A 72,089-nucleotide genomic window follows, 5' to 3' on the forward strand; every position below is an offset into this window, starting at 1 on the left:
TAAATTAGACGTATCTATTACTAAACAGGGTGGGACAAGGAATGTTTCTTTGTCTAAAAACGCTTTTAGGGTTCTCGCCATTTATGGATCCATAATAAGTTTATGCACGTTACATTTTCTTTCACTTCTGACATAATTTTGGTTTACTGTTTGCTATTTGCATATGTGTATTAATTAACATTTTTCACTTTTCATTGATATTGACCTTTAGCATTATGGCGTATTTATGTCGTCTAAATCGAAATTTAAGTGCATCAGCTGTTGAAAATATCGCCCGTATATTTTGGAATTTTTAACACTAACACAATTGAAATTTCCTTAAATATATGTTTCAATGAATCGGTTGTTGCATGGTATGTCTATAAGGTTCTCAGCCTCCCACTATTTCAGCTTTATTAGTCCATAGTGAATGCCATATAAATTTTATTGTTTGTCGATTTATTGTGTGTTTAATCGAGCCCAATGACGACCCAGATAAGAGTCCTCATGTCAAATTTTTCCATTCGTGCTCAGGATTTAGCCAGGTGTTAATTAAACTTTTGATCAATAATGATTGATGTTATTGTTCATAGATAGGACTAAACGCCATGGAAACGCATAGTAAAAATCGTGAAAAAAAGTAACATTTAAGAAGTGCACTTGTCTAAATATGGTATAAGTAAATAAGATTCTGTTTCACTTTAGGTTGCACCAGTGCGACACCTTTACTTTGTGAGCACCCTGTTTCAACAGTCCACTAATAGATGCGTTTTCTCTTTTCGAGTACCCACTTCCGACTATCTTCTCTAAAATGCATCATATATCCGTTACCAGGTCGAATGTACGTTGGATGCATCTCAAGAAGGCGTATCACTTTTTCATAAGATGATACCCCGTTCTCGAGATATTCGCATTTAGAGTTTTGACTCCATCAACAGATGCGTTTTGTTAAGACCTTCACTGGTCTTGTTTGTGGATACTCAATTTTGACATTTCGCGTTAAAGATTTTCTCATTTGAATTCTGACCCTACCGACATGTTGAAACCTATTTTTAAGAAACGCAGCTTTTTCCAAGGTCCTAATGCTGAAATTTCAAATACTGAAAAATACCCTGAGGAGTGTCCTTATGCACATACGTCTAGCTTTGAATTACTGATGAAATAGTTAATTGACGTCGTCACATACGTTTTCCCTTTTTAAAATTTAAGTGGTATCTAAAATTGGAACTGCATTTTGGTAGAGACTTAATGTCATATCCACCTTAAAACGAATTATATGTACAAGTTGATGATATTAAAATGTGCATCAAAAGCTACGAATGAAACTTTTCATTAAACTGCTCCCTTGTCATCTGCAGGCGCAGTAATTTTTATTAAAACGCGAAGGTGTGCGATTCCAATAACTTCAATTAAATATTACTGCACAGAAATTTTTATGCATTTTAGTTATCCTGCTTTGCAAATCTCTTTAAAAATGACGTTGGAAATTTAATAACGAACGATTCGCTGATTTTTGCGCTTCTCCTTATAAATAATTCTAAAGTTGGAAAATCTCCCGTAATTGCGTATAGGCACATTCCAATAAAAAATTTTCCTAATTTAAATATGAAGGTACAAGGGCGTTGTGCTTTTTTAATTCGTTGTTAATGAATGTCATGCGGTAATCCCTCTTTTCAGGCAGCCGATCATGCCACAAGCGTAAATTTTTCTCTCACTGTAATAGATTTTTGGACTTTTCCAGGTGCAAGCGATTGAATACCATACATGTTTTACATTGGTGGGGGACTGCAAATAATTTCAATTTATGGTGGAGCCGAAACAGTAAACGCTCTTAAGTATTAATAATAATAATAATTTATTTATTTCAATCAGCTACAGAGACGTAGGTTGAAACAGGTCATGAGCATAACTAATATGTATATAGACGTACTTACAATCACATGTACAATTAAAACGTAGACACAACACGAACATTAACAATTGCTTCTAAAAACTCGTTAACAGAATACGGTTCTATGTCTAAGATATATTGAAAAACATTCTTCTCAAAACTGTTATAATTTTTTAATGTCTTAATGCTTTGTGGTAGTAAATTAAAAAATTTTAAGCAAGCATATATGGGGCATTTCTGAAACAAGCTTAGTGTATGTGCCGGATAGTTGTAGTTATTGCGTTGCCTAATGTATAGATAATTTTTTTGATACAATGTAAATTCTGATTTATGTTTATAATTATACATAATACATTCGTATATATATAATCCTACCACAGTTAAAACTCCGTGCCTTTTAAACTGTCCCCGACATGATTCCTTAAAGTCAATTCCACACATTATCCGTAAAACTTGTTTTTGAATTACTAGGACTTTCTTTATATTAGTTTGGCTGGTACTACCCCATATCAATATGCCAAACCGTAACCTTGACTCAAATGTTGTGTGATAAATAGTTCGAATTACAGAACTGCTTAGCACTCTCTTAACTACTCTTATACTATAGCACACATTGTTTAATTTCTTTGCTAACTCGTCAATGTGATACGACCAATTCATGTATTCGTCCGCTATGATTCCCAAAAATTTTGCTTTCACTGATAATTTCCAACTATTTTCTAGATGCGCGTTAGAATAAGTTGATAGATGATTACTTTTAAATAACACATACTGAGATTTTTTAACATTAAGCGCCAATTGATTTTTATGCATCCAGTTTTCAACGCCAGAAACAACTTGCTGTGTTTCATTTTGTAGATTAACACAATTTTTAGCTCTAATAATTAATGAAGTATCATCTGCATAATTGATTAATAAAGTGTGTGATTCGCAATTAAGTGCGTCTGATAGGTCATTAAAGTACATAAATACAAAACAGTAAAGGACCTATTATACTTCCCTGAGGAATTCCCCTTTCCAGAGTTGTTATTTCCGAGTAATACGTGTTACCTTCTATTGTTAATTTAACCTGCTGAGATCGTTTTGTTAAATACGATTTCATTAAACTTAGTAGGATGCCTCGTATTCCATATTTTTCTAACTTATTTAGTAATATATTATGATTTACGCAATCATAAGCCTTAGGTAAGTCTAAAAAGGCACCTAGGGGCAATTCTTTCTTATCCAAGATGGTTGCGACTTTGTTTACAAAATGAAAGACGGCTGTTTCAATACTTTTACCTTTAATGTATCCGTGTTGATTATTTCTTAACATTTTGCACTTGACAAAAAAACTGGTCACTCTACTACTCATAATTTTTTCAAAAATTTTTGAAAAACACGTTAGTAAGCTAATCGGACGGTAATTTTCAAATTTTCCCGGGTCGCCTTTTTTAAATAAAGGTACCACTGTGGCTAGTTTTAATTTTTCTGGAAAGACGCCGTGCTTTATTGAGCTGTTAATTACCACCCTTAAAGGCTGGGCCAAATACATAATTACTTGTTTCACTAGGTTGTTGGATATTTCATCGTGAGCTGATGTTTTTTGTTTTTTAAGGATCTTACAACTGATACTACTTCGTCATCTGTTACCGCATACATAAAAAAAGAATTTTCATTATACGGAATCTCATCTCCATAGGGGATTTTTGGTAGTTTACCTATTATGTCGCCGGCTGCATGTGCATAAAATTTGTTAAGTTTATTTGCTATTGTATTCGGGTCGCCTTTCAGAGAAAAACTATTGTTTTTCGTTCTCTTCAAGTTTCCCGTCACGGCACTTACATTTTCCCAGGTGGTTTTAGAAGTATTATCGGAATTAGAAATTTTGTCATTATAATATTTTGATTTTGCTGAATCAATTAACGTATCGGACGTATTGGAGGTCACCCAATTTTCATATCCCCAGAAAAATTACCTCAGGAGTATTCGCCTCTCTACCGAAACATAACCACTGGAATGTTTGTTCCAAGAACCATACCGTAATATAATAACGGGTGATCAGAAAAGGATTGACGTCGAGTCGCCTTTGGAAGTTCCAAGTTAAATATGGTTTCCCATGTAAACATAAATTCCAAAGGTGTAAAATATCGAAGAAAACACAAAAAAATAAAGAAAATTGCGAGGAAAATTATTACAAAAGTAAATAAGAGAACTAATGACAGCGACCGTTACATCAACGGTTTTCAATCTTACCAAACTGTTAAATTAAATACTATCAAATTAAAATGTGATAAATATAGATTATTCGCGGTTGCGATTATCAGTAAATCACGTGGTGGGTAATAATGACCAATAAACGCAAGACATCTCCTATCACGCAAGTCTTTAAAGGATTTCAAATGTGCACAGTGCGATTATACACTCCCAAATATTTCAGTGTGCAGTGTGCCGATTAAAAAACAAAATACTTCAAAATATGTAAAGTGAACAACATTGCAATTGTGCAATAAGTCGTCAACTAGTTCTGAAATGCCTTCAAAAGATTTAAAATGTGCACAGTGTCATTAAGTATACAACGAACTACTGTATCCGACACGTAAGAAGACGGAAGATCACTCATCCTCACTATTCATATATCCCCCTGCTCTTTCATACGTGCCGGTACCAATATAAAGTAAAATTAAGTACTTAGCCATATGACAACTTACAATACTTTCAAATATTTAAAATGTGCATAGTATGTTGTAACACATCACCACCATGTCCTGGAACGGTATCTCTTAAATCACAAAATCTCAAAAGATTTAAAATGTGCACACTGTAATGGCATTATATGGAAATGTTAGGCAATGTCAATGTTAATAGGTATATACGAGGTTCGCCGAGATAGGCGATAAAACGTTCGTTGGGTCTGCTATTATGTATATAAATAGAAATAAATGTCTGTCTCTTATGCATGTCGAAACCGTTCATCTGATTGCGATAAAACTTTGGGGAATGGTTGCACGTATGCTCGCGAAAGTTTCTGAGTTAGTAAAATACTCGAAATTCCCATGGAAACGGGAACAGAACAAAAACAGGATTTTAAAGAGCGTGAAGGTGCGTACTCCGAAAGAACTTCCTGAAGTTCCCACGGGAACGGCGAAAACAGAAACGGGGTACGGGAAAAAAAGCGATACGAAGTTCGCCAGGATAACTAAATTGGCGCACAAATCTGCACAAAATGGGCAAAATATTTTGGAAAGTCATCAGTTGGGATGCCGAAACAGGCCTGCTACGTTAATCTACCTGTCCTAATTAAGGAAGTCTGAATTTAGGAGAAGGAGAGTAAGATGTGTAATTTAGCCGACGACTCGCCACAAGGCTTAGGATGATGCTTCGGTATCTGGTAATTCCTAGAAAGCGGTTTAACGTAACAAATGTTGTTTTCCAGCACATAGTCAGCTCAAAGACATTACTTTGGGTCCTTTTCTACTAACCTGTAGTTTTTTTTACATGTCCAACCCCTAAAATGAACACCTATTTGATTTCGATTTTACTTCTAGATTCTGATACCCATTATTACATTCGCAGATCTAAATTTCTACAAAGCCCGCAAACTGTTCCAAATTGCGATCCTGCACCACAAACTTGCCGTACACAAATTTTACGCGTGAGAAACGCAAAGTGAATAAACTTACCCTTAAATTTGACTTTATCAAAACTGCTGGTGATGAGCCGCAACTCGGGATTGGGAGTGTCTCCAATCTGTAAACCAAAATTACAACATTAGAAGTGACACTCACTTATTCTTGAACCCAACCCAGTTTATACGCGGCCAACCCCAATAGCGTGACTAAAATCAGTTGCATTGTTGACCTTCCATAGGTAATTTAGTACTCATGCCTGAATAGAGAAGAAAAGGACACAGTGGCGAACATTAAATACCCATTAAGAGCATATGAATTCAACTTTCGAGAGACCGGCCAAATGAACAAGTAAATATTGTGTAAACGACCCAATAAAATTGCAGTAAAAATACTGCCGCGTTAGTATGATATAAATTCTTAAAGCAAAATGTACAAGACCCTTTTAACGGACGGGTACGTTACAGTTAGCGGGCGGTAATGTCACTGAAGATTAGCATATTGTGAGCGTGCGATGTCCGTTTTCCCAGCTTTTAGACGGGTTTTATAGTGTCCGTTGCTCATTGTTGCGATACACCGAATATATTACAAAGTGGACGACGACGGCGCCGTGCATACTATTCGAAAATTTCGGTTAAAACCGCTACTGCGCTAAATACATAAACAACTGCAAGAATGCGTTTGTAAAACCGCAGCGAACGTACTGTATGCGCTTTACACTATTTCGATGTAGCTTAATGTTTTTTATGAAGATCGAGGATCCCCTCATGTTAGGTATAGTGGGTTTTAAACACGGTCCTGTAGATTAGCGTTTATTGTGGGACGCTTGTTAAACTTTCGGTAAATTCTCCCCCTGCGCTAAAGAATGATAACGACAACGCATTTGGAAAATTGCTTGCCTGAAACGCACGTGATGGCAGTTTATTTGCTTCGTCGTGTACGCCATAGCGATTTATGAACATTCAACGGTGATAGACTAAGATAATAAATAACATGCCTACTTTTCTGTATGGAGTGATACGTTTTCATGGATGTTTCTGAACGATAATAATGCTAGAATTGACCTGCTTTCAGCGACTGTAAAAATTTATTCCGCAGTATGAGATATTTCATATTTATACCCGTACCTAATGAACACAGTTTGCCAAATGAAATCAATTTAATACATAAAACCGCGAATTGATATGTTGTTTTCTATTTAGTTACTTAATTTCATAATGTTACTAGCTTGATCTTATTTTTGTTGTCATATTTAAAAAAAGTTCATTCTTTAATATACCTCACCAAAAAATAGTAGTATCCATTTAAAAAAAGTGACTCTGAGTTCTGTAGACGTCTCGGTAGACACATGCCGCTGTAAATAATTTTTTATTATACCTGAATCACAATCTCCGTTTTAAACACTCAAATGCGTGCGAAAAAAGGCCTTTAAAACACACGTGCTTTAAAGTTGCTAAGTAACGATACTTTTGAAACTGTCATCTGGATGAAATAAAAAATCTTCTTAGGTCGCTTTCTGTAAATGCTGAACATTTCTTTGGCTTTTGTACCCATCCTTTGGTTGAAGCTTTCACAAACGCACGTAATTTAGAGTATGCTTCCAAATCTGTTCCACTTTTTAATCGCAACATTGCTTGGAAGTTTTGAATGAATGCACCAAAATATAGAAGATTTAAATACCTTTGACATTTCCTTCATGTATGCCAGCATTATCGATTCATTTAAGACTGAATTCGTAAGTAACTTCCTATTCATCCATGGAAACAACTTTTCATATTCTTTATAATAGGCTTTACTGGAGTTGGATTTTACACCTACCAACGTTTGTTTAGATTTTACAAGCGATTTAATGAACGGTGTATTATCTTTTTCAATGGGAATCGTTTAATTCACAAAGACGATGATTTTTATAAGCAAACGTCAAGTGACATTTCCATGGCAATCGTGAAATTACGAACACCCAGCCCACTTAATTAGACATGTATTCGAGTATAACGTCAATATGACTTCATTGTATTACCTATTTTTAAATTATACTGCAGGTATAATAAAAAATACTATAAGATACACGTGTATAATTGGTCTTTAAAGCACTTGCAACGTTAAAGGCACTCCGCTTTGCGTCGAGCCCTTAAACTCGTTGCGCGTGCTTTAAAGACTTGATTATACACTTGTATCTTAATATACTATTTAAACATGTAGATTTACATAAGTTTTTTTAAATGATTTTTGATACAAAAAATTGCTTTCACATAATTAACAAAAGAATAACTTTTTTTTCAACGCAAACTAGTGAAATTATGAAAGTAATTTTAACACAATCATTTTCCTCAATTTGGATTTTTTTCCTTAATTTGATTATGTAATATAATCAATTGATTATGCCGCTATATCCAAAACAGTGTACCTACTCTTCAAGAATATGTAATGAAAACTAGTGGTTACCATTAAAAAAAAATAACAAACCCCCCTTGACCATGCAGAAGTACGCCACTGATCACAAATTTAAATCGGCGATGCTTGGTGTCGGTTTGTCGAAGTGGATGATGATTTTTTTATGTCTGGGTCTTCCAATTGACTCCGGGAAATGTCGGCGGCAGGTCCAGTGGGTATGTCGACTGTAATGGTGCACATGAGGCATCTGTTTGTATGTTTTCCGTGCATTGGGGTCGTATCAGCAACGACTTTTTGCTTTCCAGTATTAAATGACTGGCCCATCAGGCGAGTTTTGTGGTAGGTAACTTGCGAGCGAGGAGCCATTTTAGCGGTTGGTGGTCGGTGGCTAGGGTGATTGCTATCCCTTCCACGTATCCTAGGAATCTCATGAGCGCCCGTGCCACAGCGAGGGCTTTTCGTTTCGTTGTGAAATAATTCCTCCGCGGCTGGCATACCCCGCAGGTCATTCGCCCAAGCTTTCTCATTAGATGAGTACAGCGCCTAGGGCTGACTGGCTGGCATCGCTCCTGATGACGAAGGGCGCGAGGTTGGATCAGCCTGTTGTAATATCGATGCGGTGGTGAAAAGGGCTTTCAACCGATTAACGGTGGCGCCTTGCACATGTCTGAATAAAGGACATGAGGTGCCTCAAATTCCTGGAAGCTTGTAGATCGGCAATGGCGGAGGTCTTTGCGTGTAATAAGGTGACCTGCGTACTTGATGCGCGTACATGCGAAATGGCATTTTGCCCTTGGCCCTTTCAGTTTGAACTGGCATAGTCTGTTGAAGGTGCGTTGCAGGTCTTGTAGGTGAGTGGCGGAGGTTGGGGATAGGATGATAATGTTGTCCAGGTAGGATAAAATGGTGATGTCGGTGGGTTAACTTTGCAAACGTTCGACGAGCCGTTGGAAGGTCGCAGGGGTGTTTCTTAGCCCAAAAGGCATCCTTTTAAATCGGTTGAGGCCGAAGAGAGAAATGAAGGCGGTTTTAACACGGTTTTTCTTCTACCGCAATTTGTCAGTATCTGGCCTAGAGGTTGATGGCAATTATAGGAGCTTCCTTGGCAATGTGGGAAGCGTGACCAAATTTAAATCGACGCATACCCTTGTGGAGCCGTCGCGTTTGGGTACCATGATGATCGGATTCGGATTCCTCGATAACTTCGTCAGTTTTCATTTTGTCCAGTTGTTGCCGAGTTGTCGCCTTGGCGGCGTTCAACCGGTAGAGCGATTGGGCGACAAGAACGCTTGTCTATGTGGTGCACCAAGTATGGGGTAGACTTTCGGCTCTCCCCCTGGTGTAAAGGCTAGTGCCTTTGCGATCACTTTTGCGAGTTACCTCGATATTGGGGCGGTGGCGATGTCTTCCCCTATTGTTCCGTGCTCTTTCAGTAATTCCGTGAACGAAACGTGCGAGGTTCTTCCGTATTCGTCGGTGGAGGAATCCGTATACCATGTGAAGTTAAAGGGTTTCGTGGACTTCCCCCTCGATCTTCGCAATTATGCCTTGCTTTTGCACGATGAAGAGTTCTGTGGGATCTGCGTCGCTTTGTTCCGTCTAGAACAGTTTCCTGAACAATTGATGTGCGGCTTCTTGGTATCTTGTCGTCGTCTTCCAACAACATGGTGGGACCTCGGAGGCGGTTTTCATCAGACATGTTTACGCAGTCTTTGTACGTGTCTATATTGTCCACAAAGGGGCTACACGTCTCCGGATCCATGAAAACAGGCTGTGTATTTTGTAAATAATCCTCCAGTGGATTGTCTTCAGGGATTCATTCAGTACCTTTTCTGTGAGTTGGATGGTTTTCTGCTGCTTGCTGTGGCAACTTGGCATGGGCTCTCACTATTGGCAGCGTTTGATCTTCTTGAGCACCAATAGTTAAGTGCACATTCTTGTTGGATGCGTGAGTGAACGAAGGTAGTCCAGAGGGATATAAACAAGTAATTTATTTACACCTAACTTTACACTGTCCTTGGGTTTGCTTAAGATAACCTTGTAGGTCGCGTTACTTGGGTCACCGGAATGATCGCTGTTGGCGGATTGCAAATGTGGTTTTAGTTGGGAGCGTCGCTGTTAATTTTGTATTTTTTTGTCAACGCGACGCAACTGTTACAGTGTGTTAAAGTAGCACTATGACCGTATTGAACAAGAAAACACAAATTCAGACCCTGCTCTGTACGGAAACAACTGTTGCAGTCTGATTTTGAACGAAGACCGAAATATTCTGATTGGTATATTCAACAAATTCAAATTGTTTGTGAAATGTAAAAATGGGGGAATAAAGCTAATTATTTCCAATAATGTCTTGATTTGCCTTTGTCTCCGTGCTACATCAAATATGCAAATGACTACTTTCGGTCCCCAAGAAATGCAATTTCGTACACTTTCTGATTGGATGGTAAGTACAGGAAAATGCATTATTTCTAAAGATTTACTGTTTCTCTCCCTACGGTTTCTTACTCTATACTTTTTTTACCGCCTATATACGTCTATAGTCTACGAGTATAACTATAGTATCTATACAGACCGAAATGTGACGTATTAATACAGAGGTAACAGAGGAGTGCTAGCGATAAGCCCTTTCCACTCGAATCCCACGAGAATGGTAATGAGGTTCTTATTGCAATTTCTAATTATAGTTATTCTGGCGATTGAACCTATATTTTGTGAATCCCCGATTTAGTTTTGACGTGTTTTGGCGAGGCTATTGTTTGGGCTTCACTAATTATTCACTTTATTATCAAGTTACGGAATTTTTTCATTAAACTCTACGTCCACCTTTAATTACGACTCTCAAGACAAGATTCGTATCATCATACTAGTCGGCGGCCATTTTGTTGTCGAAGTTAACCAAAAGCAAGGTCCACGGGACCAGGATAGCACGTATATAATGATTTGGGGTCATTGGGTCCACTGGAATTAAAATAGTGAAGGTAGTAATTAATTGGATAATTCCTTCTTAAGGAACGACTTAACGGTAACACTATAGTTTTGAGATAAATTTGAGTATGCAGGCGGTTGAAGTGAAAGTGCAAAGCTTTAGTGTGAGAAATGTCTCCCCGTGTACCTACTAACCTACCTAATAATACATCCTTCTAAACTTTAACATGAAGGAACAAAAGAAAATGCAAATTAAAAAAGCAAAAATTTAGGTATTCGGAAAAAAAATTGATTGAGTTTTGCATCACGTCCATCCTACAAGGGGTGTTCTCAAAATTTGAGCGAGCCGTTCGATATTGGGTGCCTAAAACCCTTTACGGATATGGAATAAATAATACACAATTACATTAAAAACAAATGGCTTAATAACATAAAAGAATTCAAACAAGATCACCATTAATGATTTTCTTTTGAAACAGAAAGTTTTCCCCCGTGGTTTCAGGCGCTTCGGCTATTCACACATTTATAATCGATATTAAATTAAAGAAGGCTCGACTAATTCTACAATATTACCTACAGTAATAATAGAAAATCCCATTTAACAAGACTTGAGCTTTTAAGTCTTTTAATTATGTCTCGCTTTCACAGTAACGGGGTGCACAAAAGCTCCAACAGGAGTGTCGTTTATTAAACAAAAGGAATTTCGAATTTGCCGCATTCTCTTTTGCTATTTGTCCAACTACCACTTTGACCATTAGACAAACAATAACTATAGTCACAAATTAGTGGTCGCCAACATTTCACCTAAATTGAGTTATTTTAATTAGATACACTTAAATAGAATCGATAGATACATAATAGTCCGTCTATATCATGTGCAAACTAATTTCTGTAGCGAATATAAAGCGGCTTTCAGCTATTGCATATAGCATGGTCGAATTGCATTAATTAAAAACAGTAGCTGACCTTTTTATCTGATTAGATACCCGATATTTTTTGTGCAATACGCGCACCGCAAAATAGAAACAAAAAAAAACCGCCTGTAAATGTCTGTGATCCCATTTCGACCGAGTAGATTTAACTGGGAGTTTATAAATTGACTAAAACGGGTAAATGCACTTTGCGTTTCCAAATGATTTGTCGAAATAACACAAAACGCTGTACAGATTTTTATACCTATCTATTGTGGGAAGGTTTCATTATAGTCCGTTGGAAATGCGAGGGGTTAATACCCCGGTTAATACCAACGTTTTTTGATGAATGATCAAACCAATCAACGGAATTATCCTAAAACTACAGATAAATGTTGTGTCGATTCGAATCGCAGAATATTTTCAGAAGCCTCGCCCTCGTGTTTTGTAACATACCACAATTAATTTATAAATTTATGTAATATTTACATGAATTTATAAATAATTCCGAACTCTATTTTTTGATATCTTTTTAAATCGGTAAATGCGGCGGGATCCGTTTATATCTGAACTTGTTTGGCAAAATTAACGAGGTTTTTCGGATAATTTGCTACTTTTTTTAATGTCGGTAGCGATTATTCAATCATGGACACTTGCGCTCAGGTCAATTGCGTCCAGGGTAATTAAGAGGGACAGTTGTGCCTTCAAAATGTTTTTCATAATGGGGACGTCACTATTGTTAATGAAGCTTAGACAATTGCGCCCCAAGAACTTAAACCGTCTATTTATTATTGAGCGATCCGGCTCGTTCATGATTTTGGACTCTCTCTCCGTCCGTCTGTGCACATGATAACTCGCCAACGGTTCGGATTTTTCCAATTCTAATTTCAGTATTGTGTTTATCATCACTTAAGGAAGAACTGATTAAATTTTCACTGACGCATGAGCTCATTTGCGCTATTTGTTACGAGTTGATTTATTTACTTGTTTTAGTAGTGCAAATAATATCAAAATATGCAAATATTAACCCCCATTATATTCTTAAGATTGAGGTTTATCAATTTCCCTTCCATTAAAAACGTCTAATAAAAATGCATGGCGTTAAATCTACCGAGGGAAATGCGCGTGCTGCAATATTAATAATGGGAAAAGTTCGTGCAAGTATGCAAAGTGCAACAGCTCTAGAGAACTAATCTCTTTTTCAATCCAAACATTGATAAATGCACTAAAAAACTTTATGGGGTTTGCGTCTTGCAAACGAAGCTTTGTGACCTAATCGTTGATAGGCATAAACGTATTACCCACCTGATGACGTGCGCAAAAAGCGCGCTTTATTAGATTTCTGGGGAACGAATTGATAGGTAGATTAAATTTGGCATTTTCAACATTTAACGTTATTCTGCCTTTCTTGATTTGAAAGCCGAAATGTTCCCTTAAAGACAATGCTGTCTAAAGGTCCTTTACAGAACGTGTATGCTTGCGTAAGATAAAAGTAGAGCGTTTTATAGGAAGCAAGTCACGTTGCTTTCACATGCTAATTTACATTTTTGCGCGCTGTTGTCCTTATTTGTATCAACGTCTGCTGATGAAAGTAGAGGAGACAATACTATCGGTGATCTTACAGTTGGTGATATTCAATTTAAACAAAAAAAAAATTATTTTAACTAACCAAAACAAAACGGCACTATTGACGAGTCTTTGCATTTTGAAGACGATATATAAAACGTTAGGCACTGATAATTCAGCCATTCCCCATTGTCACGAGAATATTGATCCAATTGGATAGACCAAGATTTTCCAATTATTATTGTCCTTTTAAATGAAGTGTATCCTCGTTATATTTATTAAGAAAGGCATGGGGATGTAGGTGTATTGTTTTTTCCTATGTATACTTTTAATAGACAAAATCTCTTCTGAAGGGCAATATCAACTTTGTCTTCCCACACGTCAAATAAAGATACAGAAGCCAAAACAACAATATTCAAAGTAATTAATATGGCAGCCAGAGCTTCATTTGTTTAAAGAAGTTATTTTGGATGCATAAAATTAGGCGCCCTTCAGAAGAGGTTTTGTCATTTAAAAGTGCACATAGGGAAAAACAATACACAATGTCTACTTCTTAATAAATATCCCTGTATAGGGCTTTAAAGCAAACAGTTGGCATAAACATTATGCTATAACGAATCTCCGATTTGTAACGGCAAGTTAGAAGACAAGGGTGGAAAACCATCGTTCGTACTAAATAACATTGATTCCTTAGTACTGTATTGACAAACATTTTTCTATGTTACGTGAAATGTATGTCACTTTACAAAAAACGACTTTTAGTTTCCTACATAAGAAACGCAAACTGGATCTGGCGAATACAGTTGAACTTTTGTGATTTGCTCTCGTATAATGTATAGACAGTTTTTGGGACAATGAACATTTATTTACCTCGGCCACACTCCAATTCAGATCCAAAGACGGTTCATAAATGTTCCATGCGAAAATGCCGAGTAATAGCTCTGAAACGGAACCAACGAAATAGTTGTGACCAAGGCCATTTTTTCCAATTCGAGAGCACAAATTTACCGCCCTACACCCGCCTCCATTAGGTCAATAGAACCAAGGAAATTGAAGAGGTCTCGGTTATCGTGGCATTGACCCAAGCTTTCTTTGAAACGCGCACGTTGGTCGCTGCACCTACTCGCGCTCACGCTCCGTATGAAGCGGTACATATGTAATTTAAACTGCAAAGCGAGCAACCGTTAGAGATCGTGAAAACTATACCCTAAAAGCTTCAAAGATGTTTTCAGAAATTATTATTTATTTTTTTTTGGTTTAGTTTTGCCATTCTATTATATTATATTTATTATATTAGGAATTTTCTTGAGGTACTGTTCATCATCTTATTGGTTTGTAAATTGCCTTGAGTTTTTCCTTTATTTCTTCTTTTCGCTTACCTCCTTTATCTACCTTTTTTGCTACCTTAATTCTTTAGCATATCGTGCGGATACTTTTATGCCGCTTTTTTGTTCGCCGTTATATACCTACGTCCTACGTCAGATGTATATGTATATATTCAACTTTCGTTCTGTCGAGCGTCTGATAGGGCTGCTGCACATATACTTGAAAATAAGGCGCGTCATATTTGTCTAGTTAAACTAGTAAATAGTAAAAAGTAAGAGAGAATTAGATTGTCATAAAAAAAAACCAAACGCTTTCTATAAATAATAATGATATAGCGGCCTATTGGGCCAATCAAAGACCGTTCTTTCATTTTCACGTTTTTAAATGCAAAAAAAGCAATATTTTGATTACAGATTAACGAAAAAAAATACCTGATACGAACACACATTAAAATCAATTTTTTTTGGTGATATCTGTATTTTTCAGAATGACGAGGTCTTTTGAAAATAAAAAATGAAAGTACCAATATAAAAAATGAATTTGCTCTCCCTCTCGCTCTATTCCATTGTAACGAAGCACCTATTTTCTACCTTGAAGTATACATACTTTTATGACCACCCGGTATCTGGAGGCACTTCGTTACGAAAAGTGTCGCGTCGAAAGTATTTGTTAGTTCTAGGACTTGAAGATAGAAGTTAAAAGTAATTGATTTAATTTCAGAGTTGTGTTTTAGCCGCTGCTACTGTAAACAAAAGCTATAATTAATTTGCCGTTTGTAACCGTTCCCGTCAAGATATTTTAATTATCTTCGTTGCGTCCGAAAGCTCTTGTCATTAAGACGAGGCGAATTAATATTTCAGAATTTCAGTTCCATTAAGTCATTATTAGCAGGTTTTAGTTTCCAATGGTATATGAAAACGAGCATTAAAACGGCAAGGTCATGCCCGCAATGTGCTCACAAGTTTGAGGAAATGTGCTTGTTACTTCTAATATACAGCAGTAGATGCGGTTCCAATTGCATTACGATGTACCAGTATTTAACCTGCGTGGATTCCGTAGAACCGGCAATTTAATATAGCACGGAGAACAACAAATGGAGCACTTGTTCACAGATTCCCGTTAGAAATCCGATATCTTGTAAACCATGCACTTTTCGACAAAAGCTTCTCTTATAAACTATTGAGATAATTTAATTACCGATACAACGATGCTTCGATAATGAGAATCCGAGCAGCGGTTCCTGAGATAACGAAACAAAGGTGACGGCAACAGTTCCAGAATTATGACGTCATTACGGGCGACAATCACGTCTGGGAGTGTCTCCCGGTGTCAATTTCAAGGTACTTTCATGAGGAAACGGAGAAAAAATCTCATCCTGGTGTCACATACTGAAACTTTTTACCAAAATTTTCAACTAACAGTGTACACTAATAAGAGACTTTACCAACGGGGTTAAGAGAAGTATGAATTTATAAATTTCATCTCGCCTATGAGTTGCAGTTAACAACATCCGATTAAGTCGTGAGTTTCATTAGAAGTGCGCTTAACTTTCACAAATATATTAATTTCCTTTCCTATTGGTTTTACACGAGTGAAGAAAAAAATCTGAAAATTTCGGGATCAATAAAGTGTCATAAAAACTTCATTTTAGATAGTTTAAAGCTGTCATTATACACTGGGGATTTTTATTAGGGGGTGATTTTCAAAAAGGTAAAACTCGACAGGTTTTGCAATTTGAAAATTTTTGGGCCGGTTTTTGGGTTATCACCCCCTAAAAAAACTCAGTGTATCAAAGTTTCCAAAAATATTTTTCACGCGTTTGAAACTTATAGCTCCGTCCGGGGGCTACTGGAAAACCCTCTACTATACCGAGATTTTATTAAACGTACATAACGTACAACAAGACCGTTGCGACCTATAGTTCAAAAGGTAATTTTTTATTTCGTCGACTCCTTGAGATAACGTTCGATTACATACTGGTTTTCTATACAATCGAATTGTAATTGTTACATCTGCTTGATATTCACTTAACGATTATATCCCCGTTGTTTTCTGCGGAAGCCTGTTTTGATATTAATATTTAGTCTGACTACGTGTTGATCCCCTTTTCTACTAAGAATTAATTTAAATTTAAATGTTAACATTTCAGATCTATATATTACAGTCTACTATTTGTAATATTTTTAATATCATTCATTAAACATCACATAAACTATAAGTTTTTAGCTCATTTTTCCTTCCTTGTAACCAGTGCAGTCCCTAGAGCTATTCCCGTGTAATTAAGAGACGGCAACCCTAATTTCAATTTGGATTTGATTGTTTTTGTAATTAACGTATTTAATTACATTTCACTCTCTCCATTTCTTGAGTTTATTATAAGCTATAAGAATTGGTACAAATCTGAAAATGTTAGGAGTTAGTTACTCGTAAGAAAAAACAATATCATCTGCCACTTTTTGAGCCACTCACTATCACGTTATCTATAAGCAGATGCCCAGAGCTGTACGTATAATCCCTACATAAAAAAGGATGATTTTTAACAGATGCAATAAAACAATATGTGAAAGAAAGAGAGTCCCCAAGGAGTGGAAAAGAAATATATTTTAGCAATTTGTCACACCGTAAAGTTCTTTCATATTGATTATCGTGCATTATTATTAAACCATATTTTCCCACGACTAAGAATGACTAACAGTTTAAAACATGGAAGATCTTACCTGTACCATAAGCGAAATGCCCACAATTCCTTGCGTTTTATGCTGCGCTTCGGACATATTGTGATATAAGTCTTTATTAAAACCATAAAGTTGAATCTGAAAGTAGAAAATAAAAGGTTAAAATATTTATAATGTGTCTTATACTGCGGTCTCACATAAAAAGTGAAATAATGCTTGAGGTATATTTGAAACTTTAAATAACAGACCGAAAGCCGAGTAGATTAATGAAATCCTGGAAACGGCGCAAGTTAAATATAAATTAATAGCGTCAGTTTGTGTGCTAAATGATGTTTATATAACCATTAGTTCGTAAACGGTTACGAATTTAATTTAACGGAAGTAAGTTAATAGTTTTATCAATATTGCTTTCAAATCTACTAGAATCGTACTAACGAGTCAAATAGGTAAACTTTTTTTGAGTAAAAAAGTTTCAATATACAATTTCACCAACGGTAGTTCCTTTTACATAATACAGATCACATCAATCTTTCTAAAATCACTTCGTTTCGAATGCGCTTATTGAATATTCTATGAAAAGTCAGTGTGATGGACTGAAACATGTGCATATATTCCATTATTACTTTTATCGATTTCTAGTGGAGAATATTTCTGATATAATAAATATGCCCTAGGAATCACATTTTCCGGTTCGTCATACTGTAATGGTTAACTAGGGAGAATTAATATTCGTGGGAGCGTGTTGCTTATAAAATACTTTAAAAGTTTTAACTTCTTTAAAACTCGTTAGTTTTAGGCCATAAACATCTTTATCATCGTATTTAAAAATGAGTTTGACCTAATATTGTTGTTTCAAGCGTAAAGCACATGAAGAATATATGAACGTCCCAAAAGCTCTTCCTAATTTATGGACTGCATTCTTAACTGCTACACAAGGAAAAATGGAACATGAGACGATAAAATGGCTTTTATCGGAGAATATCACTATTGTGTTTAACTTCATTACTGCCCTTACTTCTTCTCAATTTTAATGTTCACTTGCAAAGCAATAATTTCAGTTTCCGATTCATCAGAGCCACTTCAATGATCAATCGCCGCCCGTCTTAATAGAGCGAAACTGTTACATTATTTTGTTCTTGACTTCCCCTAAGTACGAACTTAATGAACAAACTTCTAAAATAATAATAAGCAATTTCATTAGACGGCGGTGTAATTGATATTAGTACCTGTAACTTCAAAGTGTAGTTAATTTTAATTACGAAATCGTTTTTCCAAACTTCAAACTAATTGCAAACTGGTTAGTCGATGACGATCTGAACATTTTAACATTAAAAACAAAGTATTTATTTTTCAGATGCAAAGATCTTTCGCAAGGGAAACAAAAACTCGTTGTTTTCACAGTCACGTTTACTTCCATAGGTATTTCAGAATAGAAATCTAGAGCTTTATTGGTAGAAAACAATTTCTATATCTAGATTTTCGAGAGGTAAATCAGCATAGGTAATCTTCCACTGTGGGGAATTAAAAGACAAAAAAATTACAATGTGGTACTTGTTGCGTGCCGAAAAGATGTGACTACATCTTATCATTTAAGTTAAAAGCTTCGCCTCGCCCCAAATTTCCGCTTACCGCTGAACCTAGTGTTGATACATACAAATTGTGGGTTCTATTCTCTTCCGTCTGAGTGAGTGAGTGTGTACCGTTATTATTAGTGCAAAAGAACAGTTATTTTTCGGTTCTCTCTGTAGCGTTCAATACAATTTCACTCAGCGCTTGTAGGTAGAGTAGACACGTGTGACTCTTAAAATATGCTTCTGAAGTGTTGGTCCAAATCCAATTTTTCACTTTTATTCAGTTTCTCACTAATTTCAATCGACTTAACCTTAATATTAAATAAGTAAAAATATTTTAGGGTGACCAATACCGAAAATGGATCAAAAACAGTACAATGGTTGAAGAGTTTAGGAGCTAGGGAAGCAATAGTTGAAACTACTCCTGAAGAAAAGGAAAAGTAGAAAAGAGGTAAACTAAAAATAAGTTTCAATTAGACTTAAATAATATGTTTATGCAAAAGAACAATATATTTTAATTTTGTGAATTATTTATTTTATATAATTAATAATAATTTATATCTTTTAATAATGATTTTATTTATTTACTTAAAAACCCAAAAAATAATGGAACCGGAACCGAAAATTATCGAAGCCACAGAAGCAGGAACCTGTACCGGAACCCTTAAAAAATAATTTTACCTACATAGTGAGGAACCGGAACCTATATTTCATATGGGTACCAACCTCTGCGAGAAAATAAAAAGTATTTATTAATCGGGAGGCGAGTTCGAGGAAGGTGGGGGAGGGGGCTTTTATAGGGGCCTTTTTGAGTTTCTCGCTTGCATCTCAGTAACTGTTATTCGTAGCGAAAAGTTCTTGAGGCAAAACTTAAAGATAACAAACCCTACTACAAAAATGGTTCTATACTTTTTTTTACGTAAGACTAGTACAGTAGTAACTGTAGTAATCTACTAGACCATTTTATTTTCTACCCTTTCGGTATAGAAACACTTGGCGCTTGGGGCCCATCTGCCAAAAAAATCACTTCAGAAATTAGTAAAAAAATTTTTGAAAAAACACAAGAAAATCGTTGTTTTGTATTTTTAAAACAAACATTCAGTTTAGCTGTTCAGTAGAGAAATGCAGCTTGTATTTTAGGCACTCTACCGCCACAGACAGCATTTAATGAAATTTTTGATATTTTAAGTATACAGTTTTTTTTAACAATTTTATTTGCAATATGTTAATGTTGTAACCTTTTGTTAAATTCATAAATATAATTTCCATTGTACAGTAGGAGTAAATAAAAAAGTTGACTATATATAATATTAATATATTGCAAGCTTTGGTGCAACAAATTTCGCACATGGCGTTGTTAGTAAATAAATCCAATTAATTTGTCCGATAACGTTTATACAAAACATCTAGCCAAATAAGTCTTTTATCTTACGTCGAAATTACGATTTATATTCCCTGAATTATGCTTTCTAAAATATATTATACTAAGTACAACAAAATAAAATACTTAAATAATTGCTAAATTAACAATTAAAAACAAAAAATAACATTACAATAACAATTTAGGAAATTGTCTTTTTGAACCAAGCCTCTATTAAATCAATTGAAACATTTTACACACAGGATGTCCTGATTGCCGTTTCAAATGCGTAAACCGCAAATTTAGTTGACAGCACGTCAATTTTCACTTGCCTCTCATATGCCTCTCATTTCAACCTAGAGAATCAACACCACCCTGCAGTTTAAATATATTTTGAAAGATTTAATTTTTTGTTGTATTAAATTGACATCCAATTTGACCAGTTGTATGACTATAATTTTAGTTAAGTGTTACCATCTCAACTTTTTTCACCATTTATCTTTATCAAGGATCTGTTAGTCTACTCTGTTCTCCCTCAGTGAGTATTTTCTTTCTTGTTAAATGTTCTATATGACTAAGTGATGCCTGTCTGGTTTACGTATTTACTTCTGCTTTGTTGACTAGTTGTAGAAGAGAATCCCTTAATCACCCCGACCAATTTCTACTTTGCCTGAGCTTACCGTGCTTAACTAAAGGTAAATTTGTTGCGCATTCTCAAAGTGCACGTAACAGCGGAAATGCCTTACTTAATTTGACTTTCATTTTCAAATTGCTAATACCAACCTAAAAAAACGTGGAACCCCACTTCTCTCATTACAGACCTGCTTTGGTGCAGATATCTTGAGAACCGACGGTTACATTAAGTTCAATGGATGCCACGGCGGCATCTTGGTTAGCGTCAAGTTGTTAGCGGAGGCCCGTACCCTTAGAGGACTTGTTCTGGTAAGGACATCATTTGAATATGCTATCACTAATAATTTTCACGCAACTGTACGCCCGTCAACACAAGTGACTATCAAATGACACAAAACATAATATTAATCTTAAATGTCCAATCTTAGATTTGGGCAGCCCTAAAATTTCAGTTGAAAGTGAAGTATTTTAAATGCGAACCGCAAAGTTGAAAGTTATTTCACTTTCAAGAAAAGTAACTATTACGTATGCCCTCGGCTAAGATTCAACATTAACAAAAACTTTCAGCATGCAAAAGGAAAATGCGCTACTGTCAGTTTAGCACTAAGTACGTTTTTTGAAACCGTCGTAGAGTAAGAGTTGTAACATGTGGGTCGCTTTAGGCTTAGGAAGAATTGGTTTTAATTTATAAATTTGCCAGTATAGGAAATTTTATACGCGTACCGCTCTATAGTGATAGAGAACAGAACTAAAATGCGAGTGAATGAAGAGCTTTCTGATAAGCAGCGAGTGTACAAGCAGATAAGAGTCAAAAACTCAAAACGCTACAGTGTTGTCGGTTCTAAGAACCACGCTGATGGACCGACGGCTTTTCTGCTATTCATATACAATACAATAAATTATTTATTATTAATTTTTATAAATGAATAAATAATGCTACTAGTTTAAAAAAAAACATACACACAATAGTAAAATTGTAATGTTTGGCAAACGAGTTGTTCACTAATTTGCTTAATCATAAATGATAAAATTAGAGTTCTCCCATAAAATTTGACGGAAACATGTAAAATTTTCATTACAAATTGATGTAGGTTCCGTGTCTAGCCATAATTCATAAGATACTCAATGGTTTAGTAATTTACGCCACTTTGAACGAGGGTTCTCTACGTAATATTTATGCATTTCAGTGCAATAACTTTCTAGTAGCGCAAAAGTGAAAACTACAAAAAAATAAACACAATATGCGATGTTGCTAATTTCTGTTTATCAAGCAACAGAAAATACTAATAACCTCGATATTGATTAATTTTAATGCAGCTGTTGTATGAACTTCAAAGTGAGCCCGCAAAACGCATTACGTTCACAAATTAACCCTTTTAATTTCGAACAATGTGACAGATAAATCCTTTGACAACAATTTAATTTGCAAAATTTATAACGGCAATCTCTCTCTCCCAAGGTTACTTTATAATGATAAATGAAACAACAGCAACAGTTGCTTTTGATCAAATTATACTTCGAAACGGGCGAATGTCATTGTTTTAATATTCGTCCTATCCTGCAGCGACAGGGTGGCCCATTCGCCTCGAACCTCAGCTAATTGCCTAGGATTTCAAGAATTATTTAATACTCAATAAACTTATCGTACTGTTTTGTTACCTGTGTAGAATATTAAAGGGCCCGCAGCATTGATTTTGTTCATAGTGTTACATGACATGTCCTTCTTTCAGTATACTTGACCTTGCAATGGGTTCACCACCTACACTTTGAACCAACATGTATGAAGAAAAGCATTATGCAGTGGATGCATCAAAGTTTTAAAAGGAAGCCTACAACTGTAATAGTGATCTAATACAGTTCGGGGAAAACTAACTCCCTGAGCATAAAAATAAATTCGTGCTCATCCTTTGGAAAATAGCGTGTATAATGTGTTACAAGGAAGAATTTGAGACGTAGACGTATTTTACGTATGATCGGCATACATTTGTCGACACTTTTACCATCAAGCTATAAAGAATTATTTGGTTACGAATGACGTATATTCACTCGCTCTACATGAGTTATTTTGACAAAATTTATTTGTTCAAGATCACGGAGTGACCAAGGGATGCGCGTTAAGGGCGATAGAACAAAGTTTGGGTACGGATCAACAAAAGTAATCATAATTAAGCATGCGATATTTATCTAGATCATTAAAGGGTTCGAATAAACACACGTTTACATGATTTCACACAAACAAGATTTATTATAAACACACAAATTAAATAAATTATAAAATCCTAACATTCAAAAATTGACCACAACAACGCCGGTTTACACACCTCGCATAAGCGTTCCATTACAATTAAACAAAAAATGAAATCATAAAATTACTTTCGGTTTTCTGTTAAAATCTCAAAAATGCACACAAACACACAAACCACTGATTGCGAAAGAAAAACGCACTTACCGAAACCTATCGCAGTAACTTGTTCTTCTTTAACTCATCTTTTGATCAGGTCACAGGAACGTAATTTTACTCAATTTGAATTAAACTGGCTGACCAACCACGACAGATGAAACGAAGGCTGCCCGGAAAAAGTGGGGGACAACTTCAATGAAAAAATTCTACACCCAAAACATTCACTGGTTTCCTAATTTTTACGTAATAAATTTTACTTGACGAACAAAACGAAACTTAACGCAGGACTCGTGTCTTCTAGGGTTTCATACAGCAACCCGTCCTCGCAATTGGCTAAAAGCCCTCTTTCAACGAACAGCAACTCGGCCTCGAAATTAGGCCCCTTTCTTACGCCAACTCCAGTATTTAACGTGTTTCCCCTCCTTTTCACCACTCGAAAAACTTCATCCAATCACCGGAGCGTAACAACTCGACCACCAATAAAGACTCGAGTTCCTATACGCTCTTGATGTAGTCACGTAGGCATCAAAATTTTACGCTGAAATGTTTTTCAGATAACAATTTTCTACGAAAACATTTTGCCGATTAAGTGCATTCTTATCGCTACTAATTACTACATCAACCTTTTATAAAAATAAACAAAGTGCCCATAAATTAAATTAGAACTGTCACATAAATGATTTAAGAAAGCATCCTACATCAAGGTTACCGAATGCGTTTGAAACATGTACAAGGTTATAGGTATCTGAAGGTCATTTGATTATTCAAGGTTAACTTGTTTTTCTAACGTATGGAAAAAAAAACGAGTGAAAGTGATCCTTTCTGTTTCTAGTTAGTTTTCTGCGCATACCACGTATTATTACCAATTTTATTAAACTTTTAATTTCCTAAACTTTACGTAATTATAGTCATATTACTAGCTGTATATATTTTTCGCGTGTGAATAATGTGTGTTTGTAAAATTAGAAATGCTTAATTTGTCATTTTTTAAGAGTGGTAGCTTACCTTTTGCATTATGGCATCTCTCTCTTTTTCTCAATCGCCCCTTTTAAATAGCATAGCAGAACTACTTAATTGATCAAAATCAAAGTCTAATTTCGAAAGAAATAATTAAAGTAATTTAATTAAATCACCAAAACTGCAAAAAAAAGCGACCAGTGCCCTTTTGGCATATTCTCAACGCTACGAGGGACCCCAAAGAAGAAATCTGCCTAACCATGAAAAAACAAAGGAGAAACTTGAAATTAATGGGACAGTTTGTGTCATATTTTCTTACTCTATCACTCAAATTTGAACTTCTTGTGTGCATTTTATGTGGTGTTTTGCGCGACAATATGAGTTCCCTGAAGTCGCAATCCATTTTGCAGCTTTGGAAAAGGATGCTGATTTGTTTGGTACAAATTGTGACTGTCGATGAGACTATGGTGCACCATTGGGACACAGGAACAAAGATGAAATCCACACAATCGACTCACAAAGGTTCTCCTCTTCCAAAAAAGGCACGCAGCGAATCATCTGCTGGAGGCTGGGCAGTTGATAGCAACAGTTCTTTGGGATATGAAGGATATGTTTCTGTTGCTTAACAATGCAACTGTGCATAAGTCTTTCCAAAGAAGCCTGGGCCCTTTCCCGGGCAGTTAAGGCACTTCTAACGCAAAAAATGTCTAGTTTGTTGGACTGATACACACATTTATCTTTCCCGGCGATTTCCAGAGCCTTAATTGTATTAAAATTATTTCTAGAGCTTTTTAGACACATGCCAGAACTCTAGATTTTTTTGCAGAGCTTTCAACGTTCCCTTCTGACTTTTTAAGCACATTATAGGTTTTTTCATAATGAATTCAGAGTCGTTCGTGAAAAGCGCTAAAGGGCATCCTATCATTCAAAGTTTATGGCGCCTTTCAAAAGTCATCTAGTGTCCCAAAAGTGCTGTTCGGATCTCTCCCGGAATTCCTTTGGGTCGGCACTTATAACAGGGTTTTCGTACAGTTTCAAATTTGTATAAAACCTTCATGCTTTGGAAAGGAACTAAAAAGTTCTGGAAACTCTATACTAGGCTTTTGAAAATCGTTTAACCACATTATAACATCTTTCTAGAAGCATTCAAGTGTATTTATGTATGTATAATTACCTATTGGTGACTAAGGCACTTTCTACTGACTTGATTTTTATAATAACCGCAGTATATAAGGGAATTGTTAGCCACGCGACCGGAAAATTTCGCCCCCATTTTTTTCTATGGAGTTATTGTGGTGGGTACTTTAGGCAGTATTGGGCTGCTTTTTTCAACAAAACACAAAACCAACCAAAGGAGTCGTTTTTTCTGCAGCAAGGGTACTGTCCGCGGATCTATGTTCAATTGAAAATCCAGTGCGAAGTTACTTTCTTAATAAGTACGTGAATATTTGCGGGTCATTGCACTATAGGATTGAAGTGGTCGCATTTAAATAAATTGTTACCACGAAAGCGTTGGGATCCAAAGGGCAACACGTTTCATTACGTTATATTTGGAGTGATGTTAAAAATCAAATTTATCAATCAAAACTGTGTACCTAATTTGTTTATATTAGATGTTAATAAATAACACGGCAACCGACAAAAAGGTTAAAGACACTTAATTCGTGCTTTTGTTAGCTGCCAAAACCATATGTTGTAAGCACAAGTTTGCACATTTTCACCCTGCGGAACATTCCAGTAAATAAACCAGATTAGATACCTACATCGTGAGGAACCCGTAGCACTGGGTTCTTCTGGATTCCAATTCGTCAACCATCTTTCGACCTTCAATGAGTAACCAAATTTTTACCGGGCAATACAAACGTCCGATTATATTGTAAAAAAGGCGTTCCACCATATAATTTTCCAATTCTCTGCTACCTTTCAAAATGAGAACATCAGCTGCCAATTTCCACTCAACCATAAATTCAGTTACTTGAATTTTTTAAACTGTATCAAATTAGGAACCGACCGTTTTTGGGGATTTTGTGTAAGAAATTTATCCCGTGGATCAAGTTGTGTATTTTTTGGCGCCCAATGTGGAGCCCATTGATTTCAATTATGTTAATTCTGTACTATTCTCACAAATTCAGGTGTCTTATACCTTCATGTAAAAGACGAATAAATTTAAATATTGGATAATAGCGACCTTCAAGCAAAATACCATCCATATCGTAAGTGTAAACCATCTTCGCCGCTTCTTAATCGCGAAATATCTTAAGTAAATTATGTAATTCCCCTTATTTCGCTTTAATAAATCACCTGTTTGCTCTACTTATGAAGGTACTCTGTCTTTCTTATTGGACATTTCAATTGCGTTTTTTGTATGGCCGTTCATCTATTCCCAAATCCCTCTCAAAGTGCACCATGAAAGGTATACTCCTTTACAACAGCTAAATAAATTGGTTACATTTTTTATTCATTATTTGTGTAAGGTAGGTATCCCAATAACAAACGATATCGATAATTGTTGTTGTAATTTTTCCATCCGTTTGATGTGCGCCGATTCAATTGGAAGTTTATAAATGTAGATTTCGAGGATACGATGCTAAATCGAAATCTGTTAAGTGTTCAACTGAAAACCCTTCCGTACGAAGTAAATACCACGAAAATGTTTTCGCAACAAACTTCCTGCAAATGTAATAGTAATTGATGTTATTTAATTATACGAAACGGAGTTGTTACTGTCACTTCGTGATAACTAAACTCTGGGGTTTCATTAAGAAAATGAAGTTTTGTTCAATCTTTTAGCTAGCATTTAATTTTCACAATCGCACCACAAACTTTTCCCAATACAGGTTGTTGTGGAAGGATCCACGATTGAGATGATTAACGCGTGCTTGTTTAATTTAAAGGCCGGGTTAAAGACGTTTTCGAACAGTTTAAAGGGAGATCGTGATTGACTTGATAAGCTTCGCAAGTTGCGGAATTGAGGTATCCCGTACCTTGTCATGATACAACCTCACGCTAGTATCGATTAGTAATAAATCAACGTTTTATCCCAGCACTTCATACCAAGCAAGTGGTTTATAACGTCTGCTTTGCTTAACTACTCATTATAATGTTGGCGGTTGTTTAATGATGTCGATCTACTCATCCTCTAAACGTAATTGTTGCACACCATGTAAGGCTTTCGACTGTATCGATAAAACTTTCGTAAATGGGCTTAGGGGAGTTGTTTGCAGGCGAACGCGAAAATCTGTTAATGTCATGACAAGGTTTAATTTTAATTACACGCATTAAATTAAGCGCGATAAAACTTCCCCGCAACGGTCTATGTTTCTTAATTAGCTCACAGAGGTATCGATTAATTAATCAGAAAAGTTTACGCGAGATCTAATAAAGTCTACCTGAGATTAATAAATTGTGCGATCAATTACGCTCGTTTGCAATTTCTCATATACCGTCAATTACCCTATAAACGCAACATAACAGCGAGATTTAATTAAAGCACTAAACTAGCAATTCAGGTTAGGGTTTTTATTTAAACGTTTTTTATTTTGTCATGCGGTTATATAGAAATGTGTAATTGCGCCCCATCGATCGGAAATATTATAAATATATCCAGTGGGCCTGGGCAGCTGCAGGCCATTAGTGCGTGGGTGGACGATTGGGTTTATTAACGCGACGCACATATTCAAAATTCATTATCGAGGCATTTTAAGAAAAAAATAACTTTTTAATTATCCTTTACCTTTTACCTTTGAGGCTAGAAGAGGGTTATTAACTGACGAGCAGCCGAGGCATAGGTATTAATACAATTACCCAACAAATACCACACCCTATTTAAGTAACCAGAAGAAGAAGGATACAAGGAAATTTGGTAACATCTGCATCTGCACTCTATTTCATACTATTTTATTTGATTACCTTATGCAGTTTGAATAGGCGCGCGTCATTAACACGTAAATTTTACAGCGTTATGTTATGATCAACCGTTAAATGTCACCTTAATTAATTTGAATTTGTATGCTATAGCTAATGTGGAGCTAAAATGACTGTTCATAAAACTATATACTCGTAAATATAAATAACCCGTATATGACAAGGAAAACACACGCCAATTTTGCAAAACTAGTTACGTATGATTACGGAAAGACCAGGTCGGCTCTCAACTTACATAATATGACGTCACGTGCTGTGCTGTGACCAACTGTGCCATGTTTCGGCGGTAAATTCAATTTTGAGGGCTTGAAAGCGTGTTCAATTTATTGGCGTGTTAATGTCTGCCACTGTGCCAGTATATGTCGAATTCATTTTCACTTTTTACTTTCAGTTCAAAATTACACGAAACATTTTTTTGTTCAATTTTAAACGCTTGTTGGGTGTTTAAGACTGAAAGTCGCTAGAACGGAAGATCCGTTTGAAGGAAGTAAAAGTTCAATGGCCACGTTCGGTCTTGAGAATTCAGAATGTCTAACAATTGGTACGTGTAATTTAAAATTTACATTTTAGGTACCCTTTTAAGTATTCATCGTATTTAGGTACAGAAAGATACTTTGCATGACTTCTAGTGGAAGAATAATGAACTACGAAATAATCTAAATTGACTAAGTGGCGCTTATCCAGTTTACTATTGTTACCTTTGCTTTATTTTGGCTAGTTTTGAACTCACTAAGCACCACGACCCATGTCTACTTTGCCTCAGTTTACGGTTCTGAAAAATTGCGGGTGCGCTTAAAGTGCGCGTAGCCACTGATTTACGTAACTCATTGTATATTTTCTCGATTTTATAGTGGTACTTATCACCAGTAATTGTGTTTGTAAAACTTTATGTTATAAACATCAAAGCTATAATTTGTGACAAATCAGTTAAATAAAAACGGAAGTATTGCTATGCTATCATAGTGTTTTTAATGTTTAGGTATTCAAATGCATGTGATTATTTTTTATTTTACCTATGTCCAGAACCTTCCGGAGGTGGCGCCAAGTCTAACAGACCCGGCGATAATTCAAACACTCGCCATTTCTCGATTCTGGTCGGCAAAAATTCGTCCAGTTTAGTACCTTCATAAAGTGAGCTCTAATAGTGGCCTAACACGTAGTAGGGTTCTAGCTTGAATTACAAGCGAATTATTAAACAAAAGGTCTCTCAGACTTGGCGCCACCGCTCGTGTTACTATTTTTGTACGTAGTGAAATTGTGACTTTTTCATTTAGGTAAGTATTTTATCACTTTGTCTGTCTTATTTGCTTAGTACATACTTTGCGGAAAAATTATTTGTAATATTAATATGTTATACAAATGATATAACAAGAATCGTTATATTTGTGTTCCCTCTAGATATTTTTTTTTAGAAAAGATGAGTTGGGAGAAACAACAAGAGGAATTGCGATTACTTTGGGAAGAATTAAATAGCGTAGAAGAACCAGACGATGATGAATTAGAACTAGCTACAGAGGATGATGTTATAGAACAAAGAGATACTGATAGTGAGTCGGAACAAGATTGTGATGATGATGATGATGAAAATATTCCACCTGAAAAAATTCCTCGAATTCCTCATTTTCTTGGAAAGAATGGTTCTACAAAGTGGAGAAAACATTGTATCAAGAAAACGTGCAGAACAAGACGGGAAAACATTATTGTACGTCTTCCTGGAGTGAGAAAATATGCAAAAAATGCTCTTTCTGAAGAAGAATGCTGGTCATTGTTCTTTACGGATGCAATGCTAACAGAAATTGTTGAAAATACAAACCTATTTATAGGTAACGTATCCCAAAACTATACTAGAACCAGAGCAGCTAAACCCACAGACCTAGTTGAAATAAAGGCCCTTTTTGGATTATTATACTTAGCTGGAACTATCAAAAGCAGCAGACTAAACACAAAAGAAATTTGGGACAGAGAAGGAACTGGAGTTGAAAGATTCTGGGCAACAATGTCTGAACAGCGTTTTCGATTTCTCCTAAACTGTTTAAGATTCGATGATCTCTCAACCAGGGATGAAAGGAAGAAAATTGACAAGTTGGCACCGATAAGAACTATCTTCGATCGTTTTGTTCAAAACTGTAAGAATGCCTACTGTATAGGAGTCAATGCAACCATAGACGAAAAGCTTGAAGCCTTTCGAGGACGATGCGGCTTCAAGCAATACATTCCCAGCAAACCAAATAAATACGGCGTGAAAATATTTGCTCTTGTCGATGCTTCCACATCATACTGTGCAAATTTAGAAATCTATGTGGGTCAACAACCCGAGGGTCCTTTCAGAATGAATAATTCTCCGTCTAGCGTTGTTTTACGCCTTGTAGAACCCATATCTGGAACGAATAGGAACCTTACTTGTGACAACTGGTTTACCAGCATACCCTTAGTTGTTGAATTGCTGAAATTACACAGCATAACATTCGTCGGTACCATAAAAAAGAACAAAAGGGAACTTCCACCAGAGTTTGTTAACACAAGAAATCGCGATATCTGTACCTCCATGTTTGGGTTCCAGGAAGATCTAACAGTAGTCTCGTATGTTCCAAAAAAATATAAAAACGTCATTTTAGTCTCTTCATTACACCATGATGATGCCATCGACAAATTAACTCAGGATAAATTCAAACCTGAAATAATAACATACTATAATAGTACCAAAGGCGGTGTAGACAATTTGGACAAGTTGTGCGCCACTTACAATGTAGCAAGGAATACTCGAAGATGGCCAATGGTTGTTTTATATGCTTTACTAAATATAGCAGGCGTGAACTCGCAACTGATTTATGCAGCAAATAATAAACAATATTCAATGATAAGAAGATTATATCTAAAGAAACTTGCAATAGAACTGACAAAACCATATTTAATTCGTCGTTCTTGTGAAACAAATGTACCACGAGCAGTACGGGACAGAAGACAAGAATATGCTGGAACATCTTCCAACTTTCAGCCCACAGAACAGATTACTCCAGGAACTCGAAAGAGATGCTTTTTTTGTGTGAAGGACTCTAAAACAAGATTTTTTTGTAAAAAGTGTAACAAATTTGTTTGTCTCTCTTAAAAGCTTTGTGTGAACCTTGTTTAGATTCTATAGGCAATCAGTGAAACCTTTTTTTCATAGTTATTCCAAAACCTAAACATACATTAACCTGTCATTTGCCCATTATCTTTGTTAATTTTAAGCTAGAAATATTTATTTTTCGTTTATCGTTTTGTGTTATTTATAAGGCCAATATCATTTTTTTTACTGATATTTTGTATTATATTTGACCAATAAATTATTTTTTTAGTCATGTTACGTTGTCTTTTTTTGAAAAAAAAATTCTAAATATGTTTTTAATCTCAAGTCTCTCAGACTTGGCGCCACCTCTCATGTTATTATATATAGCGCCACTTCTGCAGGGTTAAGAAAAACAAAAAGGCATACAGTTCTTAAGATTTCCCTACAAATATCAGAAAATAACTACAAATCACATCCAAAAACAAAAGCACCAGTAAAGAAAATTCTCTCCTGGTTATGGAAACAGTTCGAGCATTTGGATAAAATATGAAAGTTGAAAGAAATGGCTCAGGGCTTAAAAACAATCCGATTACGTTAACATGTCCTGTCGATTAAAATTTCAATTTTACCGCCACAACGTTAAATTTCAGATTTACTGGAACAAAATGGCGGAACACATCGCCAGATACCAAAAGGGCAATAGATAGTAACGTCCATTTTGAAATAGTAAAATTCAAAATTCACGCCTGCGCTAAACGTTAAAACCCTCAAACATCAAATTTACCCCCAAGCCATAGGTAATAGAGTTAATGTCGAGGTTAATGTGGCGTTTATGATAGAAGGCAAAACCACTATGTTTTTGGGAATTGTCTGAATAACCTGCAATTTAAATTTTTTACGAGGCTCACAGCCGAATTAATTGCGCATCTGCAGACCCAACTTTATTATTTATGGACGGATTTTTCTGAAATATTAAAGGAAAATGCCTCTTAAAAAATAAATTAAACACACATAAAAAATCGCATGCGCAGAATAAGAGACGAAAAAATTAATACCCCTGTGCAGACTAACATCTCTTATTTGTGCACCAATTTTTCTGAGAAACTTAAATTGAAATCACGTGTAAAAAAAGGATTGCGCATGCGCTGCGAGCACGTTTCTTATTTGTAGACCTTTCTTTTTGAATTTTTGATTGAAGATGCGCCTCATAAAAGAAAAGTGAAATCATGTGTCAAACAAATGGATTGAGCATGCGCAGACAATTTTTTCGGAAAATAGACTGTTAATCTCGAAGTGTGCTTTCTGTAAATCGTTTACTATTATTTATTTAATTTTGTTAAAACCTTTTTTGCAAGTATCCTACATTTTTATTTAGTTTTTCTTTTCTTTTCTTTTTTTCTCCGTCAGGAATGGCAAACGCAATGCTTCAAAGTCTAGGTACTTGACAATATGTAATATGAATATAAAACTTTGTTTTAGCGTTACTCGCACCAAGGATGCTCAAACTATGAATAATTATTAATATATTACATTCATCAAGATTAACTTATAATTAATAGTTATTTACATAAGTCAGGAAAATGGCACATTACTGGCGAGGATATATTGAAGTACGAGAGCTCTTTGGGGCCGAGTACTTTAATTTGCGAGTCAAGCACGAGTTTTGTATTAAATTTTTACCCAAAATCGTATTTTAATATAAAATTTCAATTTACAATAGAACATTTGGCGGCCCGGCGGGAAGAAGGGTATAAGTATGAATGTTGGGATTTGAGAAAATCGATATCCAACTTCGTTTAAGGTGCATTTTAACACCAATAGTCCTAGAAAAATATTCTTTTTCTTACTAAACTTGAAAGAAGCAGTAGTTTTAATAGCAACATTTTAGACATTTGTTTACAAAAAAAAAAACAATACTTATACCGTTTTGCACATTTATTTAGGCTAAAAAAACAAACATATATCCTTTTACACAACAAAATTTTACCATTTAGAAATCATTACTCATCTTCACTATCATCACTATCAGTAATAGTATCTGTCAAGTCTTCTTTTGTCGGTAGATTCCTGTCAAAGTGATGAAAATTTTCGTCAATATAGGAAAGAAGCTCTATCAAAGTTTTACTTTACTTATACCCTTTTCCACTATTCAAAAATAATAAATGACGAAAATTAAAAAGTGAATAAGGAAATAAGTCAACTTATATCCATTTTCCCATTATAATATGTTTCATTAGTGATTTTTTTCAGATATATGTTAACTTATAAGCAGGTAAGTAGAGGTAAATAATTTAGATTTTATGTTTTTTCACAGGTTATCGATTTCGAATTTTTATTTTCATCATCAGACCTTGCGTCATTTAAAATATTGAATGAAAGAGACGCAAGGTCTGATGATGAAAATAAAAATTCGAAATCGATAACCTGTAAGAAAACATAAAATCTAAATTATTTACCTCTACTTACCTGCTTATATATCATAAATAATTTCCATATGGAGCAATACATCAATAAAATATGTTAACTTGTACCTGTATCCCCAAATTTCTTGATATAAATCTAGACTTGTATCCATTTACGCGAGACTATACACACATTTATTATTGAAAATATACATATATCTTTATTCACAATAAGTAGTGTTTTAAAAGCTCCTGACATACTAATCTCATTTTTCGCAATTTTTCCCGCCGGACCGCCAAATGATTATTGCCAATTGTCAGTGATGACAGGAGTCATTATAGATATAACTAATGGGACAGGTACAGCCGATCAAGTGACAGGCAGCTGGTAAAGTTTCACTACCTCCGGCATGGAAACTAAAGTTTCCTGACATAAAGTAGGCATGAATAAAGGTTTCATGACGATTTTGAGTAAAAATTATCACGAATGCTCAGTTTTCGTTTCACTCCACTATCTTTACCTATCCCAAAGTTTCAGTAGGTATATATATAATCTAATGTTGTAAGAGAAAAGGGTTTCCAATGTCAAAGCGGAAGCTTCCCCGGCCAGAATTATTAATAATTAAACGAAAAGTCAACGTTTCACCAACTTTCGTAAGGAGCTTCATCAAATCATCAAGACAAGAAACGAAAATAACAATAAAAATAAAATATATAAAAACTCTTACCATGAGTAATCTAACTCAAAATAGAGCCTGCACATCTACACTATATAGCAGAAAGCTTTTCGTGAAAATTTGAGGTCTAGCTAATGTAATTGCCATAACTAATATAATAGCGTATTTTTCTGAAAAATGCGCTAAAAACCTGATTCCGTGATCGGCTACTGTTACAATTGTACTTATGTACTCAGTGGATTTATACACGCGTTTCGTCAAGTACCTCTAGAACTTTTACTCAAATGTAAACAATCGACCTTAAAATAAGTATTGAAGAATGATAGCTTAGGTAATCCACAGCGAATATATAGTAGGCAAAGTCACAAGTATTGAGGCTCGACTAACGATACAATATTTTGAAAAAGACGTTATATAATTAACGACAATCTTTACAATTTATGATAATTAGGTATGGCCTTTAATTATAAAAACGGTTTGGGAGTGAGAGTGCGGGATAAAGTTAAAAGTTTTTTTTATGAGCGTAGCATAGCTAAAAGTTCATCAGAACATGAAGTATAAAAATATTTTTTAATAAAGATGCTGCATTTCCCTCAGATTTTTATACGATGTTTTAATTTTCAACAAAGGACGACTTGCTAAGTTTCAGTAATTTCAAAAGGAACTTTGTTTGTTAAGTTACTTGCGTATTAAAGTTCCCCATGTAAAGCGAGCTCATCAAGATGCTCCCCTTGGCTTCTTATCTCTCCATTTCGACGGTAATTATATAATTTTTTTAAATAATTCATAAGGAATATTTAAATATAGTGTCCCTTTTTTTACGAGCGCGAATAAATTTCACAGTCTATTTAATTAAAACGGATGCGGCGACGTACTATCGTTGTATCGGGTACGTATAAAATCCATCGCAAATTTCCTATTGGCGTCTTGCCAGTGTCGAAGCGACACTAAAATGTAAAATTGGATACAAATAGAATAAAACGTGTAGGATTGTATTGATTTATAAATTGTAGTATTTCGAATCGACATTTGGTAATAAAAACAAATTGATGCGTCCATTATGTCAATTGAACAACGTGTATAAAACTTTAAATACAACTTACAAGATTTGTGGATTTGGAGTAATTGACCACTGTTTGGCGGTTCCTGATTAATTTAACGGCTTTCCGATAATTTAACGTTACATTAACTCATACTGCTGCATTAAATATCATTATTTGGAGTAATAGACTTATTTATTTAAGGAGAGATGCCATTTTCAATTAGAGGTATAAAATTTATTGCTCTTTGAAGACAGTAAAAACCCATTTTCTTCATCTTGTTAACTTTCGGAATTTATTTCCTTAGGGAACATGCTTTTGGACATCATTTTATTATGTTACAGCAATTAATATAAATTATATGTTGTCAGTTTTGAAATTCAATACACATGTTCATTCGTCTATTTTACACAAAGTTGTCGGAAGGAATGATAGACTAGATAGATATAACAATAAGATACAACAGATCTGCAAACATTGTATGATTGTACAAAATAATAAAATAATAATAAGTGGTTTACAAATTGTACTAAAGTATGATTTTCTCCAATTTGCGTTCTTGAGGTAGAGTTTTGCTTTATTTAAAAAAGAAAATCAAGTTTCAAAAGTACCTATAACCAAAAAATGCCATCTGGTTTACCAAGAAAAAGTAAGCAGCTTTACTCCAATCTTATTCGTTATATTGAACGAGAAAGAGATAATGGTCCACTTTTACCAATTGCAGCAGTAAGCGAGGTGAGTGGTTACTTTTCGTATACGTATCAAGTTTCATTTCACAGAGAGCTGCTAATGCATTGAATATTAGCCTGCGAACAGTGACTGCTATTTAACAAATTTCTAAATCGAACAAACCTCTAGAAAGTCCTAAAAGACAAGGAAACGCAAAACACCCGTCAGCGATGTTGATGGTTTTACACAAGCAGCGATTCGGAACTCCATCTACGAGATGATCCAACACAGCAGGTCAACATGGAAAATGGAAAATTTAGATAGTCGTTTATGTCAACGGTGCAAAGGTTATATTAAATTATTATTTGTGCAGATGTTACAATCAGTTTACGTTTGTATTTTAGAACATTTTACGCTTACGAGGTCCAAAAGTTCCTTAAGGGGGCTAGGGATAGAGGATAGGCAACACACAATGGTCACTGAAATTTGCAATAAAAGTCGAAACTTTTGAGTAATTTTTGAAGCCCAAATATTAATTCTAACTAGAGGTCTTATCGGAAATTGATAGAGATATAGAAAGTCATTAAATGTATCGATTTATTTTTTTGATAAAATTATTCAAGTCGTGTATAAATGATAATCTTGAATTTACTAAGAACGCGAATACTGGCCTTAGTAAAAAAAATATTTAAAAAGTAAATCCGCACAATTTATTTAGTAACTAAGTGGATTAAAAAAAAATATTACGAACTGTTTCAAATTATGAAATAAAACGTAATTTTTACTCAAAAGTTTATATAAAATATAGCGACGGAAGAAATGCAATACCTTCCATACAATGACGATAGGCAACTCAGGTAGCACTTTTACCTGGAAAATATTAACACCTAATGACCATTATACTTATATACAATGGTTTATGACCCTATTAGACCAGTAACAAAAGAATCTCAATGCCTTCCATTTATTCGTCTATTAGGACCAACGATAATTGAGCGATAATTAAAAAAATATTGTGCGTCAATATTCAGGAGTAACAACGTTTTAATTTTTTAGACCCGTTTCATACATTTTTTTCATACATTTGATGTAGGTGTATTGTTACCTACTTATCAAAAAGCAATTTAATAATATCGATTAGGTACATAAAAATTATATACAATTTGGACGATGTACCTATTATAGATAAACATAACGAATTGTTTGTTGCACCTTCTTGAATCTAGCAGCTCTGTTAAAAAACTGTTAATACAAAAATTGATAATCGTGTGTCTTACATACCCTAGGTGATAAATCTCAACGAAAATTTCAACCAGCAATTTTATCGACCAATGAAATGCGGATTTCGTGTCACATTTCCATGGCAACCACGGAATTTATCGTCAATTTTTTGACGTAAAAAGGTAATAATGTTTTGACATAAAATTCCCTTGACGAAAGACTCCTCTCAGGAATGTTCTCCAGCATAAGGACATCCCCGGAATTTTAACATAAAACGTCACTTTTTCGTTGAGAGTCACTATGGTGTCAAATTTTCTTACCGAATACCACAGTGCTTGAATAGAATTTTTTTCTTGCTCACGAATATTTTGCGAAAGTTCAAACATTTGTGAGCTCGAAAAGTTTCCGGAAATAGCAAGCACTAGTAGTATTACGAGTGATAATTTTTTATTTCAGCATGTCGTTAGTAAAAAATTGTCAAAGTCCTCGTGTGAGATCTTGTCGAAGCTACCACATTCCCTTCGTCGGTACTCGCGTCCGACGTCCCGTGCATCCCCCATTTTCGTTTGAAGTTTTACTCCACCATCAGTAAGATCTTGGCGGGGACCACCACATTCCCTTTCTCGGTACCCACTTCCGACGTCTCGCTCACCCGCAATTCGAGTTTGAAGTTTTTACTCCACCATCAGTTTTCAGATTGTTTTCAAAATGGCGCCATTGGAAAGATCTTGTAAACGGACACAAAAACTGCGTAGCGAAAATTTGTTTTTTTGCTGGGTACGAAATTAACCTCATTTTACAAGGCGTACGTCTGCGAGGGGTAGTTGACTTAGGGCGCCCAAAAGGTATCTTCCTCTGCGAATTTTGTTTCTGAAAGCTCGAATCGCGATCTCTCTTTCTCGTGTGGCTAATAGAGCTATGAGAAGTGCCCCAAAAATTGAGAACTATTTTGTGGATTTTTCTTATAGAACGTGGAAAAAAGGAAGGTTATACACTGCCTTTTTCTTGCCCCGAAAAAAAATTGTCTCAGATCGTCCCGGAAATAAATTTTTCTTATAGAACGTGGCCTGTAGAATTCATAATTTCAAACAGTTCCAAGATTGAGCTACTAGTTAAAAAGTTACAGCCCTTTGAATTTTCTTTCGAAATTGGTTTCTAAGTCTATAACTTTTGATTGAGAAGTCTGATCGAAAAAGTACGAATTGTTTGGATTCTACGCACCAAAATTAATAAGAAAAAGTGTTTTCCCGAGATTTAGCAAAATTCATCTAAATGCGAATGGTGAGTGAACGGAACGTCGGAAGCGGGTACCGACAAAGGGAATGTGTTAGCTTGCGATAAGATCTTTTTTTGATGGCTAATACAATACTGATCGGCCACACAAAAATGCGCCGATCTCTCTTCGATCCCACACGAGGACTTTGATAATTTTTTAATCTACCTATGCTTTTGATAATTCCACTGAAGGTTTGACGGCTAGCCAAATAAACTATTTTCGTAAAGCATCAGGCGAATGTTGTGTTGGAATTGGAAAATTTCCGAAAATCTATTAAAACATTTTTTGTAATGAAAAATGCGTCATTTATTTTGTTGTAAATTAGATCAGAATTCAGATATATAATTTGATAAATGGGGGAAGGTTGAAAACGCAGCAAATACCGGGCTACATTGCGGAAGCCATGCGAAATATCGAAAACTGTTCATCTAACTGAAGAAAAGTACCATTCTTACATCCGCGGCACCTGTGAAAATCGTTATCATATAAATTTAGAAATCTATGGGGCCGTAGTTTGATCGGATGTGATAATTGTTTAAATAAATTTGTGCTATGAACCACAAAAATTGAAGACCAGTTTTTCTTGTTTTGGAAATTGTTCCCTTCATTACCCAAGTCCAAACCTCAAAAAGTCATTATTGTAAATCCCTATATAGGAAGTAAGTAGGAATGATATCTTAGAAAGTAATACATTAGTAATATTTTTATATAGGTATGTAGAGCTCTCAGCTTTGATTTCCTATTCTATATTCAAAGGTTTCCAGTATTAGTAAAACTGTAAAACATCAGGGGAAAGTTGAAATTCCATAAATCAGTTACTTTTGTTGAATAGCCGCTAATGAGGGTCTGGAATCTGGTTTTATTGTAGGAAGATGAGGTCATTTGCAGGTAACTTATGCCTGGTGAAACTTGTCGAATTGCACGATTGGTTGCCTATATAATTATTTGCGTAGGCGCAGCTAAAATTTTGAATTGCCTGTCCCTGGCCGCCTTAAGAAGACTTATTGATAATCCAAGAAAAGGTTTAATGCAGTTACCCAATACTGCTCCAAATGCAGATTTCTCTTCACGCCCGTAGAAACCGGAGACGGTGTCACAGACAGTAATCGCGTAAGACATCGGGAGGGTGCTAACCTTGATGGACCTACAAAAAGTTGAGACACCATCCCCTTGTTTATCACGAGTGTGGTTCTTTAGGTTATCGAGAAAACACCTATCCCAGACGATATCAATGCTCTGCTATTACTATACTGTATTCATTTTAAGAAGGTAGCGGTAAAAAGCATAGGGAAGCTTTGACCTTCAGTGTGATTGGTTAAAACACGAGTCAGTATTACGCTGAAACATAAAACGAGTGGCGAATGTTGGGAGCTGGAAGTTTCTATTGCCAACTAAACTCTTGAAGTGTCATTAATTGTTAATGTCAAAGATTTATTTCTGTTGGCAGTATTCGATATTTCTACTTTGCAATAATTTGGTGCCGTTTTATATTTTTCCTGTGTGTGCGAATAAACGGGCCGAACACTCAACAGGACTATGATCACAGGTTTACATAATTACCTGTACGTTTTCAGTAGGGCCGATTTAAACTCTAATTAATTACATTCAGATATCAACCTCAAGATTTGAAGTCAATAAAGTGGCTGGTGAATGGCCCCTACGGTGGTTTAAAATTCATGGAGAGACCCAAAAGGAGCGCGGCTTCAGTAAAATGGCTGTGGTTCGATTTTTACCAAGACGAAAACAGTAAGCCGACGTTCAAGAACCAGCTAAAACCATGCACGTTGTTTTTCGGAAAAAATATTACGTTTCTGGAACCTTGAAATTCGTAACCCGATTTTTATTGAAATGTATTGAAGATTTTCTTTTGCTTTTGTTGTCTTTGTTAATTTGGCTAGTGTGGGTTTTTGTCCCAAAGAAGGTTTTCCTGGCATCGCCTGGTTGTGTCAGTAATTTATTTCATATGTTCTAGTCTTTTCGTATGCACAAAACCTCCGTTGTTTTGACATGAAAGTAACGGTAACTCTGCTCGTGAGTATGGGGGGAAGGAAATCCCAATTTCGGAAGAAGAAATCAGTAAGATAACAGAAACCGAGAAAAACAAGACAAGAGAGACCCAGATCAACGAAATTACCAAAACCAAAACAATTATTTTCAAGATAATCGAAGAAATGCTAACCTGTGGAAAAAGAAGAGGAAATTACAGACCATACCCAAGAGGTTATGAGGACCGTAGACAACATAAAGAGGCTGTCGAACATCAGCCCAGAAGAAACAATCAGGGAGACTAAGTTCTACTGGACATGGAGCTCCATTTATCCACCAACAATTACTTAATTTTCAATCACTGAAAAAATGATGTACCAATTAATGAGGAAATAACGAACGAAAATGAAGAAGTTGTGGATAATACCGAAATAGGTATTCTACTAATCAATGGTTTTAGGAAAGGTGGAGGGGGTGACTCAGCATCTTTTAGTAGAGGCAGAAAGCGACGTAAAGGAGAAAGAGTAGAACTAAAGAAAATTTAAGTATGTAGATTAATTCAAGATCTAGAACACGTTAAGGAAGTATGTAATTGAATTGAATGGAGAGAGGAAAATATAGTAAAGAAAAACATGCACATAAAGATGAAGGTGCGAGTTAAATAAAATCGATAAAGAGAGATGAGAACCAACAAACAAAGATCAGGTAAAAAGAAGACAGAAAAAATGGAGAGGAGAATAAAGAATATAACATCAGGATTCTCAGTTACATCATACGCATCAGATAATCAGGAGCACCACAACTACCAAGACTACCCCTATACCTACCTACCCCTAAGTAAGCGACAATATCATCACAAACGTCATAAACATTAGAAACTGCAACAGTTATTCTATTTCGGAAATAATAAAATAATTTTAATTGTGGAAGGCGAAGCAGAAAAGAAACGCATAGAAAGAAAGAAAGATGAAATGGAAACCGGAACGAAAAAAAAGAATGCACGGAGAGAGAACAATATATGAAAGATAAAGATAAAAGTGCAAGTGAAAATGAATGAAAAGAGATGGGGAAGGACAAACAAAAATCAGGTCAAAAGAAGACAGCAAAGAAGAGACAGGAGGGAGAATATAAAGACTGAAATAAAGAACGGAAATGGAAATAGAGATAAATATAAAATGGAACCAGAAGTGGTGAAGTTGAACGAAAAGATGAAAGAAAAGATCAAGTGGAAGCTAAAAAAGAAGGAAGCAAGAAAATAGTAGCAAATTAACGAGGAATGTAGAAAGGAGAATGAAATAGAAAAAAAGTTAAGATGATAACTAAGGTGAGAGTTAGTTACCTACAGAAAGGTAAACAAAAGAAGAACTCCAAAAAGTGTCCCAAAATAAAATAAAGAGTGGAGATGAAGATAATGTAGAACCAGCAGTGGAGAACCTGAAAAATAATGTGAATGGAATGGCGAAAAAAAGCAAAAGTAAAAGCTGAAGAAGTAAAAAATACGGACGTATGAAAATACTATAAATGGGCGAAGTATATAGACAGGGGAGCTAAACAAAACAAAGAGGGGGTTACATTAAAACGATAGTGAAGGTGAATGGGAATCGAAAAGAGGGCAAAAAAAGTGAACAAAGATCCTCTAAGGATTACATCTTCACCCTCAGAATACAATGTAGCGATTTTAAATCAGTGGTGTGGAGAAGTGGTTCCTAAAAGATACGAACCCGAGTACCTACGACCTACCCCATTGCTCTAAAATGCGTATTTTCCGGATGTCGAAATATCTGCAGTATCGGAATTGCTAAATGTATCGGTGTAGGCAGTAGGTATCAGGACTATGTGATGATATACTGCAAGTATAAAATGAATCTGTAGCATCAGAATTATCAGGGGCATTTCATCAGAAGCATTAGAGATATCAAGACTACCCCTAAGTAAGCGACAGAATCATTACAAAAATCATAGACATTAGAAACTGCAAATCGGAAGTAGCAGTTAAAAAAATTATTTTAAATAATTTTGTTTTTCTTTTTCTATGGTAAATTGTAATCAATCCTAGCGTAAAATTCTATTTAGTAAATATTTCAGTAACTATATAGATGTCTTTTTCTTAGATTTTCAATTTACCTCAAACAATCGACTAGGAATAAGGAATTTCAGTAATGTAGTCTCCCCAAGCGCCGTGAAAGAAAGATTGAAGTGATCCCGTCAGGGTTATAATTTTAAAGTGCGTAACCGTTATGTGCTATGGGAGTAATGTGGCCCAGAACTTAGGGGGTTGATCGAACCGTTAAAATAATACTCGCATATGTGTGAGTTATAACCTTTTTTTTAAACTTTTTCGTAGATTCCGTTTATCGAAAGAAGGATTGGCGTCTAGTCGATAACCCCAACGTCAAATTGATCCCCTTAAAGTATAAATTCAGACCGCTTCTCCTCTTCGCAACGTATCTACCTGGCCGAGGTACTACATCAAACTGTCGGAGAACTTCGAACTCTTACTTAACATTCCAGGCGTGCTCCGGAAAATACTATTTCGATTTTTTACTATCTTTTACGTTTGCTTCGAATTTTCTTTTAAAAGTTATGTAGAAAATGGGTTTTAGTTGTAGTTTTTCACATACTTTATTGAAGACATAAAACGCTTTCAGCGTAGCATGGAAAACTAATCGCTCGCTTGCTATACATAATGACTTTTCATTAAACTGCATTTAAATAGGCGAGTTCACGTGAAAACTTTTACGCCGAACAATACTCGAAATAAATTTCTCGCCGACGAAGTTTGATTATTTATATTAAGTTACACTTACTGAATAAATTTTTTATTTAATCTACGAGCCTTACCTCTCCTGGGAAAGAATATCCATGGATGTGATGCTCGGAACCTTGCTGGTTTTCGGTCCCATAGTGGATATAAATCTCTTCAAATTGGTAACGATAGGCTAGAGGACCTCCGGATATATTTACATGGTTTTTAGTGTCTTTATCTACCCTGAACACAAGCGACTGTCCTGTATTGTGCAGCATCCCGCTTACCTACGAAAAGAAAACGTGATTTAGTACGCGAACTCCCCAAGGCGTATCTGAAGAAGGGGGCTTTAATAATTAGGAACATTTAAGTGTGTATAAAAACGTCCAATAACGCATGTAAACTGTACATTAATCAAGCGTAATTAATTATAAGTGAATGTATACTAGAAATCGTATCAACTATATGAAAAATCGACCACGCTATTAATTGAACTTTAATTCCGGCAGTACACAAATTAAATCACTAGGAAAATTTCATTAATATTAACAGTGGCGGTTCAACTACACGATATTTAATAAAAAGTAATTAGGGGTTGTGATTTGATGAATTATTTAACGGTTTCCGACGGACATGGCTTTCGTTTTGGCTGTGTTACCGACGTTACCGTGTATTCGTACAGAGACAGGAAATATCAGTGTAGGTCTTCTTAATTTTAATAAATAATATGCGATTTACTCTAAATTTGTATAGTATCAACAATGGTAAATGAAAATACTGGAACCCTTGTGGTCGTTGAAGGAACAACATTAAAAAAAAACACCACCATGATGCCATATTCATTTCTGGCGTTCTTGTGTCTTATTGTGGGAAGAAAAAACCTGAAATAAGCCGATTTTTGTTCTTAATTTGTTAATGTCTTTCTTGTGGTGTGTTTTAGGTATGAAACGCAGATAGTATAGGCATTTTAAATACGTCTTTATAGTTATTTATGCATCAAGGGCATTAATGCGATATTTATGCCGAGGGCGACAGAGCCCGAGGGCCTCGGGTCCGTTAAACATTGAGTAATGCCTGAGGTGCATACATTAAAGTGCTTCAAACGAATCAAGTTGCATCTTTTTTATTATATAATATAACTCCATCAATCAATTTGACAGGCCGTTTGAGGGCATAATGAGATGACAATCCATTATGCCCTCTCATTATGCCCCTGGGCTTTATATATCACATATGACAGATATAATTGACATATAATAGGCAAATGAAAAATAAAAGTATTTCTGTGTGCAATGGCGTGCAGTTAACCACACAAAACACCTGTCCAACTAGCTGAAACCAATTAAAATTAAAACGTAGAACATTTAAAATTTCACCTCTTAACAATTACGGCATCTGCTATAAAGTAAAATTCTCTTATTGACTTAAACTAAAGGTTTTGTCACTCAGTGTCCTCGATCAACTTCCGAAAATTCCAAAGAATTTACTAAGCAAATTTTTATCAACACCTGAAATAAATCTTAAGAAATAGCATAAGAAAATAAAAATCGGACATGAACACTCCATTCGCGTCGCACAATGGGTTCGAATAACCACACAATTAATTGATCGAATTTTATTCCGAAACACATTAAATGAAAAAATGAAGAAAAAATTCCTGTCAGAAGCTTATTCAAACAAATTACCCCGCACGCAGGCGTTCGATAATTACCAAAATCTTAAAATTACTTACAGCTTTCTTTCTTTTTTAAATAATCCAAATAATCTAGTTGTGAATAAATCAGGCGCACTTAACAATCGCTGACAGTTTCGTGAAAGTTCACTTTATCTTTAAAAAATCTAGACTCAATAACTCAAACTAGCTTGATGAACAAAATAAAAAAGATTTTTGGCGATGGTGATATTTCCATCTGCCAAAAATTCGATTAAGCATGAAAAGGCGTTTTCGTTATTACCTATATGCAAGAATTGACATAACATTGTGAGGACCCGATATTTTTCTTGCTACTAACTGTTCACCCAATTGTTTTTGCAGTTTTTCAAATTTTTGCATTCAAACAAGATGCGGTCTAGAATACTTTATAGGGCATCGCCTTTTGCGATGAGTTTATCGGACGAAATTTAATTAACGCATGTGTTCTTATCGCTGCTAGAAGATGCAAGTGTTTTCGATGTGCGCGTTATTTCGACATAAGTGGGGACGCGGGACGCGTTCCTTCGAAACTGGTGTTATCAAGTATGATTGTGACTGACGGCGTTTTTGAAAATCCTTAAAAAGGAGTTTATCTTATGGTAAAAATTGTGTTTCTGTACATACCGGAGACAATGTGAAAACGAGGCTGATGCAGCTGTTAGTTATCGCGGCGGTAAAAGAGCGTATACATTTTTTGCTTACGCTAAATCTCAGGCAGTCAGTTAATAAAAGATTTAAGTTATCGTCAAGTGAAGTAGTAAAAGATTGTGAAAAGTTATTAACACGTGATTAAAAAAGTTAAAAGGGCAAACTAGGTATTTTTATTAAAAGTTTTTCTGTGGGCGATCGATTTCGGGTAATTTACGCCCACAGAAAAACGTTTAATAAAAATACCTAGTTTATCTTTTTAACTTTTTTAATCATTCTTCAACCAACTATAAATGGAGACTATACCATAGCATAGCATAGCGGAATGTTTATTCGAATCCTTTGTGCGACCCAAATAGGTTTTCATGCCCGATTTTTCGATTCTTGTCCAAGATTTATTTCAGATGTGAATCAAAATTTGTGTAATAAATTCTTTGGAACTTTCGGAAGTTGATCGAGGGCACCGAGTCTCTCAGATTGAGAAATTTTAAGTCAGTATTCTGGTGTTTTGTGGGCGGTGTAGTGACCTGCTACGGGGGTTCCTTCTGGACTTGAAGATTACCATCGGTTCCGCCCGGCAAGGCAAACCGTCTTCTTCTTAGGCTGCTCAATCGATAAAAATAAATGCTCCGGCTAACTCAAATCGGTGGGCTTTTAACTCTTTTGAAACTGTGTAACAAACCTTAACCTGCCGCCTACCAGTCTCCTGCCTCAACTCCTACTTCTCCCTTTCCTTCCCCTCGTTCTTTGTTAAAGACAGGCACTTTGAAACCAAATAGATAATATATTGAAATGAAATTAGCGATACAAACAATTTACAGGGATCTAGCAGTTCTTCTCTTCTCCTTATAAAAACACTAGCTTAACAATGACAACTAAAAAACCCTAACAGGTGAAACTAATTTACTCAAGGGGTGGCCATCCTCTATAGTTTGAAAAAAATGCAACAACAAGTAATCAGTTTTTTAATCCAGCGTGGGCTGGGACTTATTTAAATAAACACAAAAATTTATCCTACTCTTTGGTAATCGTTCATTGGACTTTAATAAACAATCAAATCAAAAATTTTTTTACTATAGCTTAATTACCAAAAAGTGGAATTTTACAGAATGTTACAAATTTAATTAGACTAACCTTTACAACATTTGTACAGCCGATCTTGTGAACTGCTCTTTCCTCTGGTACAGGGTGGATGTGATCTGACACTTAGGTCTCTGTGACTTTGTTAGGGGTGGCTTGAATTTAACACACGGAAACAAAAATCCACGGTGGCTATCCTTCCTCGGAACGAAAGCAAAGTTTAGTGTTTGAACTTTAACTAGGTCCCGGAAATCCTTCGCGTGGCGAGTGGGAGACGGCTAGTTGCCAAAGTTTCTACACAGCACAGTGTATTTAATTTTATTTTATCAGTTTATTAGCTTTAATCGCCGGCGGGAGACGGATTTTTGAGTTAGCGGTACGGCAGAACACAAACTTTTATGATCACTATCCGACGGTAAACCGCGACGGTTCAAAGTATTATTTCACCAGCTCTTCTTGGGGCAAATATCTCTCCGAAACGCAGCGCTCCTTCGACAAATGACCTTACGGCACTAGTAGGAAATTCCACCTGGGGCGGATCCCGAAATTCTGCGCCTTGAGGACTAGGGCAGCACTTTGAATTATATATCCTCGAGAAATCACAACGTATCCTAACGCGATTCACTGCATCCAAAGTAAACTGGGGTGACGCTCAAGGGTTCGCCAAAATATCCTCTGATTTGAACCGGGTCTTCTTCGCCAAAAAATCAACACGAAAAGAAAATAACACTTCGGAACGGGTGCAAAAAGCACGCAACTGGGAGCAACCGAAATAAGCCGGTGGCTCAAACCGCCAAGTGTACCAAAACTTTCGCTCAAGGTACGTGTTGACCGCTTGAAGTACTAACCGCGAGTCTCCCAAAAAACGATCCCCTTCTTCAGAATTGAAATGAAAAAACCACACCCAAATTACCATAAAACAAAAATGGCTCCCGCTAGAAATTCTCCCATTGGTTTAGATAAAGAAAACTTAACCCACTCCAACTTCGTCATTAACCTCCAAGAACTGCTGACCAAACTGATCTCACGGTTTTCTGTTGACGACGTGGAAAGGCCCCTTATCTCTGATAGCTCGGTGCTACATCCGCTCCTTTTCTCGGTCCAGACGGCGCCCAAGTTGATAAACTAACGACAAACAACTCGCATTACTCATGATGACGTCAATCAGCTTTGCACTCTTCCCACGACGAAATTAAATCTGAGCGAAATTAAATCTATCGGACCATAGTCTTGAGCGAACCGAAATGCCCAAACACAAAATTTCTAACCGGAACAAATAATGAAATATACAGGGTGACCTGCACTATCATGACAAGAAATTCGAAATTTTTAATGAAATTTGGCGCGAAATAAAACCACTCGTTACAGACCGCACGCCAGTTCACATAGCAATTATACAAAAAAGGAGTATTCTTGATTTTTACTGTAATACCGACATCATTTCATTTAAAAGTTTAGAGGTTCTTCTGTCTCGAATTGCTTGTTTCTCCCCCTAGGGGTGATTATAAAAAAACTTGCTAAATTCAAGAAATCCAATCGGAAATGTTGGTTGTTGGCATGAGGCATGCGAAATTGAACCTACCGCATTATACGATGGGTGTATAATACACGTCTACAGGAAATCAAAAGGAGGATATTTAATTTGTTTTGTTCAAAAAATAAATGGGATAAAATATTTTTTGAATGCACAATTTTTGTATCTAACTTAAAACGGACGTTTTTTTTTCAAAATTAAAGTTCTATCACTGCACCCTATTTCATTTATGGATTATCGTAGATCTTTTTAAATGTCAACTTTGTGGAAACATGTTTTGGTTCGCAATTAATTTCCCCACAAAAAGCATTTCTTATCACTAATTTTATTTCTTCCGTTCTCAAGATATTCGTACTTGAAGTTTTCTCCATAACCACCACTTACGCTACAGACTGCCTTACATGATTTAACGTCTTCGCGTTTTTTTAAATTTCCCTTATGAAACGATTTTTTTGTTTTATATTTAGGAGAATCTTTATCTCAAATAAATTATAACAGGTAATTCAAAAAAGGTACTTACTTGCGATTTTATTAAAAGTTTAGTTACAAGAGTTAAATTAAAAGAGTTTGGAACTGTCATTTGTGGAATACCAGATAAGAATTATGGGAAACATTTTCTTAAAGTGGATCTTTACAAAGGTATCAGACATGCACATGTAAAAACATTAATCTTATGAAGACACCTGATATACCGGATGGCGACTTTTTCGTTGTGGGAATGCAAGGTCAACTTTTAATTGGGTCAACCTGAATAACATTACTATGGAATTAAAATAATTTAGTAATTATTGGATAGTTTTCTCTTCAAGGAACATAATTCATTGCTGGCGACCTCTTCAAGTACGTATATTTGGGATTAATTTAATTGTTGTTAACGTACTTTTTTTTGTGTAATATCACTAGCACTTCGATCGTTAATCGAATTTTTTTTACTGCCATATTCTAATTGGAAATTTTAGTCTCCTTCAGAGTACTATTCTGTATTTATGTTACGTTCCGATTGTGGATTTCACAAATCCCAAGTCAAGGAGGAGGTGGAGATTATTTATATATGTATATGTCGTAGTCTTTTAGTGAAATCAGTCATTTCACGAAACGCCTAGTCCGAGGCCTAGTCATTTAGTGAAACGCTGAAAATTTGTACGTGTGGGGTAATTTCCCTTCCCCTTCTAGATCGATAAGGATACCATTTATCGATCTCTAATGGGAAGGGAATCCAATGGCTTGGTCTTGGAAAGTAAACTGTTCCACAGTTTCATATAAATGACTAGACTTTTCATGAAATGTCCAATTTCATTAAACGGCTGCGACATATGAACACGTTTCACTTGCAATGAACAGCAAACCCCTGTGTCTAACTTAAATCTTAAAAAGTCAAGTGAGTAACAAAAAACATTTGTAATTGATTGTTATTTTAAACCAAAATCAACCCTCTCAGACACTCAACGCCGATTAGTTAATTTTAAGTTACTAACAACAACTAAATAGTGAGCGGAAGTATTATAATGCGAAGGCTTGCAATATATGAAAGAAGTAACGTTTCTATGAAAAGTAGAATGTCTGAATGTCATACCTCGTGGTCAAAATCAGATTTCTGCAAAAGTCAAAGAGAATGTTTTTGACAAATTGGAGTAAAACAATTATTTTTCAATTTGATTAGTGACACGCGAATCCAAAAAAGAATATTATTAGGAGTTTATTTTCCCAGCAATTATTTTTTACCTTGGCATGCTTTGAATAGTGTTACGAGTTGTTTGAGGCGAACGCGTTGTAAAAACCGTGCACGGTATGAACTCTATATAATGGTTCTGATCATTAGTGGTGTCCCGCAACGTAGACGTCGTGATTGAATGATAGATGACCCAACATCTCCTTTTAGCTACCCCCCATTCTCTTACTGCTTTTCAGTGCAGAAAACATACTATGAACTAAGCGAACTCCTTAATGCATTACTCATTGGTTATTGTTACGAAAATATTAAATAATGCTACACGATCAACTGGCTCCCATACTTTACAATGTACAACCTGTCTTTATACGTAGCGCCTCGACGTCTCCGTTAGAAGAGTTCATTATAATTTCAAATGTAATTTTTCCTTATACGTATGCTTGCACTTCACTCCCGACTTCTGCTTGAATGATGTTTCATAAGCGCATCCTTCGTTAACGAGTAGCTAACAAAAATAAACAAGTTTGGAAATGATTCAGAAAACATGAATTATTTAATTCCACCTGGGTCGTTTGTAAAATTGTCTTCAACGTAATTCGGAAGGTGCATTCAAGGAAATCATTCAGTTTGGAAGAAAATGAAGCGGTTTTAAACTGTATTAGAAATTACACACTTCTGGTCAGCACTTCGTAGTAGTTTGTGCAGTCTAGATATAGAATAATCCGGATAGCGTCTTTTGAATGACCTACATCCTTGGCAGAGCTTTCTGTAATTTCTACGTTTACGACGCAAATCGTTTAGTTGAATGGACAGAACAAAGATCAAGAAAATTTTACGCATAGAGTTCCATTCATCGGGTGACGACCCGTGTATATGTATACGTTCAAGAATTAATTATAAAGGAAATCTTGTTTGTATACGGAACAAGAAGTTACAGTTATTCTCATAACACACTCTAAACTTTTGAAAAAAAAAATCTAAAACATCCTTGCAGGATGGATAAAACTAAGGAAGTTTAGTTACTTTCCCCTGTTAAATGTGTTTTCTTTGAGATTATCCAATTTTACAGTATCAAACTTTATACAATTTCTATATGAAATTGAGGGATAAAGTGTGGAAAACTTTTATTTAATGGCCTATTTGGAGAAATGCAATGCCTACTACCTGCAAAGAGCAGAAATTGTGTGCAACATCCCTTAGATTGTTTAGTAATTTAAAGTGGAACTTTTTCTTATGGTTTTAAATTATGTTTTCAGAGTTTCACTTAGATTTCCTCTTGATTATATTGATAGCATTGTAATGACTTCTTCTATAGGCCGATTTGTCAAAGTAACATTAGTAATTAGCGCTTTGTATTGCACCTTTTGAGTTGCGGTTCCAATTCTCATTTTTTCAACAAATTTGTGATAAAAAATGCAGATATGTACTCCGGTTAGCTGTACGTAGTGATTACGGGCAAAATATGTAAAAGGAGCTTTCTAATAAGGTTAAATTTTTTAGCTTATAGAGATAGGTAAAGTTGGAATTTTTCAATGATTAAAGGTGGTCGCTTTAGTTAATAAATCGCCATTTTGCGGTTGCAACAGTTTATTTCTACCATCACGTAAACTTTAGCTTTTGAAATTCGCTGACATTAAAACTGTGATTTTCATTATGATAGCTGGCGCCAGTTTCCGCGAAGCCTTTTCCTAGCTTTCAATTTCCTCTTCCATATTCATTTTAGTACTGTAAGTACGCTGTAGTTCAACACTGTACTAAGTGTAAGGTAAATACCATGTGGTTGTAATTGCCATTTTCTAGATATAATTGTTCTGGCGATTGAACTTATTTCGTGGATCCCGAGCTATTTGGACGGGTCTGCTACCTTTCCGAAAGCGGAGGTACATTCCAGTGTTTCCCTTCCGTGGCCTACCTGTGTTGTTTATAAAGTCGCTCTGATCGGCCCCAGAGCGTGAAATGGGTCTATCCCAATGTCTAATTGTGACTTATGTTTAAACTGTGGGCCAAAATGGGCAAGATCCCAAAAAGGCCTTGTTAAAAAAAAAAAAATAATAAAAAAAAAACCTTTACGTGAGTACGGCCATTCTATCTTCCACCTGCTGATGCATTCATTTTAGGTTCTGCTGTAGAAGCTGAACATGCCATTTACCATCTACCCTTCATTCCTGTAATTTCGATGTTCTGTGAATAGCCCTCTTATTTTAAAAGGTAGATCTAAATACTGCAAGACGCGTCGAGGTATAGATCTTCCGACAAGCCCGAGGCCGAGTTGCGATCCGTTGAAGAAGCCCTCTTCCATTATTCGAAACTGAGGTACTGTTCCGCTGCTGCTGACCGTTTTATAGAAGAAGTTTTTTTTTTATTTGGAGAACGGATTTAAGACCAAGTTTTTGTGCGTCACATTCATTAAAGTGCATTGTTTTCTGGTTGTAATTAGTGTTGTGTCCGGATCGTAATGGGATATTATAACTCAAAAAACTCTAAGTAAGGTTAAGGCTTTTTGATGTTTGTTTATTCGGACGCTGTGATTCAAATTTGTTAATTAGGATTTCATGTTAAAGTTCATTTGCGGTCGTAGAATAAATTTTGTTATTGTAATATCATGCCAGTCGTGTACTTATTCGAACCCTTTAACCACAAAGAGAGAAGTCTCATGTTCAATTACGTTTGATTTTGTTTATTCACGCCCAAAATTCATTTCAAATGCTTTCAAAATTTGGTAAATGACTGTTTTGGAATTTGCACTTGACTAATGTTTGATTGGAATAAGGAATTTAAAGTCAGAATGCCCCTTACTGACGTACGAATGGTTAAAAGCGATAATGAAGTCGACAGTTAATTAATTTTGCAAGAATTTTCTTTAGAATTAACTACCTAAATTGGCAGGTTGAAGCCAAATGCTAGTCGCGGGGTTTTTATCGCATTTTTGCTTACTTGTTTGTAAAAAGGTAGCTTTTATTCATACTTTGGCTGGCTAACAGCAAATGAGGACCCGTAGAAGAACGCTTGTAGAAAAGGAGTGCACGTGTATCGCATACTTGAAGGCGGCATACGCGTCCGCATGCATGCGATAATTGACCCTTCCTCACAACTACATATTTCGAAATGCGAAGCTTAATCACGATCGAATGTATGACAAAATGGTCTAGTAGCAAAAAAACTCGGTTTGCAACCTGACGGCTCGGGTTCGATTCTTTGCATGAAAACTTTTCTTTGTGTCTTTTTAAATACGTATCCCAATTCAGAGTTGGACATTAGGTCATTTGTAGGTTTAAGATTGTCTTCACAAGCAAAAATGTACAAAATTGCTGCAGAGTTTTCCGAAAGGATAACGCGTCTGCTATTTACAACTTTAGAGACTGTGCTACATGATGTCGACATCTGGGCGCCATTCCCGAACGTGGTTAAGTAACGTGTCAATTTTTCAGTTTTTTCCTATCTTCTTCTATAGTTTTGGTCCGTTGAAACTGGTGTCGTCGGAAAGATCTTCTAAACGCGCACAACTCCTGCGTGACGGATTTTTTAAAAGGGCGAAATTATAATAAATAGATTATTTTTAAATGTACATGGTGTCCGATTTTTACGGTGTAAACGAATAACTTTCTTTTACAAATAGAGCACCATGTATATTTTTGGTTGTCTCGATGTCATTTGTTAACCTTTACATTGAAACCTATTCACTTTTTGATTTGATAATTTACTTCGAATATCATAGTATCTCAAGGTAACACCTTTTCAGATACAATCAATTAAATGACCTGCAGTTGTATTTATAATAATTACTGGCACCTAGTTCTTTATAATTCACGAAACTTCCATAAATGCAGCCAATCGGAGCGTGGGTCAGGGCCAGACAGTAAATTAAAGTTCGGGTTGACGCAATTGTAGATTGTATAATAATAATAATAATAATAATATATTTTATTTCCCATCTAACAGCAGAGCCTAATTACAGATGAGAAAGTATATATTATATTATTACTAATTAAAATTAAGCCGCGCGAAACTATGCATTCGACTGTAATTGTAATTGAAGTAGGACCAAAATAGTGTCTTAAATTTGGTTCTGTAATGGTGGGTTTCTACAATTAATTCACTCAGCTGAGGATGGTTTCGTTGGTTAGCAACGCGCAACAGATCTTTGTTTCTATTGGCTATTTCCTAATGATTTTTGATAGTGAACTAATGATCATGATTGTGTAAACTCATCATAACAACCAGATCTACTACTTTACTGCAACTGTGGTGCAGTAATAGAGCCTTCAACTTTGGTTCTGCAAACCACAGGCCGTTTCAACCCCTCATATCGAGTTTCCGTGGGCAATCGGTCCCGAGTACTACCATTTATGGGTTCGCTCATAATAGATCGAAATTGAAGGGATCAGTTAAGGAAAAGAGGGCGTGTACTATTTTTTGTTTTCGGAAAAATGCAAAATACCAAAAAAGTCCTACATTACTTCAAACTCAGGAATCAACTGAACAAAGTTCAAATTCTATGTCTAAGATGTTTAAGAAAGTTTTTCTGTATTATGTGATCGAAATTTTGTCAAAATCCACGGAACATTAAATTCATCTCAGTAGCACTGAAAAGGAACACACACATGATCGTCTTTCTAACACGGTTTATAGAGACGAAGACATGTGGATTGCTCTTTCAGATTCAATACAATATTGGCGACGCGACAAAAAGTGGAAAAAGCATATAAAGGATAAGTAGAAGGACAGCTGATTCCAAAATGTTTAAGGTAAGTAGTATCATTGAATAAAAGCATTATTTTATTCAATGGTAGTACACATGAAAAGATAAACGAATACAACAAAGCTATTTCCTTTGTATTCAATAGCGCAGGTAAATAGAATTTGTATCTTCCATTCATAGATGCACGTAATTAAAATGCAAATTAGCGAAAACTTAATTTCCTACCTTGTGTTTATCCAAATGTATTTGTCTCAAAAAGGGGTCAAAAAGTAATTTGTCAGGTTCTACGTTGATTGGCGACTGCCTTCGTCCTTTTGAACACATATTCCATTGCGGGTTCATTAGTCCCCAATAGCCCGGACCTGCAATATAAATTAAATCACTTAGTACGCAATGAAAGACGTATACTTGTTATCTCAAATATGTAAATTGACACGTCAGCGTTAAATTAAACGAAACACTTCGTTTTTGCGACCTACGTTATCGCTTATTGATTGAAAAAGTCCATTTCCGTCAAAGGCTACGTTTTCTTTGAACTTTGATTCTAGTATAGAACTCGTTACGATGACGCTAGGTTTGATATACAGTAACTTATCTTAGTAGTATACTTTCAGACTCTCCGAGAACTCGAGGGACTTCCGCTCTTTACTACTTTGAAAGCGTAGAAGATAAATAAATGACACAAAACATCTGATTTTACTTTTTGCGGTTTCGTCTCGAACTACTATATCCCTTTATCGAGTGTAGGTAAATAGAGTCCACACATACCACCGCCTTTCGATCACGACTTGGCAACTTTGAGTAATTAATATTCATTTTGTGTGTTTCCGAAAGTTGTTCGGGGTGTGAAAGTTATATGTGTATAAACGTGATAGATGACAGACCAGAAAGAGATTGCGGAATAATAATATAACAGAGGTGTTGGTTCGTGTTGAAACGGAATTTCAACCTTTTGTGAAGGAGTAATGTACCGAATATTTAGAGCTTACTAAATTCCCTTTCGAATAGGGAAGGTTAATACAGTTGTAATACGTAACCTGATTTCTCAAATGTATAACAAGAATGTCTTCCACAATCGGTATTTGATGAGACAATTCCATTTTCGACATATTTGTGCGATATTAGGCACAATACTATTAACATTACTGGTGTTAGTTTACACGTCGTGTACCAACGCGTTTTAGAAGCTAGGCCTAGGGATTCACATCTTAAGTCATAACTGAGAACGTAAATGCTTTGCGCGAAGGTATCAGCGAGTGCTTATGTTAATTTCAGAGGCAACGTTAGTGTTGAAGAAAATAACAGTTTTCACGTCAGTTTGAGAAACCCCAATCTCTAAAAATTAAAAACCACGTACCGTTGTCGTCTTTCTCATCATCATTCAAATTTATTATACCAACGTGTCTGTGGAGACATCTACTTAATTTTATTAAAAGAGTAAGTACGCTATGCTTTTTATCATGTTCGAACGATAATTCCAAACGCTTGACAATGTTGACTTGCACAGTTCTAAAACGTTTTAAATTTAAATGAAATGATTTCTTTGAAACCTTATTTTGGATATAGGTACATTGATCTAATTTGATACACGTCACAGTAAGTTACGGAACCCATGCTCGGAAACGGGGCCATTATATGTCCTCAATCGGGATGGAGATAAGACCCTCGGTCACTAGAGAATATCCACTGCTGTGGTATCTGGTGCTAGAAAAATCACCTTAAAAGAATTTAGGTTCACAGGGCCATAAAAACTACAGATGCTTCTGTTAAAGTGGACTTAAGTTCCTATAATGCTCAAGATGTTCAAGGGACTCAAAAGAATCTAAACTGAACGTCTTGAGAAGCTTTAAATTCCAATATAAAGTTTCCGGAGAGAAGCGCATGGAATTGTGGGAAACGATGCTACGTTTTATTTATTTCCTCACGACTCATAAGACATATGATAAAGAAGCTTCGGTCACATTTTTTTTACACTACGTAAACCATCAAAAGTAGACCACTACTGTTATATACTGATTAATTTGCACCTACCTCTTGTCGCGTACATCCACGTGACTTCTGTCGTCGTGACTGTCTTTCCGGTTCCGGTGTACGAGACCCGTGCAACGTTGTCACGTTTACCTTATATTACATCCCCCCTTTTTATGTCTTAAAGTTCAAAGTCTTTAGAATAGTTTATCAGGCAAGTTCGGTTTCACTTAAACAACTGATTTAGAATTGTCAACTTAATACTATAGTCTTGTCTTTATAACTACGGGTTTATGGCACTAATGACTACAAGCAAGGTTTCCACACTCACAACGAGACCTCGGTGGCCTTACCACGCGACCCGATCTGGTTGTGTAAAACTGTTGCTCTGCTGGAATAACACCTCGAGTTACACCATTGTCTTCGTTTGACTGGACATAATCATTTCCTACCAGTGGACGCTGTTCAGTCTCTTCCGTCAGACTTCTCTCTTCCGCTCTTCCTCCCCGTTTTAGATCTTCCTGCGTTGACGTCCGGTCTTCCAATTCTTCCGGCCATTCAAACAATTCGTAAGGGTAGCGGTTTAATGTATCATTTGCTGTATCATTTGCCTTTATTAGGTGAGATCTATTTCGTCGATAGTGCTTGTTATCAGCTATTACAACGTATGATCTTGGTTCAGGTCCTTCATTGACCACCACACCGTATTTCTTTAAGTTTGTAATCCAAACTCTATCGTTAACATTTAAATTTTGAACTACTTTGGTTCTGTGGTGTTTGTTAAAATTATCAGTGTATACCTGAATCTCAATTTTTCTACGCCTAATATAATCCGGTAAATAGTCCCATTTAGGAATTAGATTCATTTTATTTGTTGGTAAGGTAGTACGGGGTGTTCTGCCCATTATTAGCTCTGAAGGGGAAAATCCACACTGAAGTTTGGTAGTCCTGTAGCTTAACAATCCTAAATTTGGGTCATTTGATTTTAAAATAATTTTCTTCGCAATTTTAACGGCCGATTCTGCTTGACCGTTGGTTGTTAAAACAAGGTCCGTTGTCTGAACGAATCTTTTCTGGTATTCCCCACCTTGCTAAGAAAGTACTAAGCTTTGCAATGACTTCTGAGGCAGTAGACTTGCTACCTCTATGTATCTGGAGAAGTAATCTACTACAACCAGATAATGTTTCTTGTTAGCCTCGAACAAATCCAAAGCTATGATTTGCCAGGGGTATTCGGGCACTTCTGAGGCCATAAGCGGCTCTGTTGGTGTTATTCTGTGTTCGATACACTTCTCGCAACCAGTTACCTTATCATCGATGTGTTTAGCAATACCGGGCCACCAGATTGTTTCCTTGGCTCGTGCACGACATTTTATGATTCCAAGGTGTCCCTCGTGTATTCTGTTCAGCATATCTGGTCGCAATTTTGGCGGTACATATATTCGAGTTCCCAAACAGACAATTTCGTCCAACAGTGACATATCTCCTCGGTATTGGAAGAAAATTCTGTCCTCAAGGGGAAGAAGTTTATTACTTGGCCACTCATTTTCTATGTAGTGTCGTAACCTCAGAGTTTGGGGATCCGAAACCTGTGCTGACCTAATTTTCTGTAGGTTTGTGTCCGATATAGGAATTGAAGTGCAGATGTGCTCATAGAAATCTTCCACAGCATCGATTAGTAATGCGTCTTTTTCAGGGTCAGATGATGCAATTGGTGCCCTAGACAACAAATCGGGAGTAATCATTTGTTTTCCCGGAATATATTGTATGGTATATTTGAATTGCAATAATCGCATCCTGAAACGCTGGATCCTAGCGGACAGATCAGATATAGGCTTACTTCCAAGAAGAACAACCAATGGTTTGTGATCGGTTAGCAATATAAATTCTGTACCTATCAAGAACTGACTGAACTTCTCGCATGCCCACGTGGAAGCTAAAGCCTCACGTTCTAATTGAACATAGCGTTTTTCAGTCTCCGACATCGTTCGCGAAGCGTAGTAGACTGTTCTCCACGTGCCATCTGTATGTTGCTGCTCTAATGTAGCGCCTAAGCCATAGGAACTTGCATCAGCCGCTACCCGCGTCGGACGTCCCGGCGCGAAGTGCGCTAGTATCGGAGCGTTTGTCAGAGCCCGTTTGATTTGATCAAATGCGGTTTGTTGGGCGCTTTCCCACACAAACTCATTTTTTGTACTCAAGAGTTGGAGTATTGGTCTTGCCATATCCGCTAACCCGGGTAAAAATTTGGTGTGCACTTGCAAGCACCCGATGAGTTGACGAACTCCACTAACATCCCGAGGAGCGGGCATTTTTAAAATAGCCTTGACCTTTTGAGGATCTATTCCTACACCCTTGTTTGATATTATAAAACCAAGAAAGGTAAGTGACTTAACTCCGAAAATACATTTGTCCTTGTTGAGTTTTATACCTTTCTCCGAACACCGTTGCAATACGAGTTGAAGTCTACGATCATGTTCTTCTCGCGTACTGCCGAATACAAGCGTATCATCGGCTACGTTGATTATACCGTCGAGACCTTCTAGGGCTTCCCACATCTCTCTTTGAAACCTCTCTGGGGCGGACGTGATACCCATGGGTAACTTTTTGAACGCCCAACGACCGAAGGGGCTTATAAAAGTTGTTAGGAGTTGAGATTGTGGATCTAACGAAACATGATAAAATCCTGCAGTGGCGTCTATTTTTGAGAAAAAATTTGCATTGGGACCTATTTGTGCTAATGCTTCACTTATATCAGGTAAAACGAGCTTTTCCGTAAGAACACATTTATTTAGCATGGAATAGTCCACACATATACGAACTTTACCGTCCTTTTTCGGAACGGCCACCATAGGCGCACACCACCGGGTGGGTTGAGAGACCTTAAAGATGATATTCTGTTTTTCTAACGCTTCCAAATTCTCTTTGACCGCGTCGCGTAAATGGATCGCTACTCTTCGCGGGGTAGCGATTGAAAATGGTTTAGAATCCTGTTTCAACTCAATTGTATACTGTTTTCCAAGGTCACCTATTCCTTGGAACAGTTGAGGGAAATTATCTTGAATGGTTATCGAGCTTGCCCATGATAGCATCCCCAATGCTTCTATGGCATCGCGACTTAACAAGTTAGCGTGTAGGTTCTCAACAACATAAACCTCAGTGCTGTGGATTCTGTCTTTATAGAACATATTTACTTCAAATGTACCTTTGACATTAATTTTGTCACCCGAAGCGGACAACAAGGGTCTCTGGGGAGAGTCTAATTGTGTATGTTTAAATTTGGGCAATAACTCCGCTTTTAATACTGTAACATCTGCTCCCGTATCAATTTTAAAATTTATAGGCACTCCACTGACATTAACTATAGCTTGCCAGGGTTCACAGCATTGAGTTTGTATCGATCCCAAAAAGAATAAATCGCCTTCACTTACCCCAGAGTTGTTCTTTATCTCTACTGCGGCAACCTTTTTAGCTTCGTATCTACTTTTTGAGTTGGTTTGATGCTGCATATTGCGGGACGGACATTTTGCTGCCCAATGGCCATTCCTGTTACATGATCTGCAGAAGTCGTTTCTCGCAGGGCAATCTGTAAATGCGTGCCGGGGGCTTAATCCACATTTTCGGCACTCCTTCTCCTCTTGTGGTTGTGGGTTGTCTCTGTTTTTCTGAAACGTTTTCCCACTACCTAAGTTTCTTGTAGCATTACTGTTGTATTTCTGCTGAGTATTTTTCGGTTTAGTACCCCTGTGGACGTAGTTTACCTCTGCATCAATTTGCTCAGATGTACTAGTCTCGGGGTTTGGGCCACTTGCTCGTATGACGGTCTGTTGTTTTTTCAATGATTCGGCTAACCTTATTTTCCTGATGATTTCTTCCAAAGAATCGTCCGGCTTGGCTTGTAATTGAACTGACAGTCAGTTATCAGCTAGTCCAGCAATTATGCGAAGCTTTATCATCTCGGCTTCCATTGTACCCCATTCACAGGTTTGTGCTAAATTGGTCAAATCTGTTATGAAAATATCACATGATTTTTTGTTATTCTGCGCGCGTTGTAAAAACCGTACACGTTCGTACACTAAGTTTTTCTTTAACACGAAATAATTGTCGAATTTGCTAAAGACAATTTCAAAATCTTTGAGTTCCTCGTTGCTCAAATGAAAAGATTTCAAAATGTGCTTTACCACCCAAATATCCCACAAGGTAGTCCACTTGCTGTTCACTACTATAGTTCGCCAATGCAATACGTTTGAATCGTAAAAATCGCGTTTTCCATTCGCTCCAATCTTCAGCTTGAAACGTAAATTCAGATGGCGGCGGTACCGGCACCGATAATGACGAATGTTGCGATATATTGGCGGTCGCGTCACTCGCGTTATTGTTCCGTAATTGCAATTGCAATAATTGCGTGATTAGTCTTTGCTGCTCAAGCAATTGAGTTTTGTAATCCAATTCAGGGCCCTCATCCATTATAAAGTTAGGGGGGTTTTCCTTTTTTTTTTTTTTTTGAACGGTTGACACTTACTCAATTTGACAACTACAACGGTCGGTATATATCGCCGAACCCGAACGAGATTATGCACTTCACAGCACTAAAATCTAAATCACTTCTTCTTCTCTACACGAATCGCTAACAGGGCGGCAATTTCAGTTTAATTTTATCGCTGTCACCATGTTATATACTGATTAATTTGCACCTACCTCTTGTCGCGTACATCCACGTGACTTCTGTCGTCGTGACTGTCTTTCCGGTTCCGGTGTACGAGACCCAACGTGTCAACGTTACCTTTTATATTATTTACTCGTCCTGCAACCAAAAATGTTGCAGAGCGGAGTAACGTTACGATGTTCTGTTGCATGTCTGTACGCGCGTTTATAATTCGCGTTAACGTTGCGTTAGAACGGTTACGGTACGGAGGAAATGCCCAAATCTTATTTCTTACGGTAAATCGTGTTAAGGCGCTTGTCTTCGCTAGTACTCGAATAATTCAAACAGTTGAGTTTATCCTGACGTTCGTTTGGTTTATTTACAATAATTAGTGACACTTTGTTGGTTATTATTATTTTGAAATGCACGCTACTCTTACTGACAGATGACATACAATGACAGAATTCGTTACGCGCTAATGCGCAAGCTGGCACTTGCCACTACGGAACTATAAATCGTATTATTTTCGTTAACGTAAGATTTTACGGTTCCGTTCTTACGGCTACGGAACTATAAATCCGGCTTTAGATCGAATTGGGGAAATTACTTCATGGATTTAAAAGCTGGTCACCAGATGGCGCTACTCTGATTTTGATGCTTTAGTTCACAGTACACCCACCAGGGTCCGCCAAAATACCATACAAACATAGATATATAAATATATAGATACAGCCATACCCCAACATAGTTCAAAAGGACGTACCATCTATTACCATCACTTTCGGCACATTAATTACGTATAGCGCTATCCTTTATAGAGGTTCCCTGAGCATGGAAGACAAGATTCGCATTATTTATTATAACTGTCAATCAAATTGTTAGCACAAATCACACAGAAAATTATCAGATTTGAAACTTTACAACATAAATAAACCGCCTTTTTATTTATTTAAAGCGCATAGCAGCAAGAAATGTTACATTTAAAATGGAAGATGTTACTTATAAAGCTGGCAAATGAAGAATTTGAAAAAATTACACCTGACAACTGGAAGAAAGTGTGTGAACATGTGGAAAGTGATTAATTTAAAAGAGAAGTTATATTTGGTTGATGTTGCTGAACTTTATAATACCTAAGTGTTAATAATGACAGTGATGATTCGAATTTGTCAATTTCATCTGACGATGATTCGGATTGTGAGCTTTTACAAACGTAATGAATGTTCACTAAATGAGTATTATCACCAATTGGATATCATTGTTAAGGTGTTGTATTTATTTTAAATAAATGTACACGTGTAGCTTACTTACTACAATTAGCACTATATTTTCAAAAAGAAACCCCACCGAATGGACATATGCCGAAAGGTAGGCAAGACGCGTAGCGACCAAAATTTGATATTGCACGCACACACAGTCTAAAAACTCGTTTTCCTAAGAATATTGGACGGATCCTTCTTTGTGATCATGATATAAACGCACTGCATCAACATCATATAGGCCAAAATAATAATTGGAAACGAATTCACTTCCTGTCGCAACAATTTCCTTTACCATTACGCCTAAAACCATGCAATTAAAATTAAAATGTTGAACATAATCTTTACTTACTTACGGTTTTTTTGATATTCTGCAAGCCAGCAATGAATTCAATGCAGCACATCATGCCAAACAGGGTAAACATTATCCCAAATTTGAATGGCGTAGTTCGATGTAATAAAACTATTTCAGGAATAACAATTATGGACGCGTCTATCATTATGGCAAGCACTAATGTTATTCGTATTCAATTGATAACGCAATAATTACATAATATTTAGTGAAAAAACCGCCCATCATGTTTAGGGCGAATATTTTTAGTTAGATTGGATTTCGCGCTATCGTGAAATGTGTCAACTGTCACATGACTTATGGGACGCGCTAAGTTTGTTTTAAGCGACCGATTCGCGTACGACATAGTGGTTAATGCAATAAAAAGAGATAGAACATGTTTCATCTTGGTTAGAAAGTAATGGAGAGATGTACAAATTTCTTTGATATGTTTTTTAAAAACCGAGGTACGTTTGTTAAGGATGGCTGTATCTAGGTATTTATATATCTATGCAGTGTACCATAGATATATAAATACCTAGATACAGCCATCCTTAACAAACGTACCTCGGTTTTTAAAAAACATATCAAAGAAATTTGTACATCTCTCCATTACTTTCTAACCAAGAATAAACATGTTCTATCTCTTTTTATTGCATTAACCACTATGTCGTACGCGAATCGGACGCTTAAAACAAACTTAGCGCGTCCCATAAGTCATGTGACAGTTGACACATTTCACGATCGCGCGAAATCAAATCTAACTAAAAATATTCGCCCTAAACATGATGGGCGGTTTTTTCACTAAATATTATGTGATTATTGCGTTATCAATTGAATACGAATAGGTAACATTAGTGCTTGCCATAATGATAGACGCGTCCATAATTGTTATTCCTGAAATAGTTTTATTACATAGAGCTACGCCATTCAAATTTGGGACATGTTTACCTTGTTTGGCATGATGTGCTGCAGTGAATTCATTGCTGGCTTGTAGAATATCAAAAAAAACCGTAAGTAAGTAAAGTTTATGTTCAACAATTTAATTTTAATTGCATGGTTGTAGGCGTAATGGTTACGAAGATTAAGTTGCGACAGGAAGTGAATTCGTTTCCAATTATCATTTTGGCCTATATAATGTTGATGCAGTGCGTTTGTATCATGATCACAAAGAAGGATCCGTGCAATATTCTTAGGAAAACGAGATTTATAGACTGTGTGTGCGTGCAATATCAAATTTTGGTCGCTACGCGTCTTGCCTACCTTTCGGCATATGTCCAATCGGTGGGGTTTCTTTTTGAAATTATAGTGCTAATTATTGTAGTTGTAAGTTATACGTGTACATTTATTTAAAATAAAACAATTGGTGATAATAGTCATTTAGATGAACATTTATTACGTTTGTAAAGTTCACAATCCGAATCATCGTCAGATGAAATTGACAAATCCGAACCATCACTGTCATTATTAACACTTATTATAAAGTTCAGAAACATCAACCAATATAACTTCTCTTTTAAATTAATCACTTTCCACATGTTCACACACTTTCTTCCATTTGTCAGCTGTAATTTTTTCAAATTCTTCATTTTCCAGCTTTCTAAGTAACATCTTCCATTTTAAATGTAACATTTCTTGCTGCTATGCGATTTAAATAAATAAAAAGGCGGTTTATTTATGTTGTAAAATCTCAAATCTGATAATTTTCTGTGTGATTTGTGCTAACAATTTGATTGACAGCTATAATAAATAATGCGAATCTTGTCTTCCATGCTCAGGGTACCTCTATAAAGGATAGCGCTATACGTAATTAATGTGCCGAAAGTGATGGTAATAGATGGTACGTCCTTTTGAACTATGTTAGGGTATGGCTGTATCTATGTATTTATATATCTATGATACAAATTTGTAACATTGCTGTTTCTATTCTGAGAAGGCCGTATTCTGTGGTATGTACTTATTTTACCTACATCAGAAGTCAGAACACCACTTTTGACATTAACCTGTAATACCTTGACTCACATCACATGTACACCAGCATATTCAGTTTTCTACAGTGTCTACAGTTAGTGAATCTACCAATTTATTTTTATATTTCGAAATTGTCACTAAATGGCAAGTGCATTAAATTATCGTTGGCCACTTTACCCGCCTATGCCACTTTACCCACCTCTCCCCTAGTTATTTTAGAAAATGGTAACTTGGTTTTAGCAGAGACATGGAAAGGGGAGATCGCTGATCGACGAGTGCGCATCCAAGAAAGGGTGCGACCTCATGGGCGCTGCCATTTTTACACCCGTTGTGTCATGTTGTGTTTATAGTGGTGTTATTTTAGCCTGTGTTCGTGTTTAGGAGAGCTTTTTTCGAGGTTTAAGTGTTTATTTTGTAACGTCAACGTCACTGGCATTTTCTTTTGTTCATTTGGATTGAGATATTAGTTTCTTCCTACGGAGCTGCTGCCGAATAGAGTGTAGTGTATGAAGATTGCGTTAGATGTCTCTGGGTTGCGTCAGTAAACCTTTATAGTCCTGTTCAAATTTCGCGCTTCAATGGGTGTCAAAATGGCAGCCCCCTTGTTTTGTAACTTCGCGCAGTTTCATGCGCTATCTCCCCTTTCCATGTCTCTGGGTTTTAGGCTTTCCGTCTGCTGTATATGAAATGTAACTGTAGGAAAAATGAACTGTAGCAAATAGATAGAAAATAATAAGAGGGACATTGATATAGATATTTTTGTGTATTTCACTTTTGTCTAATGTTAAATGTTGTAGATTGAATAAACAATTTACCAGTGTGAGTTTATATCCTAGAGAGTCGAGGCGTAGCATATCTGGCGACGAGGATCAGGAATCAAATTGCGGAAGTTTAGTGTCAAGCATGTCTGCGTTAATTGGGTCAATCGAACATTTTTCATCGTCGAAGTCCGATATTAGTTCATACCTAGAACGTATGGAACAATTATGTTGTGTATCTTACTTTAGGCGCTTTCCAATGACCTGCATAGCGCGCTTCCGGAGTGCTCCGTAACTGCTCGATTAACTTTTTGTGTGTTCCTTTGCACAGAAGCGCCACACTCTTGAACCGCGCATTTTGCAATCCCCTGCCCCCTCAAACACATGCAAATTTTTAGAACAGTTCAAAAGTTTTACGCACTTTTAGGTTAGGATTTTAATAACATTTGTTGCAATGGATATGTTGGTGATGGTAAGTACCGAAAAATATACCACTCACACTAGTGACACTACAAAGTAGTGCACGTGCAAATGATGTATCTACAATCATTTAATAAAAAAAATGTAAATTGTGAAGTAATTTTGTGTACTTTACCTGTCTTTCCCAGACAGCACACAACGTCTTTAAGATGTACAAATTATGACGTTTTTAGGACTGGACGTCTTTGGGTTTAAGAAAGACGTCTTTACGACATCTTCTATTAGACGTTCTTAAGACAATAGCTTAAGCTGTCTTAAAGACGTTGTATAGACGTCTGCAACCAATCAATGCGTACGGCTTATCGTAAGGTTTTTGATTAATTAATTAGTTTTATATAACACTAGCTGTCCCGGCGAACTTCGTACCGCATAAGGGATATCTCATACGTACAGACAGACAATTTTTTTTATTATGTAGCAATTCCCGGGCATACACCCAACTATTTCACAAAATTTCATCGCAATCGGATGAACTGTTTAGGTAGGCATAAGAGACATACAAACATTCATTTTTATTTATTATATACGATAGGATTCTCAACCTTCTGTCACAAATCTGTATTTGAATTTAGTGTTTTATTTTATGGTAGTTGGTAACGTTGATCTCATGATGGATGGTTGGGTTGGTAACATACCTAACCTATAATCTATACATGACAAGCCCGCGTTTTTTTCATTTTCCCGCTAACTGCAATTCTTTAGCTGTGAATCAATTATTTACTCTGTTATCTCAAATTCAAGGTAAGTAATTTGCAAAAGGTTATTAGTTAGGTATGCACCTACTATTTGAAATTGTGCTAATGTATTAAATTTCTTTTACAGATAAATCTAACCTCAAATACAATTCATTGGCCTTTTTTTTGTAAGTACTTCATTTCCACACGTAAGTAGAGTATACTATTACAAAATGAATCGTACAAATGATATTCAAAAATATTATATGCGTGCTAAGAGACAGAAAGTTTCAACTTCTCGGTGCACGTTAAGTTCACATCAAAAAGAGGATTCCTTAATTAATATAGATGAGATGGTAATGGATCATTTAGATCAAGCTGTATCTGATTACGATGATGTAGCTGCTCTGCCAGTAAGTCAAAATTTCAGCTTGAGCGATTCAACTTTCATTACAGACAAAATTGCGAATGTTCAAAACTTGTGTGATAATAACATTACGCCGAAGCTTAAAAATTGGTCACTGCAACATAACATTACACATGGCGCCATTAATGATCTACTACGTCTTCTGAAAACAACCCAAATTCCTGATAATTTACCATTGAACATTGCTAGGTACGGCCAGAACGATACATACTAAACTTATCGAACCAGGAGAATATTATCACTTTGGGTTACGATCTTGTTTGAAAAGACTTGTGAACATTTCAGGCGATGTTACTGACAAACTAAGTGTATTAGAAATAAATATCAACATAGATGGTTTACCACTTTCGAAAAGCTCGAATAGCCAGGTATATCCGATACTGTGTAATATTGTGGGTTGTAATAGCGTAGAAATGGTGGGTGTCTATCATGGTTATGAAAAACCAAAAAATTCAAATTCATTTTTAGCCGAATTTGTGGATGATGCTACTAATATTATTAACAATGGTATCGTAATAAATGGAACACTTTTCCAAGTTAGGATCAAAGGAATCATTTGCGACGCACCTGCCAAAGCATATGTTAAATGTATAAAAAGCCACACGGGTTATTCTTCTTGTACCAAGTGTCCGGTGGAGGGTAGCTATATTGAGAATCGTGTGTGTTTTCCTGTCAATGATGTTCCACAACTCAGAACTGATACCCAGTTCAGATCCAAATTTGATGAAGACCACCACATTGGCACATCTATAATTGAAAATATTCCATATATAGACATGATCCGTAGCTTTCCATTAGATTATATGCACTTAATATGTTTAGGTGTGATGCGTAAATTGTTATTACTTTGGTGTTGTGGGAAACCGTCAACAAAACTGGCTTTCCAAAAAATTTCAGACATATCTTCTCTATTGAAACAGTGTTCTCCGAATGTCCCTCTTGAATTCAATAGGAAACCCAGAGGTTTAAATGAAATAAGAAGGTGGAAAGCAACAGAGTTTCGCCAATTTTTATTATATACTGGACCCATAGTTCTTCAAAGTAACATAAACCGAGATAGATATATCAATTTTTTGTCCTTGCATATAGCTGTAATCATCTTGTCTCATCCTCAACATACAACAAAAATTGAATATGCTTCGGAACTCCTGAAATATTTTGTAAAAACGTTTAAAATTCTATATGGACCAGAAAATATGTCTCACAATGTGCATAATCTTCTTCATATAACTGATGATGTAAAGTATCATGGGGTACTTGATAATTTTAGCGCTTTTCCTTTTGAAAACCATCTCCAAAGCATTTTAAAGTCATTACGAAAATGTGAGAAACCTTTGCAGCAAATAGTAAAAAGGCATTCTGAGAAGCAAAACGAAAATTATAATTATGAAAAAAAAAATTGTCCAATTTATAAACGTGACCAGAATGCTACTTCACTTTTAACAAAACTGAAGATTACAAGCCATTCAAAGTCGGTTGCTTATTCAAATTTTATTTTAACTACCCGTGAACCTGATAATTGTTGTCGTCTAAAAAATGGGGATGTCATAATTATTAAAGACATTGTTCTCAATCAGAACGAGTTTAAATTCCTGGGAAATAAATATTTAAGTTTAACTTCACTCTATAGTTCACCGTGTGAATCATCAGACTTAGGCATATTTGCAGCAAAATCAACAGATTTTGATACTGATTGTTTATTTGAATTTGAGAATGTTGATTATAAATGTCTTCATTTTAAAATAGCCCACAAAAGTTTTGTTGTTCCAATTATACATACGCAGGTTTAATTAATGCATCAGTTTTAGCATCAATACGATATCTTGTTCACAAGTCTTAAAGGTGAGAATACTGAGTAATAATAGTAATAATAATAATAATCATACAATTCATTTACAAAAGTCCTTTGGCTTATCTAATCTTTGTTCTATATAATTCGTCATAAAATCGAAATTTTGTGTTTTTCTTGTAGTTATACAATGTTGTAGATATTTACATTCTGGTACACGTAGCCTTGTTTTTTTTAATTATAACTTTCCTCATGAGACTTGTGAACAATTTCCAAACACCACTGTAATTGTAATAATATAGATAAATGGAAGATAAATCGTGGACAGTGGTGTTATTTGACGATGCAACTGTCGAAGCAATCCCTTCACATTGGATTATAGGAGATTTGTGCCACTGGCCACCATACCCAACAAGCAAACTATCCGACTCTATAAAAAATGGCGATCCATTAAACACCTGTTGGCCAACGCTTCACGTGAAAATTTTCCGGGACGGCACATTCCGTAATTGAACCTGAACATTTAAGACATTTTGTGTATAAAAAAATTATTTTTAGATGATTATGGGATAGCTAGACAAAAGGCAAAGGTTGCTGAGAACACCAGCGACTTAAATACAGACACAGAAGACTGTAACAAACGAAAAAGGAAAAAAAAAATAATTTCCAGTAGTGAATCTGAAAGCAGCGACACAATGCTACCATCACCTCCAAAACTAAAAAATCCAAAACAGAAAGGTAGTAATTTCTTCTAAATTTTGCTACCCTACATTCTCCGTTTTTTCAGATCACTCAAGAAACAGTGAGATACTAAGAAAGGGCAATCAACAGCGAAAACGTCCAAATAACACAAGGAATGGGGAAAGTATCCAAATAGCACCAAAACCATATGAAAGTACAATAGGTAAACAATACTTAATTTGTGTTTTCTTCATACGTTTTGGAATTAAGTTATAGATCCTGAGGTCTCTATTGTTGAAAATGAAAATTACGGATGTAAATTGAATGTTGAAAAGGGTATGTATTTTTGCATCGGTTTATGTTTTAAAAGTTTTGTATATAATTTCTTTAGTACTTTGAAAATATAATTTTTTTGAAGCATTAGCTAAGTCAATCTCATTCAATTGGGTTGCTGTTATGTCCACTTCTGACCAATCTTTATACATACCAAATACATTCTCATTTGGGATTTAGTAAAGACCAGCACATTTTAATTGTGTGTTTTTTGTTCGTATGAATTGCTATACAATTAATTATTTACATATACTTGAATTATTACAGATAAATACCTGAAATCTATTGCTGAACAAGTGCATATTAATCGTGCAATATGTATGGATATATTAAGTGAAGTAAAAGAAATAAAGCAATACATCAGAACGAGAAACGTGCAAAATCCAGAAGAAATAACTTTTGCCAAGAAATTTACAAACATTGTATTTCCGATAATATCGGGAGAACAATTTGATACCTTGGACGCTATTCTGGAGAATGAAGAAGACTTAGACTTACTGGTAATTTTGTCTTACATTAAGTAAATGTATAACTGTAAATAATGTCTGCTTAGGTTACAGATTTTGCGAAAATTGGAGGTAGCAGTTCGTATAATTTTGTGAAACGAGTACTATTAGCTTGAGTAACGATATGGCGTTACAGTACAGCTGGTTAGGAAGAAAAGGAAAAAAACCTTTTAGTAACTTGAAAATCGCAAAAGTTATTATATGTAAGTGTAAATTATTTTTAAAATTGAATTATTGTTTTCTTTCTTATCATTAGATGCCGCAGAAAAGGCCGGTATTGTGAAAAATAGAAGTGAAGCAGAGGTGGGAATCCAAACTTGGTTAAAGCGGGCTAGTGACAGACGTGCAAGTTTATTAAACAAAAAAACTGCTTAACGATACATGTTTTTACTTATACCGCAGAACACCTTAATCTGTGCTTTACTAAAATTTTAAATATGTACAATTTTGACATTTCATTGTATTCATTAACCTTTTCAGAGCAAAACAGTATTTTAATAAAACGTCTTAAGTATGTCTCATATTTTCCCATTTTATGTCTTTTTGGACTAGGGGGAGGTTGCCCAAGAGTACGCACTTAACATTTTATTGACATTATTAGGCATCCATTTTGTACTGCACCTTTAAACAAATTGAAAAACGGACACATACTATATTTACTTTAGTTTACTAAATACTATATTATGTTAATAAATGGTAATTACAACAAAACGAAACATATTTGTAGAGTGGCATTTGCGCACTCTTGGGAACAGTGCGCCTTAAGAGTGCGCAGTGACGTTCTTAAGAGTGCGCAAGACCCTAATTACAAAAATCACACAAATATTGCCCTCCTGAATAGTATGTGCAAGCTTCGTGCCACCAATGAGCACACTTTAAGCACTGTATCCAATCTTCATCGGGCGGTTCCACAAATTTTTCATCACAACCTGGGCAAAATACATCCTCTTCTGGTGTCTCTGTTTGTGACATTCGTACTGACTCTTTTTCTTTGGACTTCTTAGAGGATTTGGACGTAGATGGCACAATTTTGGAAACGTTTGCTACTTCACACTGCAATCGTCTCTTAACAGAATTGGCTTTTGAAGGTGGTGCAGGCGGTGTTATTGTAATGGAGTTTTTGAAAGGGGTGCTTGTTAAAATTTCAGACTTTTGGGCATTCCTCCGTCTCACATTGGAGGTTTCCATTTTTGGCAAGGGTCTAATTTGGTATGGTGTCACAATCTCATTACTTTTTTGGTTTTCGCCTTCTAATATTATGCTGGAAATGGGAACATTTTCCAACTGCACTTCACTCATGTCGATTGTAATCGGTGATTTTAATAGCTCAAACCTCGAAACGTTTGTTTGGTCTGGGAATTCAATTATCACTGGAACAGTGTCCACTATTGGGTTGTCTGACTTACTAATGGAATCGACTCTTGAGTGTTCGGTTTTTTCCTCATTTGACAGTTCTTCTGAGTTGACCAGAATAGAGTGCTTTAATGATGGATCATCACCTTCTTTCGCCAATGCAATGGAGCTGAGATATGGTTTATCACTAACTGCAGATGGTGCAAAATCTTCCTCTCCAAACACGTTAGGATTGTATGGCGATATACCTGTTGTGGAAAAAGAATTTGTGGCCTTCTCAATGTTTGATACTTTGTAATACGCTTTCCGAAATAATCCGGCAACTTCCGATTGAGTGATAACCTTACCCGGATGTGTGACAAGGTAATTATCACATACCTCACTATAGGCTGATTTTAAGGGGCCAAAAA

The 72,089-nt window shown here is 35.9% G+C and overlaps 2 protein-coding genes across 4 annotated transcripts; one reads left to right on the forward strand and one right to left on the reverse strand.

Moving 5' to 3' along the window:
- Positions 1 to 5,413: 5,413 nt before the first annotated feature.
- On the reverse strand, positions 5,414 to 54,979 carry LOC116159335 (carbonic anhydrase-related protein 10-like). Its single transcript, XM_031472290.1, has 6 exons — positions 54,916 to 54,979; positions 54,733 to 54,869; positions 43,280 to 43,471; positions 17,318 to 17,413; positions 5,533 to 5,599; positions 5,414 to 5,469 (listed from the first exon to the last, which is right to left on the reverse strand). Exons 2-6 carry the CDS (start codon positions 54,847 to 54,849, stop codon positions 5,414 to 5,416), a joined length of 528 nt encoding a protein of 175 aa, XP_031328150.1. The 5' UTR covers positions 54,850 to 54,869; positions 54,916 to 54,979.
- Positions 54,980 to 66,422: 11,443 nt separating this feature from the next.
- On the forward strand, positions 66,423 to 70,823 carry LOC116162370. 3 transcript variants are annotated; one of them, XM_031475988.1, is made up of 9 exons: positions 66,423 to 66,657; positions 66,739 to 67,003; positions 69,109 to 69,311; positions 69,365 to 69,544; positions 69,594 to 69,710; positions 69,758 to 69,823; positions 70,088 to 70,320; positions 70,374 to 70,529; positions 70,583 to 70,823. In XM_031475988.1, the coding sequence occupies exons 3-8, from the start codon at positions 69,113 to 69,115 to the stop codon at positions 70,440 to 70,442; spliced, it is 864 nt and encodes a 287-aa protein (XP_031331848.1). In that variant the 5' UTR covers positions 66,423 to 66,657; positions 66,739 to 67,003; positions 69,109 to 69,112; the 3' UTR covers positions 70,443 to 70,529; positions 70,583 to 70,823. The 3 variants fall into 3 exon arrangements, with proteins under 3 accessions (XP_031331848.1, XP_031331862.1, XP_031331856.1); XM_031476002.1 differs by having other exon boundaries at positions 69,764 to 69,823; XM_031475996.1 differs by lacking the exons at positions 66,423 to 66,657; positions 66,739 to 67,003 and having other exon boundaries at positions 68,883 to 69,311.
- The last annotated feature ends 1,266 nt before the right edge of the window (positions 70,824 to 72,089 follow it).

This window comes from Photinus pyralis, unplaced genomic scaffold, assembly GCF_008802855.1.
Source record: "Photinus pyralis isolate 1611_PpyrPB1 unplaced genomic scaffold, Ppyr1.3 Ppyr1.4_LG1, whole genome shotgun sequence".
In the NCBI taxonomy this organism is placed as follows: Eukaryota; Metazoa; Arthropoda; class Insecta; order Coleoptera; family Lampyridae; genus Photinus; species Photinus pyralis.

What these genes read in the sequence shown, in the direction of transcription:
- LOC116162370 (XM_031475988.1), top strand. Translation starts at nt 69,113, where the DNA reads ATGGAAGATAAATCGTGGACAGTGGTGTTATTTGACGATGCAACTGTC. An exon ending in TTTCCGGGACGGCACATTCC is followed by an intron (nt 69,312 to 69,364) that starts GTAATTGAACCT and finishes AATTATTTTTAG; the next exon opens with ATGATTATGGGATAGCTAGA. An exon ending in TAAATTGAATGTTGAAAAGG is followed by an intron (nt 69,824 to 70,087) that starts GTATGTATTTTT and finishes GAATTATTACAG; the next exon opens with ATAAATACCTGAAATCTATT.
- LOC116159335 (XM_031472290.1), bottom strand. Translation starts at nt 54,849, where the DNA reads ATGAACCCGCAATGGAATATGTGTTCAAAAGGACGAAGGCAGTCGCCA. An exon ending in TACATTTGGATAAACACAAG is followed by an intron (nt 43,472 to 54,732) that starts GTAGGAAATTAA and finishes TTCTTTTCGTAG; the next exon opens with GTAAGCGGGATGCTGCACAA. An exon ending in TGATAAAGTCAAATTTAAGG is followed by an intron (nt 5,470 to 5,532) that starts GTAAGTTTATTC and finishes TTTGTGGTGCAG; the next exon opens with GATCGCAATTTGGAACAGTT.